Consider the following 60,210-nt stretch of genomic DNA (forward strand, 5'->3'; position numbering starts at 1 on the left):
CCTGGGGCATCAGGAAAGGCTGCCTGGAGGAGTGGGCCTCTGGAGCTGGGCTTCTGAAGAAGAAGGGTTCATTAGACATGAAAAAGGCTTTCTAATCCAAGGGCATAGCACGAATTAACGCATGTTGAGTCTTTTTCAGAGAATTAAAAAGTCCAGGATAACAGGAGGCAAAAGGGGAGTCACAGACGTGCTAAGGAGTTAGACTTTGTTCTAAGGGTAATAGGGAGCCATGGAGTGTGAGCAGGAGAGGGACTTGGACAGAGTCTGTAATGGAAAGACTCCTCTGGACCAGCACAGGAACCATACGAGAGGCAGCGGCTGAGGTGCAAGTGTGCAGGGGCTGAGCCAGGGCCACGGCACTGGGTTCAGTTAGAGGGATGATGGCTCCTGGAATGCTCTGAAAGGCAAAATGGACAAAGGACCAGAGGCCTGTGCCCATGTGTCTGGAGAGTTTAGAATTATTACTATTACTATTTTAGAGACAGGGTCTTGCTCTGTCACCCCGGCTGGAGTACAGTGGCGCAGTCCTAGCTCACTGCAGCCTCCAACTCCTGGACTTAAGTGATTCTCCTGCCTCAGCCCCCCAAGTAGCTGGGACTAAAGGTGCATACCACTATGCCCAGCTAATTTTTAAATTTCTGGTAGACATAGGGTCTTTCTAAATTTCCCAGGTTGATCTCAAACTCCTGGGCTCAAACGATCCTCCTATCTCAACCCCCCAGCGCTGAGATAATAGGCATGAGCCACCGTGCCCACCCCTAATACAACTTTATTTACAAAAACAATGCCTGGCCTTAGAATTATTATTACATCCAATGCTTGGATGAGAACATGGAGGCTGGGATTGACTGAGCCAAGATTCAAATCTGGGGATGTTTGACTCTAAAATCCTAGATCAGGTCTTCTGGAGTGGCTAGGACTGGCTGGCATCAATGTCTCCCCGTAAGGACTCTGGGCTGTCTGGGTGGTAGGCTTAGGGGCAGGGACATCCCCGCTTCCTTGGGGCCTCCAGCTCAGCCTGTCTGGGCGGTCTGGCCAGGCTGACCCCCTTGCTCTGTCTTGGCAGAGCCCCAGCTGAGCGCTTCCTGCGGTGACTATCTCTCGCCCTTGTTTCCGTATCCCGGAAATATCGCTCCTTTGTCCCTCCAGACTAGCCTGCCCTAAGCGTGGCGCTGCCAGCTCCCAGGTCCTTGTGACTCATCCATCCCAGTCCAGGACCCCAGGGGGTGGGCTGGGAGGGAATTGAGTGATTGAGAGGATGAGAGGTGTAGGGGGAGGAGACAAGCTGAGATCCTAGCCAGAGGATTTTTTTTTTTTTTTTTTTTTCCCGAGATGGAGTCTCGCTCCGTCGCCCAGGCTGGGGTGCAATGGCACAGTCTTGGTTCACTGCAACCTCCACCTCCTGGGTTCAAGTGATTCTCCTGCTTCAGCCTCCTGAGTAGCTGGGATTACAGGCATGGGCCACCACGCCTGGCTAATTTTTTTGTATTTTTAGTAGAGATGGGACTTCACCATGTTGGTCAGACTGGTCTCAAACTCCTGATCTCAAATGATCTGCCCGCCTCGGCCTCCTGAAGTGCTGGGATTACAGGCGTGAGCAACCGTGCCTGGCCCTAGAGAGCGATTTTAAGCCTGTTTTTCCTGATAGCCATTGGCTTTGTGTCCTGAAGTTTTTACTTGTTAGAGATAAAGCCCCAGGGATGGGGTTACTGAGTCAAAGGTTTGTGCATTCGTGCATTTGAGACAGGGTCTTGCTCTGTCACTCAGGTTGGTGCACAGTGGTGGAATCAGAGCCCACTGCAGCCTTCAACTCCTGGCTCAAGCAATTCTCCCACCTCAGCCTCCCAAGTAGCTGGCACTACAGGAGCGCACTATCACACACCTGGTTTTCTTTCTTTTCTTTTCTTTTTTTTATTTTTTATTGAGACGGAGTCTTGCTCTGTCGCCCAGGCTGGAGTGCAGTGGCCTGATCTCGGCTCACTGCAAGCTCCCTGTCCTGGGTTCACACCATTTTCCTGCCTCAGCCTCCTGAGTAGCTGGGACTACAGGCACCCACCACCATGCCCAGCTAATTTTTTGTATTTTTAGTAGAGATGGGGTTTCACCATGTTAGCCAGGATGGTCTCGATCTCCTGACTTCGTGATCCACCTGCCTATGGCCTCCCAAAGTGCTGGGATTACAGGCGTGAGCCACCGCGCCCGGCCCACACCTGCTTTTCTTTAAATTTTTCATAGAGACAAGGTCTCGCTATGTTGCCCAGGCTGACCTCGAATTCTGGAGCTCAAGCAATCCTCCTACTTAGGGCTCCCAAAGTGCTGAGATTACAGGCATGTGCCACCACACCCAGCCTGATTTTATCACATTTCACTAAACTACTTTCTGGAAGGGCCATTACAGGACTTGAATTTCTACTAGTCTTGTAGGAAAAGGCCCTTTTTTTCTACACTTTTAGTAGGTGTTACGTGTTATGGCCTTAAAAAGACGTTTTCCCAGTCTGCTGGGTGCAATGTGATTTCCCTGTGTTCTTTTGATTTGCTTTTCCCTGACTGCTGGCTAATTAAGTGATATCAGTGAGCCAAAGTGTCTTTAAACTGGACACTGGTACCTTTTCTGGAGAATTCTTTGCAAACCTAGAACTTTCTTTCTCTTCTTTTTTTCTTTTTTTCTGAGACAGGGTCTTGCTCTGTTGCCCAGGCTGGAGTACAGTGGGATGATCTCGGCTCATTGCAACCTCTGACTCCCAGGGTTCAAGACGTTCTCATGCCTCAGTCTCCCAAGTAGCTGGGATTACAGGCACGCACCACCACACCTGGCTTTGTGTTTTTTGTAGAGATGGGGTTTCTCATGTTGGTCAAGTTGGTCTCAAACTCCTGGCCTCAAGTGATCCTCCCACCTTGGCCTCCCAAAGTGTTGGGATTACAGGCATGAGCCACCATGCCCAGAAACCATGTGGTACCTTTAAAAGCAGAAATCGCACCTCTGGAGTCTTTGAAGGATTTACTAATATTTATTAAGTGCCACCAACATTTCAACGGGCCACAGGCAGGGCTGGGAGTGGGCGGAGAAGGAATGGCTCCCCTCCTGACAGCAGGTGACCCTCACCCCCGGATCAGGGCCCCAAGGGGGGCCTGGAAACCCTCACACTCAAGGAGCGGAGGTGAATAGCTTCCTGTTCTCACCTCCGGGTACAGGCACGGGGGGTGAGGAAGTGGCTGGGAGGCAAGGAAGCTGGAGGAGGGGAGGTGCTGGGGCCCAGGGCTGTGCGGGAGGGGGTGGGATGCTGTGGGTACCTTGGCCCGTGTGCCAGGGTCGGGGGGACGTGACACTAGGTGAGAATTGGGTAGAAAGAGTGTGTGAAAGGACATGCGTGCATGTGATGTTGGTGCCATATCTATAGGTGACGTTGTGACGGTGTGTGTTGTCACTGTGTCTGTGTATGACATCATCACCATCTGTGTGATGCCATCGCCGCCTCTATGTGACATTGACATGACGTGCGACGTCAACGTGGCCTGTGACGTCACTGCCGCATCTTATTGTGACGTCATGCCACGCTCCCCATGTCTGTGTGCGACGTGCGCATCTGCGTGACGCCATCGCTAAATCTCTTCGTGACCTCTACATGGCCGCGTGACGTCTACATGGCCACGTGACGCCATCACCACGGTGATATGTGACGTCAGCGCCGGGTCTTGCGTGACGTCATCTCCGTGGCTGTGTGTTCTGGGTGAGGGATCATGAGGCGCGGATGCGGGTGTGAGAGAGTATTAGGGGTTTGCATGCAGGGAGTTGTCTGATGGTGGCCCTGGGTGGTTGGGGGCGGCGGGAGGGGGTAGTGTCGGGTGCTGTGAGCATCTCACTGCATCCTCCGCAAACCGCCGAGTCGGGCCATCCCTTGGTCCTCAGGCCTGGAACCTCCTCAGCCACTAGGGTAGGAAGGGGATGGTAACACAACAGAGTGTCAGACAGAGGGAAGGGCAAACCTCGCCGGGCCCTGGAGGCTCCTCCTCAGTGGGAGCACAACATCCTGGGGACCCCGGCCCTGCCTCCTCCCACCCTGGGCCCCTACTTGTTCCTCAGGACCCCAGAGCTCCTTCTGGTCCATGAAAGTCTCATGTGTTGAACCTCCCCAGGATGGTGAGACTGAGGTGTGTTCCTCCCCATTATACAGACGAAGATACTTAGGTTCAGAGTGGCCACTTCCAAGCCCCAAGCCTCTGCTACAGCTTGTTTGACTCTCCCGAGTGCCTCCCAACATTCTGGGGATACTGAGAATTTACCCCAAAGCCTCCGCTCCCCCAGACACCTACGCTGGTTGCCAAGGCAAGGCTTCAGTCTCCCTCTTTTGTCTGCTCCTGCTCACATGTCCTCCGTGGCTCCCCAGTGCCCTCAGGACAAAGTCCAAGCCTTACAACAGGGCATTCAGGGCTCCACCCCTCTGCCCCTCCCAGGCATCCCCATCAGGGACTCCTACCATGCCAAAGACCCAACAATTTCAAGAACCATCACACTGCTTCCGCACCCCCAGTCCCGCTGCCTTTGCACAAGTGGAGTTGTCTTGCTATCCAGGATGCCCTCCCCCTCCTGGGCCTGGCAGAGGTTCCTGTGAGGGGTCAGGGGTTGGCTTAGAGGCTGTTTCCTGCTGGGGGAGGAGGGGGCTGTGGCCAAGTCCCACTTCCGCTGGTCCTCTCCCTTCCTTCCCCGGCTCTTCCCTGGGGCCCGAGCGGCCTCACGTTCCTTGGTTGGCTCTCGTCCCTGGCCCTGGCCCCAGACTCCATCCTCAACCAGCATTTACCCAGCTCTGGTCCCTGCTGCCAGCCTGTAAGGCTCCATCTTTCAGAGATGGAGGCATCGAAGCCCCCATCATTGCTTGAACTAGTGCAACCGCCTCTGTCCTGGTCCCCAGCTCCTTGTCCCCCAGTCTGTTCCCCAACAGTGACCAGAGGAACCTGTGGATGCTTGAACTGGGTCATGCACATGCCCCGTCTGCTCAGGTCCTCACAGCAGCCACAGACAGGGCTTGATCAGCTCCCATCACTTCCCTGCCCTTACCTCCTCCTCCCGTTCCCCTCAATCACTCCACTCCAGCCACACTGGCCTCCTCCCCTCAAACACACATGGCACGGTCCCACCTTGGGGCCTTTGCCCTGGCTGTGTCCTCTGTCTGGCGCACCCTTCCCGGGATCCCTCCATGGCTCCTCCCTCATCTCCTTTGGGTCTCTGCTTCAATATCACCATCTCGGTGTAGCCTGCCCTGTCTCTGGTAGAAAGTTCCAAACTTCTTACGCTTCCTGCCCCTTTCTCTGTCTCGCCCATCACCAAAGGGCCCTTGAGTGACCCGTTCATCTGATTTATCATCCATCTCCCCACTAGACTGTGAGCCCCTTGAGGGCAGCAGTTTCTGTGCCTTGTTCCCAGCACCTAGTACCATGCCCAGTTCCCAGGAGCTGCTCAATAAATACGGCTCGAATGGACAAACGAATCATGAGAGTCGTAACAGGAACTTGAACAACATTAACCACGTGCCTGGCTCAGAGCCAGGCCTGGACTCCCATCTTAAGCCCATATGGCCAGGCGCGGTGGCTCACACCTGTAATCCCAGCACTTTGGGAGGCCGAGGCGGACGGATCATTTGAGGCTAGGAATTCGAAACCAACCTGGCCAATGTGGTGAAACCCCATCTCTACTAAAAATACAAAAGTTAGCCGGGCATGGTGGTGCATGCCTGTAATCCCAGCTACTTGGGAGGCTGAAGCATGAGAATCGCTTGAACCTGGGAGGTGGAGGTTGCAGTGAGCCAAGATCACACCACCACACTGCAGCCTGGACAAGAGAGCAAGACTCTCTCAAAAAATAAAAAAGATTGAAAAAAAAAAAAAGGCCGGGCGCGGTGGTGGTACATACCTGTAATGATAGCACTTTGGGAAACTGAGGCGGGCGGATCACCTGAGGTCAGGAGTTTGAGACCAGCCTGGCCAACATGAAGAAACCCTGTCTTTACTAAAAATACAAAAATTAACCAGGTGTGGTGGCTCATGCCTGTAATCTCAGCTACTTGGGAGGCTGAAGTAGGAGAATCACTTGAACCTGGGAGGCAGAAGTTGCAGTGAGCCGAGATTGCACCATTGCACTCCAGCCTGGAACACAGAGCAAGACTCTGTCTCCAAAAAAAATAAATAAATAAATAAAAATAAAATAAAATAAAAATAAAATCTTGGCCAGGTGTGGTGGTCCACACCCATAATCCCGGCACTTTAGGAGGCTGAGGCGGGCAGATCACCTGAGATCAGGAGTTCAAGACCAGCCTAGTAAACATGGCGAAACCCCATCTCTACTAAAAATACAAAAAAATTAGCCAGGCGTGGTGGCGGGCACCTATAATCCCAGCTACTTAGGAGACTAAGGCAGGAGAATCGCTTGAACCTGGGAGGTGGAGGTCGTGGTGAGCTGAGATCACACCACCATACTCCAGTCTGGGTGGCAGAGTGAGATTCCATCTCAAAATAATAATAATAATAATAATAATAATAATAATAATAATAATAAATAATGCAATCTTTTTTTAAAAAAGCTCTTCCCATTGCAATTTTTGCCATATTCAGCCACATTGCTCCTGGACCAAGATTTACTTAATATTTGCCCTTTAAAAAACGTTTTAGAGGCAGGGTCTTCTTCTGTCACCCAGGTTGGAGTGCAGTGGTATGACCATAGCTCACTGCAGCCTTGACCTCCTCGGCTAAAGCAATCCTCCTGCCTCAGCCTCCCAAGTAGCTGGGACTACAGGTGCCTGCCATCATGCCTGGTTAATTTTTTTTTTTTGAGACAGAATCTCGCTCTGTAGCCCAGACCGGAGTGCAGTGGTGTGATCTCAGCTCACTGCAACCTCCACCTCCCAGGTCCTGGTTCAAGCAATTCTCCTGCCTCAGCCTCCCCAGTAGCTGGGATTGAGGCACGATCCACCATGCCCAGCTAATTTTTTGTATTTTTAGTAGAGACAGTTTCACCATATTGGCCATGCTAGTCTTGAACTCCTGACCTCATGATCCACCTGCCTTAGCCTCCCAAAGTTCTGGGATTACAGGTGTGAGCCAACATACTCAGCCATTATTGTCTTTATATCGTGTTTAAAGAAACTTACATGGATTTCCAAAGACACTCAGTCTCTACTTCTTTTGTTTTGTTTTGGTTTTTTTGTTTTTGCTCTGCCTCATGTTATCTTCAGGAAGGGACACTCAGTCTCATCAAGTAAAGGAAAGCTGGCGCACATACCACCAACAGAAAATGACTTTAAAATTTTCCATAGGCTGGGCACCATGGCTCATGCCTGTGATCCCAACACTTTGGGAGGCCAAGGCAGGCGGATTGCCTGAGGTCAGGAGTTCGAGACCAGCCTGGTTAATGTGGTGAAACCCTGTCTCTACTAAAAAATACAAAAAATAACGGGGCATGCTGGCGCATGCCTGTAATCCCAGCTACTCGGGAGGCTGAGGCACGAGAATCGCTTGAACCCAGGAGACACAGGTTGCAGTGATCAGAGATTGTGCCACTGCACTCTAGCTTGGTGATAAAGCAAGACTCCATCTCAAAAGAAAAATAAAGATTTTTTTTCCATAAGAGCAAGACCTCGTGCTGAATCCTAGCTGAAGCGGGGCCCTGCGTCGGCCATCGATTTGGGAACATGGGAGACACGCAAGTGTCTGGAAGCCGTTAGAACAAGTAAATACCAGCTGAGGCTTTTGTCTATTTTATTTTTTTAAACTAAACACTATACTATATTGATGAGGATTTTATTTTTTCTCTCTTAGAGACGAGGACTTGCTATGTTGCCCAGGCTGGCCTTGAACTCCTAGACTCAAGCGATTCGCCCTCCTCAGCCTCCCAAAGTGCTAGGATTACAGGCATGAGCCACTGCGTCCCGCTAAAATGAGATTTATCAAGGCTTAGAAGGAATAAGAGTGGGCCAGGTGTGGTGGCTCACGCCTGTAATCCCAACACTTTGGGAGGCCAAGGTGGGCGGATCACCTGAGGTCGGGAGTTTGAGACCAACCTGACCAACATGGAAAAACCCTGTCTCTACTAAAAATACAAAATTAGCCGGGCATGGTGGCGCATGCCTGTAATCCCAGCTGCTTGAAAGGCTGAGGAAGGAGAATTGCTTGAACCCGGGAAGTGGAGGTTGCGGTGAGCCAAAATCGGGCCATTGCACTCCAGCCTGGGCAACAAGAGCGAAACTCTGTCTCAAAAACAAAAAACAAAACAAAACAAGAAAGAATAAGAGTGGAGGCCGGAGGGGGTGGCTTATACCTGTAATCCCAGCACTTTGGGAGGCCGAGGAGGGCAGATTGCTTGAGGCCAGGAGTTTGAGACCAGCCTGGCCAACATGGTGAAGCCCCACAATTTTTACAAATTTTGTAAAAAAATATACAAAAATTTGGTGTGATGTGTATACTCCTGTAATCCCAGCTACTCAAGAGGCTGAGGCAGGAGAATTGCTTGAACCCAGGAGACGGAGGCTGCAGTGAGCTGTGACTGCACCACTGCACTTCAGCCTAGGGGACAGAGTGAGACTCCATCTCAAAAAAAAAAAAAAAACACAAGGCTGGGCGCAGTGGCTCACACCTGTAATCCCAGCACTTTGGGAGGCCGAGGCGGGCGGATCACAAGGTCAGGAGATCGAGACTATCCTGGCGAACACGGTGAAACCCCGTCTCTACTAAAAATACAAAAAATTAGCCAGGCGTGGTGGCGGGCGCCTGTAGTCCCAGCTACTCGGGAGGCTGAGGCAGGAGAATGGCGTGAACCCGGGAGGTGGAGCTTGCAGTGAGCCGAGATTGTGCCACTGCACTCCAGCCTGGGCTACAGAGCGAGACTCCGTTTCAAAAAAAAAAAAGGAGTGGAAAAGGAAAAATCAACTCTCCTGATGCATGAGGAGGCTGATTTAATGCTGAGTCTTGTCCCAGCACCTCATTAGGTGCATCTAAAATTCTAGTGACTCAGCTACTTGGGAGGCAGAGGCAGGAAGATCACTTGAGGCCAGGCATTCAAGTCCAGCCTGGGCAACATAGCAAAACCCCTGTCTCTACAAAAAAATAACAATTTAGCTGGGCAAGGTGGAGTGTACCTATAGGCTCAACCACTGTGGAGGCTGAGGCAGAAGGATTGTTTGAGCCCAGGAGTTCGAGGCTGCAGTGAGCTATGATCATGCCACTGCACTCCAGCCTGGTGACAGAACAAGACCCTGTCTCAAAAAAAGAAATAATGATTAAAAAAAATAAAATTCCAGTGACTCTCCCCAAGTTGCCCAGCGAACCCAGAGCAGACAGCCCCAGCCCACTTGCCCCCAGCATCTCTCAGGGGAAGGCGAGTCAAGGGCAGAAGCCAGCAGGCCAGAGGCCCTTCCTGCAACCGTGAGGAGAGAAGGAGGTGAGATCCAGGCTTAAGCACACATTGTTTTCTCAGCAGATGGACGTCATTTTGGGGTAAACAATGTCAAGAGCTTCCCCGGTTCTCAGCCGAGGCCCTGACAGTCCTGGGCTGGGAGCCCGGGCCTGACCCTGATTCTCCACTGTGTGACCCCGGGCTGCTCACTTCCCTGGGGCCTCAGTTTCCTCCTCTGAGAAGTGGGGATAATAATAGAACCTCCTTCCTTGCCATGAGGGCTTTGGGCCAAGATGGAGAGAGGAAAATTGTGTTTGCTTGGAGTGGGGAATCTCCTCCTCACCTTTTTGTCTCCCTCCCTGTGGGCTGCTCAGGGCTGAGAACTGAGCCATCTAGAGCAAAGGGGTTGAGAGACAGCTTGGCAAGGGAGTGAGCTCCCTGTTGGAGAGGGTATGCAAGAAGGAAAAACAAAGAACGAAAAAAGAAGAGGTGGAAATGGAGCTGGACATGCTGCATCCTGGGGAGTTGGCGGCAAAGCTTTCGGAAATCTACTTGGCCAGAAATCTTGTATTATCCCTCTGAGGCTGCAGTAGACCCAGATTGACAATAGCCCTGTGGCAAAATGGTCATAGGCACAGTGTTTGGGGTCACAGGGATCTGACTTAAAGTCCTGGTGCCTTCCTGAGCCTTGGGTCCTAAACTGCAAATGGCAGTGCCGGCCCTGACTCTGTCAGTGGTGCATGCAGCAGGACCCCAGAGAGAGCACAGGCAGTTCTTGGGGCGGTAGCCTGAGTCACCATCCCTGTGACGCACAGGCCGCCCTCTGAGAAGTGACTGACTCTGGGAGGAGGCCGGGGGCACAGGCATCAAGCCATGACCTGAGCGTGTGCCAGGAGCCCTTGTTGCTTCCTACAGAGGCCCCTAGCCCCTTGCTTTGGCCATTTTTGGATGGCACCTTGCAATTAGCAAAGCATTTCCAGGCCCTTGACTTCAGAGACTTTTTTTTTTTTTTCCAAGACAGGGTCTCACTCTGTCTCCCAGGCTGGAGTGAAGGGATGTGATCTTTGCTTTCTGCAGCCTCTACCTCCTGGGCTCAGGCGATCCTCCCACCTCAGCCTCCTGAGTAGCTCAGACTACAGGTGCACACCACCACACCTGGGTAATTTTTGTATTTTTTGTACAGAGGAGGTTTTACTATGTTGCCCAGACTGGTCTTGAACTCCTGGACTCAAGCTATCTTCTCACCTCAGCCTCCCAAAGTGCTGGGATTACAGGTGTGAGCCACAGTGCCTAGTTGAGACTCTTTTTTCCTTTTTTGAGACAGAGTCTCTCTTTGTCACCCAGGCTGGAGTGCAGTGGTGTGATCTCCGCTCACTGCAACCTCCACCTCCCAGGTTCAAGCCGTCCTCCTGCCTCAGCCTCCGGAGTAGCCCACCACCACACCTGGCTAATTTTTGTATTTTTCTTTGTTTTTTTTTTTTTGGTAGAGACAGGGTTTCACCATGTTGGCCAAGCTGGTTTTGAACTCCAGAGCTCAGGTGATCCACCCACTTCGGCCTCTCAAAGTGCTGGGATTACAGGCGTGAGCCACCGTAACTGGATTTTTTTTTTTTTTTTTTGAGATGGAGTCTCACTCTGTTGCCAGGCTGGAGTGCCATGGCGCGATCTTGGCTCACTGCAATCTCCGCCTCCCGGGTTCAAGTGATTCTCCTCCCTCAGTCTCCCGAGTAGCTGGGACTACAAGCGCCTGCCACCATGCCCAGCTACTTTTTGTATTTTTAGTAGAGACGGGGTTTCACCGTGTTGGCCAGATGCTCTTGATCTCTTGACCTTGTGATCCGTCCGCCTCGGCCTGGGATTACAGGCATGAGCCACTGCACCTGGCCTCTTTTTTCTTTTTTTTTTTCTTTTCTTTTTTTTTCTGAGCCAGAGTCTCACTCTGTTGTCCAGGCTGGAGTGCAGTGGCATGGTCTCGGCTCATTGCAACCTCCGCCTCCCAGGTTCAAGCGATTCTCATGCCTCAGCCTCCTGAGTAGCTGAGATTCCAGGCATGAGCCACCATGCCCAGCTGAAACTCATTTTCTAGAAATTAAAGGTCAGGAATCACTCCTGGATGCCACTCCCCCATCTCTCCCTTTGCTCATTACCTTCCCTCACCCCTATCCAGCTTCCAGGCCTTTGACCTGGCTGTTCCTGCTGCCTGGAACACTGTTCCCCCTGCTTTCCCTAAGGCCAGCTCTGCATGCTCCAGCTCCTCCTCACCAAGGCTCTCTTGCCTGTTTGGGGTCCGATGGCCTGGGTTTGTGTCCCAGTTGTGCTGTGCTCCCTGGGGTACAATGCATGCCCTCTCTGTGCCTCACTCTCCTCATCTGGAAAGTGGGTAGAATAGTGGTTTGCCCTACTATTGTTGTTTAGTTGTGAAGATTACATGAGTTAATCTTGCAAAGTACTTAGAACTGCGTGGAGCTCACAGTAGGTACCTAATAATTGTAGGCTCCTTAGTAGTCCCATCATGACACTGTCTCACCCACTACTCAGGGAGTTTCATGAGGTCAGTACTGGGTGTGTCTTGGATACTGCTGTGTCCCTCACACCCAACCATACATGTATACAGCAGGTGCTCAATTAAGGAAGAAGCAAGTGTGAGATCAGCCTCCCTCCACCCTCAGTCCTCGTCCTAGCTTTGCCCACAGCCCTAAGACTGAACAACTGCAGCCTGCCCAGTGCCTTACCTTGATGGGGCTACAGGAATGCCTGCAGGGGGCCTCTGGGACTCCAGGATCTTCCTCTTGAACTCCTCCAGGCTAGCTGGGTCTGTGGAGGGAGGGAGAGGCGAGGCTTGGCCTACAGCTTCAGTAGCCCCTGCCCCTGGGCTAGGGATGGGCTGGCAGCCCAGGGGAGTTGGAGAGTTGGGCTGGGGTGGGGTTCAAGGTGGAAAGGGGCCCCTCCCCTACTTGGCTCTGTCTTTTGTCACTCACCGATGGTCTGGGGGTTGGGGACAGGGCCCATGGGCCGTGGCACTGGTATAATCGGCTGCGACTGTGAAAGAAAGATGGAGGGAGGTTGGTAGAAGCCAGGGCTTCCCAGACAGACTTCTGCCTTTTTTTTTTTGAGATGGAGTTTCATTCTTTTTGCCCAGGCTGGAGTGCAGTGGCGTGATCTTGGCTCACTGCAAACTCCGCCTCCCAGGTTCAAGCGATTCTTCTGCCTAAGCCTCCCAGGTAGCTGGGACTACAGGCATGCGCCACCATGCCTGGCTAATTTTTTGTATTTTTAATAGAGGTGGGGTTTCACTATGTTGGCCAGGCTGGTCTCGAACTCCTGACCTCAGGTGATCCGCCTGCCTCGGCCTCCCAATGTGCTGGGATTACAGGCATGAACCACTGCGCCCGGCCGGGTTCTGCCGTTTCATGCCCTTCAAGACCAGTGTCTCTAAAGTCCTTCCAGGGCAGCGTAACAGACCCCATGCAGAAAGACACACATGGTCATGAACATGGAATCACCTGCACCAACCGCAAGACTTCAGATGGCTTAAGGACTTGTGGGACTGCTCACCTCAGCAGTCCCGAGGCCCCATGCTGCAGAGCTGGCCTACCCCTATCTCCATCAGAGCCTCAGGGTGACTCCAGTTCCAACCCATGACCCCATCGGAGTCTACTCACCCACCACAGCCCCCTTCAGGCTGAAGTCAGCCTACCCTGTAGACCAACTGGACCCCGATCCTAAATGCCACCCCTGGAATATCCCTGAGCCAATCCCCCAAAACCTGAAATCCAAGGCCAATTCTGAACTCAATCACCTAAAATCTGATCCCAACATGAAAAGTCAATCTCACTTAGAATCAAGCCCCAACCTAAACCCAATCCTAATTATAAACTGGATCTGACGATATCTTCAGATCTCATTCTGACTCCAACCATTCTCTTGACCCAACCACTATGAAAATATCCATTTCCGGCAGGGTGTGCTGGCTCATGCCCGTCATCCCAGCACTTTGGGAAGCCGAGGAGGGCGGATCCCCTGAGGTCAGGAGTTCGAGACCAGCCCGGCCAACATGGCGAAACCCCATCTCTACTAAAAATACAAAAAAAAAAAAATCAACCAGGCGTGGTGGCAGGCACCTGCAATCACAGCTACTCGGGGAGGCTGAGGCAGGAGAATCACTTGAACCTGGGAGGTGGAGGTGGCAGTGAGCTGAGATTGCACCACTGCACTCCAGCCTGGGCGACAGAGCGAAACTCTCTCAAAAAAAGGAGAGAAAATATCCATTTCCCCAGCCCCAGCCCTGGCTTCCACCATGCCCTCCTACAAACACTTGTGCAATGTCATGCTCAACACCCACTCAACCCCAGACCCCAGCCTCTACCCAGCTCCCATCCTAAATCCACACTCAGTTCCAATCCCAACCCAAACTTCACCCTAATCCTACGGCCCTATCGAGCCCCTGATATTAACCGGAAACCGTCCTAAACTGGTCAGTTACCCCAAATCCACCTCAACCCAGTTCCACCCCGAGATTGGCATCAACCCCAGATTTTACTCTCAACCCAGCCCTGATCGTCACTCAACCCCAATGTCTCCCCAGCCATAACCCAGGGTCACCCAATCCTTCAACTCAACTCCAAGCCCACTCAGCCTTCCACCAGTCACCCTAAACCAACCTGAGCTCAACTCCTAACCCATTGTCAATACCAATCCCTATGTCAATGCCAGTGAAATCTGAAATTCACCCTTGGCCTCAACCTCTAAGCATCTCTAGATGCACCAGTCACCTCCAACTACCAGAGCCTCCAATCTGGCTTCAGTGCTTCAACTCAGTCCCACAGCAAATGAGATCCTAGATCATTCTTCACCCAACCTCACCCCCTACAAGCATCCCTGACTCAATTGGAAAGCTTTAATCACCATCCAAATTCCAAATTCAATCCCATTCTAAAATCAACGAAATCCTAAGTGAAATCCTAACCTTAACTCAAATCAACTCTAGACACAGCAGTGACTAAAAACTCATCTCAGCCCAACTTAAACACAAGTTCAATCTTCACATCAACTCTTCCTCTAGGCATCCTCACCCCAGTATCACTCCCAATGCTAAACCAACTCCCCTGGTTCCTCAACTCAACTCAAATACAGGATTTTAACTCTGACCCTAACCCCAATCCCAATCCCAACAGTAGAATAACCCACCATCTCCCTACACTCAAACCCAGCCTCAATTCTTTCACTTTTCTTTTTTAGGATTTGGAGCAGATTTTATTTTATTTTAGATTTAGTGGGGATGTGTACAGGTTTGTTACATTGAGTATATTGCATGATGCAGAGGTTTGGGTTTCTTTTTTTTTTGAGATGGAGTCTTGCTGTGTCACACAGGCTAGAGTGTAGTGGTGCGATCTGGGCTCACTGCAACCTCTGCCTCCTGGGTTCAAGTGATTCTCATGCCTCAGCCTTCCAAGTAGCTGGGATTACAGGCGTCTGCCACCAAGCTTGGCTAAGTTTTGTATTATTAGTAGAGACAGGGTTTCACCATGTTGGCCAGGCTGGTCTCAAACTCCTGACCTCAGGTCATCCACCCACCTTGGCCTCCCAAAGTGCTGGGATTACAGGTGTGGGACACTGCGCCCGGTCATAGAAGTCTGAGTTTCCAATGGTCTCATTGAACAAGCAATGAACTCAGTACCCAAAATGTAGGTTTTTAACCCTTTCCCCCCTCCCTCCCTCCCTTTCCCATTGTGGAACGCCAGTGTCTGTTGTTCCCATCCCTGTTTGTACCCAATATTTTGCTTCTACTTATAAGTGACAGCATATGGTATTTGATTTTCTGTTTCTGCATTAATTCTCTTAGGATAATGACCTCCAGCTACATCCGTACTGCTGAAAAGGACATGATTTCCTTTTTTTTTTTTTTTTTTTTCCTAATGCCAGCCTCAGTTCTTCTCTTTTCCTTTTTTTTTTTTTTTTTTTTTTTTTTTTTTAGATAAGGTCTTGGTCTTTCACTCAAGCTGTGGTGCAGTTCCGGCTCACTGCAGCCTCAACCTCCTGGGCTCAAGCAATCCTCCCACCTCTCAGCCTCCCAAGTAGCCAGGATTACAGGTGTGTGCTGCCACACCTGGCTTTGTTTGTTTGTTTGTTTGTTTGTTTGTTTTTTGAGACAGACTCTTGCTCTGTCGCCCAGGCTGAAGTGCAGTGGCGTGATCTTGGCTGACGGGTTCACACCATGCTCCTGCCTCAGCCTCCTGAGTAGCTGGGACTACAGGCGCCCGCCACCATACCTGGCTAATTTTTTTTGTATTTTTAGTAGAGATGGGATTTCACCATGTTAGCCAGGATGGCCTCAATCTCCTGACCTTGTGATCCACCCATCCCAGCCTCCCAAAGTGCTGGGATTACAGGTGTGAGCCACCGCACCTGGCCTAATTTTTGCATTTTTTTTTTTTTTGGTAGGGATGGGGTTTTGTGTTTTGTTTGTTTGTTTGAGACGGAGTTTTGCTCTGTCACCCAGGCTGGAGTGCAATGGCGTGATCTTGACTCACTGCAACCTCTGCCTCCTGAGTTCAAGAGATTCTCCTATCTCAGCCTCCCGAGTAGCTGGAATTACAGACACACGCTGCCATGCCCAGCTAATTTTTTGTATTTTAGTAGAGGCGAGGTTTCACCGTGTTGCCCAGGCTGATCTCAAACTCTGAGCTCAGGCAATCCACCTACCTCGGCCTCCCAAAGTGCTAGGATTACAGGCGTGAGCCACCACACCCAGCCTGGGGTGGGGGTCTTGCTATGTTGCCCAGGCTGGTCTGAACTCCTGAGTTTAAGCTATTCTCCCACCTCGGCCTCCCAAAGTGCTGGGATTACAAGTGTGAGCCACCACGCCCAGCCAGCCTCAATTCTTAATCCTTCCTCAATGTCATTCCTAATTCCAAACTCTACCCCAATCCTAATGCCAACAAACTTCTCCATCCACATGACTACAATCTTATAACCATCCGTAGAGTGGATAGCCACCAACAGGTCATCACAGCATCCATCCTAAATCCACCTTCCATGCCTCAACTTAACCCAAACCCAAAGGCAACAGAAATTCTAGATCCACCCCCTCACCCAACCCTAGACCCGATATCCATCCTACCTCTAATTCCAGTTTTTTTTTTTTTTTTTTTTTTTGAGATAGATTCCTGAGTAGCTGGGATTACAGGCATCTGCCACCACGCCCGGCTAATTTTTGTATTTTTAGTAAAGACGGGGTTTCGCCATGTTGGCCAGGCTGGTTTCGAACTCCTGGCCTCAGGCGATCCAACTGCCTCAGCCTTCCAAAGTGTTGGGGCACCCGGCACTCTAATTCCATTCTTAACCCTACACCCTTCGCAATGCCCATCCCCATTCCAAGCTCTATCCTGATCTTAATGCCTGATCCTAGAGAGTCGTAACTCACCCAACCTAGACCAGGAAGCCATCCTCAAAGCCAACTCCAAGTTCAACGTCACCACCACCCCCTTGGCATCTGGACCTAACTCCACTGCAGCCTCCCTCCGGGGCCTGCAAGCCCACCTTGGCCTTGATGCAGGTGTCCAGGGCCGAGTTTCTGATGGCCAGCTCCATCCTGAGCTGCTCCGCCTCCCTCTTCTTCTCTTCCAGCTCCTTGGCCAGGTTGTCTCGTTCCTTCCGCAGCACCGCCTTCTCCTCCAGCGCTAGCTGAGTCTGCCGGGAGCATTCGGCTTGGAGCTTGGCCTCCCGGGCCTGAGCCTCCTTCTCCACTTTCTGTTTTGCCTCCTGGCTGGCCCGCAGGCCCTGCTGGGCTTCCAGCTTCTGGCGTTGGAGGTCCGAGTTCTCGCGGGCCACACGTTCGATACCCATCCGGAGGCTCCGGGCCAGCTCCTCCACCTTGGAGGTCATGAGGCTGGGCATGTGGTCGCAGGCTCTGCGGATGGAGGCCAATTCCGAGCCCAGGGGATGGTAGAGGTTGTAACCCAGGTTGTCCAGGCTGCGTGGGATAATGGAGTCCTTCCACAGGTTACGAAGATCCATCTCAAACTTGTCCTTGTCCAGGGGCAGGCAGAGGGCTTGAACCTTTTGCAGTTGCTCCTCAGCCAGCTGGCGCACTTGATGCTGCAGCTCCCGGGTTTTCACACATTCAGCCAGCTGTTCCTCTACCATGCGTTTGTTCAGCAGCACGCTTTCCTTATCCTTAGTGCAAACGGTCTTCTCCTTGACTATCTCCACCTCCAGCGTCTTCACCTTCTGATTCAGCATGAGGAGCAAGGCTAAGGAAACAGGACCAGAAGACCCAGGAAGATTGGGGGCTGCCGCGAGCACTGGGCGGGGAGTCCACCATCCCAGCTCCCTGCGGCCTTAGTACTCACCATCGCAGCTCTTGTTCATGTCTTTGAATTGTTCTCTGCATTGTTTCTCGCTCAAGATGATGGCAGCCATGTACCGCTGATTGTTCGTGTAGATGACCTGCCCGGAAGGGAGGGGAAGGGCGCAGGACAGAGCTTAGTGTCTTGCCCCCAGGACTGCCTGGACCAGATCGAGCACCCTGGTGGCCACAGTGAGCTGAATTCACAAGGGCACGGTCCCTTTATTGAGGGGATGTTGGAAGCCAGGTGTGGCAGCTCACACCTGTCGTCCCAATTACTCGGGAGGTTGAGGTGGGAGGATCACTTGAGCCCAGGAGTTTGAGACCAGCCTGGGCAATATAGCGAGATCCCCATCTCAATAAAACAAACAAAAATAAATAAATAAAAATATAGTGGATGTTTGTCTGATTTTCAAAAGCTTTTACAGTTACTACTGTCTAGAAATAAAAAGACACAAAGTATAAATAAATACATGCTACAACATGGATGAACTTTAAAAAATATTACATCCACATTTATGGTCAATTGATTTTTTTTCTTTATTTTTTTTGAGACGGAGTTTCATTCTTGTTGCTGTCGCCCAGGCTGGAGTGCAGTGGTGCAATCTCGGCTCACTGCAACCTCCGCCTCCCATGTTCAAGCAATTCTCCTTTCTCAGCCTCCCAAGCAGCTGGGATGACAGGTGCCTGCCACCACGACCGGCTAATTGTTTTGTGTTTTTGGTAGAGACAGGGTTTCATCATGTTGGCCAGGCTGGTCTTGAACTCCTGATCTCAGGTGATCTGCCCGCCTCGGCCTCCCAAAGTCCTGAGATTACAGGCTTGAGCCACCGTACCCGGCTTGATTTTTTTTTTTTTTTTTAGACAAGGTCTCACTTTGTCACCCAGGCTGGAGTGCAGTGGCCCTATCTCAGCTCACTCTGCAACCTTGACCTCCCAGGCTCAAGCAATCCTCCTTCATCAGTCTCCCGAGAAGCTGGGACTACAAGTACGCGCCACCACTCTTGGCCAATTTTTTGTATTTTTTTTAGAGATGGGGGTTTTACCATGTTGCCCAGGCTGGTCTGGAACTCCTGAGCTCAAAGGATCCATCTGCCAGGGCCTTCCAGCCCTGAATTTTTTTTTTTTTTTTTTTTTTTTAAAGAGATGGGGACTCACTCTGTTGCCCAGGCTAGTGTACAGTGGAATGATCACAGCTCACTGCAGACTCCAACTCCTGGGTTCCAGTGATTCTCCTGCCTCAGCCTCTCCAGTAGCTGGGACTATAGGCCTGTGCCACCACGCCTGGCTAATTTTGTATTTTTTAGTAGAGACAGGGTTTCTCCATGTTGGCCAGGCTGGTCTCGAACTCCCGTCCTCAGGTGATCTGCCCGCCTCAGCCTCCCAAAGTGCTAGGATTACAGGTGTGAGCCACCGCGCCTGGCCAAACTAAGTTTTGCATTTTTAGTAGAGACGGGGTTTCACCATGTTGGCCAGGCTGGTTTCAAACTCCTGACCTCAGGTGATCCGCCCCCCTTGGCCTCCCAAAGTGCTGGGATTATAGTCGTGAGCCACCTCTCCTGGCAGAAGTAGGGTCTTTAGAGAGGTGATTAAGTTAAGGTGAGGTCCTTAGGGTGGGCTCTAATCCAACATGGCTGATGTCCTTATAAAGAGAAGAGATTTGGACACAGAGACACGGACAGACGGAAGACCAAGAGCAGACACAGGGAGAAGATGCCACCTGCAAGCCCAGTTAGAAAGACCTGGAACAGGCCGGCTGCAGTGGCTCAGCCTGTAATCCCAGCACTTTGGGAGGCTGAGGCGGGTGGATCAAAAGGTGGAGAGTTCAAGAGTAACCTGACCAAGATGGTGAAACTCTGTCTCTACTGAAAATACAAAAAAATTAGCCGGGTGTGTTGGTGGGTGCCTGTAATCTCAGCTACTCGGGAGGCTGAGGCAGAGAACTGATTGAACTCGGGGAGGTGGAGGTTGCAGTGAGCCGAGATCACGTCTCTGCACTCCAGTCCAGCCTGGATGATGGAATGAGACTCAGTCTGAAAAAAAAAGACCTGGAACAGATCCTTCCCTCACAGCCTCAGAAGGAACCAACGCTGCTAACACTTTGATCTTGGTACCACCTAGTCTGTAATACCTTGTGATGGAAGCCCTAGCAAATTAATACAAATGCTAACACCATCTCATGAGGCAAACAAGAGTCTTTAAAAAAAAAAATCTTTTTTTTTTTTTTTTTTTTTTTTTTTTAATTGAGACAGGGTCTCGCTCGGTCACCCAGCCTGGAGTGCAATGGCACGATCTCGGCACGCTGTAACCTCCGCCTCCCGGGTTGAAGCGATTCCCCAGCCTCAGCCTCTCAAGTAGCTGGGATTACAGGTGTGCACCACCATACCTGGCTAATTTTTGTATTTTTAATAGAGACAGGGTTTCACCATGTTGGTCAGGCTGGTCTCGAACTCCTGACCTCAAGTGATCTGCCCACCACCAGCCTGGCCAATATGGTGAAACCCCATCTTTGCTAAAATTACAAAAATGAGCTGGGCATGGTGGCGCACGCCTGTAGTCCCAGCTATTCAGGAGGCTGAGCCTGGAGACTCGCTTGAATCCGGGAGGCAGAGGTTGCAGTGAGGCAAGATTGTGCCACTGCACTCCAGCCTGGGGAACAGAGTGAGACTCTGTTTCAAAAAAAATAAAATAAAATAAAATAAAATAAAATAAAATTAAATTAAAGAAGATATGCAAATGACCAACAAGTATATCAAAAGATACTCAAAATCATTAGCCATTATGGAAATGCAAATCAAAACCACAGTGAGATGCCACTTCACACCCACGAGAGTGGCTATTTTAAAAACCCGTAAAACCCCAAAATGAACAGTAACAGGTGTTGATGAGGATATGGGGAAATCAGAATTCTCAGACAGCACTAATGAGAATGTACAATGTTGCAACTGCTTTGGGAAAGTCTGGCAGTTCCTCAAAATGTTAAACATAGTTACCACGTGACCCAGCAATTCTATTTCTCAGCATATACCCAGAGCAATGGAAACATATTCTCACATAAACTTGCCAGTAATGTCCACAGCAGCTCAATTCACAGTAGCCAAAAGGTGGAAAGAACCCAAATGACTGTCAGCAGATGAATCGAGGCACAAAATGTGTTCCTTCCATACATAGAACATGATTCAGCCGTAAAAAGGAAGGAAGCACAGATCCATGTTGCAATGTGTGTGAACCCCAAAATCATGATGTGCAAGTGAGAGAAGCCAGACACAAAAGGCCACATTGTGTGACATTCCATTGACATGAAATACCCAGAACAGGCAAATCATAGAGACAGGAAGCAGGTTGGTGGCTGCCAGGGGCTGGGGGAGGGGAATGGGGAGTGACTGCTGATGGGGACGTGGGTTTTCTTCTGGGAAGGTGAAAATGTTCTAAAATAATGTTCTAAAATGGATCACGGTGATTAATGTACAACTCTGTGAATGTACAAAAAATCATGAAATTGGCCAGGCGCAGTGGCTCACGCCTGTAATCCCAGCATTCTGGGAGGCCGAGGCAGGTGAATCACGAGGTCAGGAGATCAAGACCATCCTGGCCAATACGGTGAAATCCCGTCTTTACTAAAAATACAAAAATTAGCCAGGCATGGTGGCGGGCACCTGTAGTCCCAGCTACTTGGGAGGCTGAGGCAGGAGAATGGCGTGAACCTGGGGGCGGAGCTTGCAGTGAACCGAGATCACGCCACTGCACTCCAGCCTGGGCAACAGAACAAGACTCCGTCTAAAAAAAAAAAAAAAAAGTCAAATTGTACACTTTAAATAGGTGGATTGTATAATATGTGAATTATATATCAATAAAGTTTTTAAAAATTATTTATTATTGTTATTATTGAGCCGGAGTCTCGCTCTGTTGCCCAGGCTAGAGTGCAATGCCGTGATAGCTCACTGCAACCTCTGCTTCCCAGGTTCAAGCGACTCTCATGCCTCAGCCTCCCAAGTAGCTGTGAATACAGGGGCGCACCATCATGCCCAGCTAATTTTTGTATTTTAGTAGAGACGGGGTTTCACCATGTTGGCAAGGTTGGTTTCGAACTCCTGACCTCAAGTGATCCACTGGCCTTAGCCACCCTCCTTGTCCTCCCAAAGTGCTGGGATTACAGGCGTGAGCCACCATGCCCAGCAAGCTGTTTTAATTTTAATTTAATTTAATATTTTTTGAGACATGGTCTCACTCTGCCACACAGGCTGGAGTGTGGTGGTGCCATCACAGCTTACCGCACCCTCAACCTCCCCAGACTCGGGCAATCCTCCCACCTCAGCCTCTCAAGTAGCTGGGATTACAGGCGCATGCCATCACTCCTGGCTAATTTTTGTATTTTTTATAGAGATTGGGTCTCACCATGTTGCCCAGGCTGGTCTTAAACTGCTGAACTCAAGCAATCCACCCACCCTGGCCTCCCAAAATGTTGGGATTACAGGTGTGAACCACCACGCCTGGCCAGCAAAGCTGTTTTTAAAGAAAGTGTTCACAATTTAACAAACTAAAGCTGTGCCTTTCAAACTTTGGAAGAGAACCCTCTGCAGAAATATAATAAGATATGAAGAATGAGGAGAGTTTGTCTTTCTGCAACTCTCTGTCCTTCGTCCTTTTGAAGCTGGCCCTGGATGAATGTCCTGGGGGGACATGGGGAATGCCTTCTGTTCTCAAAAGCCTTAGTCACTGGGAGGCTGAGGTGGGAACATTGCTTGAGGCTGCTTGAGCCTGGGCAATGTAGTGAGACCATGTCTCTAAAAAAAAAAAAAAAAAAAAAAAATTAGCTGAGCATGGTGATATGTGCCTGTGGTCCCAGCTACTTGGGAGGCTGAGGTGGGAGGATCATTTGAGCCCAGGAGTTCGAGGCTGTGGTGAGCTATGATTATGCCACCATACTCCAGCCTGGGTGACAGAGTGAGACTTTGTCTCTAAAAAAAAGAAAAAAAAGAAAAAAAAGCTGTGATTTTTAAGTTTCTTTTTTTTAACTTTTAGTTTATTTTTTTACAGAGAAGAGGTGTCTTGGGAGGCTGAGGCAGGTGGATCACCTGAGGTCAGGAGTTCCAGACCAGCCTGGCCAACATGATGAAACCCCATCTCTACTAAAAATAAAAAAAATTAGCTGGGTTTGGTGGTGGGTGCCCGTAATCCCAGCTACTCAGTAGGTTGAAGTAGGAGGATCACTTGAACCCGGGAGGCAGAGGTTGTAGGGAGCTGAGATTGCGACACTGCAATCCAGCCTGGGCGAGAGAGTGAAACTCTGTGTCAAAATAATAATAATAATACAATAATTAAATAAATAATTTTTTTTTTTTTTTTAGACGGAGTCTCGCTCTGTGCCCCAGGCTGGAGTGCAGTGGCTCGATCTCCGCTCACTGCAAGCTCCGCCTCCCGGGTTCATGCCATTCTCCTGCCTCAGCCTCCCGAGTAGCTGGGACTACAAGGCGCCCGCCACCACGCCCAGCTAATTTTTTATATTTTTAGTAGAGACGGGGTTTCACCATGTTAGCCGGGATGGTCTCGATCTCCTGACCTCGTGACCCGCCCGCCTCGGCCTCCCAAAGTGCTGGGATTACAGGTGTGAGTCACTGCACCCGGCCTAAATAAATAATTTTTTTAAAATGAAAAGACAGCTGCCTCTTCAGCCTTTCCTCACCCCACCCTCCCATCTCTCACCCACCTCACCCTGAAGGAGAGAGCCCCACACCTGCTCCCCACAATGTCTCAGGGCAGGCAGGACAACCCCAGGATGAAGTTGTGTCTGAGAACATGGGAATAATTGTCTAGTGTGTTTGACCCAAGCTAGGGTGCGAGAGTGGCGCAAAGGTCTCCAGGAGACCCCAGATTTGCAGCTGTGACTGTGCCCCGAGAGTCCGCCTGTTTCTGACCCTTCAAGAAAGTCAACTCCCCTCTCATGCCTTCACTTTTCTGCCTGCAAAGCGTTTAAAACTTCTGCTGGCCGGGCACAATGGCTCACTCCTGTAATCTCAGCACTTTGGGAGGCCAAGGCAGGTGGATCGCTTGAAGTCAGGGGTTTGAGACCAGCCTGCCCAACATGGTGAAACCCTGTCTCTACTAAAAATACAAAAATTAGCCGGGCATGGTGGGGCACACCTGTAATCCTGGCTACTTGGGAGGCTGAGGCAAGAGAATTGCTTGAGCCTGGGAGGCAGCGGTTGCAGTGAGCCAAGACCTTCCACTGTACTCCAGCCTTGGCAACAGAGGGAGACGCTGTCTCAAACAAAACAAAACAAAACAGCCGGGCACGGTGGCTCATGCCTGTTATCCCAGCACTGTGGGAGGCTGAGGCAGGCAGATCACAAGGTCAGGAGATCGAGACCATCCTGGCTAACACGATGAAACCCAGTCTCTACTAAAAATAGAAAAATTAGCTGGGCTGGGCGCGGTGGCTCACGCCTGTAATCCCAGCACTTTGGGAGGCCAAGACAGAGGGATCACGAGGTCAGGAGATTGAGACCATGCTGGCTAACAAAATGAAACCCCATCTCTACTAAAAACACAAAAAATTAGCCGGGTGTGGTGGCGGGTGCCTGTAGTCCCAGCTACTCAGGAGGCTGAGGCAGGAGAATGGAGTGAACCCAGGAGGCACAGCTTGCAGTGAGCAGAGATCGCACCACTGTACTCCAGCCTGGGTGACAGAGCAAGACTCCATCTCAAAAAAACCAAAACAAAACAACGAAAGCTTCTCCCTACTTCCTGGGATTTGGCAATGAGTTAATATTTCTAAATTCAACACGCAGCATACGGCAAATATGGACTGTTTATACATGCTAGAATTGAATAGGAACAAAACACTCTGAACTTTTATTCAGTCCATCCTTTTTTTTGTTTTGTTTTGTTTTTTTCCATTCAGGATCTAACTCAGTCTCCCAGGCTGGAGTACAGTGGCACCATCTTGGCTTACTGAAGCCTTGACCTCCTGGGCTCAAGCCATCCTCCCACCTCAGCCTCCCAAGTAGCTGGGACTACTGGCATGTGCCACCATGCCTGGCTAATTTTTGTATGTATGTATGTATGTATGTATGTATGTATGTATGTATGTATTTATTTATGTATCTATTTTTAAACAGAGTCTCCTTCTGTCGCCCAGGCTGGAGTGCAGTAGTGAGATCTCGTCTCACTGCAATCTCTGCCTCCCAGGTTCAAGTGATTCTCCTGCCTCAGCCTCCTGAGTAGCTGGGACTACAGGCACGTGCCACCATACCAGGCTAATAATTTTTATATTTTTAGTAGAGACAGGATTTCACTAGGTTGGCCAGGCTAGTCTTGAATTTCTGACCTCAAGTGATCCACCCACCTCGGCCTCTCACAGTTCTGGGATTACAGGTGTGAGCCACTATGCCTGACCTAATTTTTGTACGTTTTGTAGAGACAGTGTTTCACCATGTTGCCCAGGTTGATCTTGAATTCCTGGACTCAGGTGGTCCTCCTGCCTTGGTCTCCCAAAGTGCTGGGATTACAGGTGTGAGCCACTGTAGCCAGTCTTCAGCCACTTCTTATTTGCAGCTAGTGTGTGCTGGCACATTCTGGGAGCTTTATGCATAGTAAGTTACGGGCTCAGGATTGCCAATTAACACACAGGAAGAGAGCTAAACTTGGATTCCAAAAAGACAATGAGTAATTTTTTCAAAATTATATCTCAAATATTGCATGGAATATACTTACAGTAAAAAAAAAAAGTTGCTGGCTGGGAATGGTGGTTCATGCCTGTAATCTCAGCACTTTATAAGGGTGAGCCTAGGAGTTTGATACCAGCCTCGGCAGCATAGTGAGATTCTGTCTCTAAAAAAAGAGTTAGCCAGGGCGCCAGGGCAGGACATGGTGGCTCATGCCTGTAATCCCAGCACTATGGGCGGCTGAGGGGGGTGGATCACTTGAGGTCTGGAGTTTGAGACCAGCCTGGCAAACATGGTGAAACCCCGTCTCTACTAAACATACAAAAATTAGCTGGTGTGGTTGTACGTACCTGTAATCCCAGCTACTCAGGAGGCTGAGGCAGGAGAATCACTTGAATCTGGGAGGTGGAGGTTGCAGTGAGCCGATATCGTGCCACTGCACTCCAGCCTGGGTGACAGAGAGAGACTCCATCTCAAAAAAAAAAAAAAAAAAAAAAAAAAAAAAAAAAAAAAAATTGCCAGGTGTGGTGGTGCCCACCTGTAATCTCAGCACTTTGGGTGGTCCAGGAGGGAGGACTGCTTGAGCCCAGGAGTTCAAGACCAGGCTGATCAACATAGCGAGACCCCATGTCTACTAAAAATAAAAAATGACCTGGGCATAGTGGCATGTCCATAGTGCCAGCTACTCGAAAGGCTGAGGCAGGAGGATAGCTGGAGCCCAGGATGTCAAGGTTGCAGTGAGCTATGCTCACATCACTGTGCTCCAGCCTGGGTGACAGGGTGAGACCCTGTCTCCAAAAAAAAGAAAAGAAATAAAAAAAAATTAGCTGGACGCAGTGCCTCACCCCTGTAATCCCAGCACTTTGGGAGGCTGAGGTGAGAGGATTGCTTGAGCCCAGGAGTTCGAGACTAGCCTGGGCAACATAGTGAGACCTCATCTCTGCTAAAGATAAACATATTAGCTGAGTGTGGTGGTGCATGCCTGTAGTCCTAGCTACTCGGGAGGCTAAGGCAAGAGGATCACTTGAGCCCAGGAGATTGAGGCTGCAGTGAGCTATGATAGCAATTGCACTCCATCCAGCCCAGGATACAGATGGAGACCCTGGCTCTTAAAAAAAAAAATCTGTCGGCTGGGTGTGGTGGCTCACGCTTGTAATCCCAACACTTCAGGAGGCCAAGGTGGGTGGATCACTTGAGGTCAGGAGTTTGAGACCAGCCTGGCCAACAAGGTGAAACCCCATCTCTACTAAAAACACAAAAATTAGCCGGTTATGGTGGCACGTGCCTGTAATCCCAGCTACTCGGGAGGCTGAGGCAGGAGAATCACTCGAACCTAGGAGGCGGAGGTTGCAGTGAGCCGAGATTGCACCACTGCACTCCAGCCTGGGAGACAGAGCGAGACTGTGTCTCATCAGAAAATAGAATATTTGTCCTGTGATTGTCTCCCTCTCTTGGATGAGGAAACTCAGGCTCAGAGAGGTGAGAGGGCTTGCCCAGGGTCCCCAGGACAAGTGTCCTGCCCACAGCCTTACCCGGTCACCCTGGCACTGGCGGAAGCTGGCATTGATGCGGTCCAGGTCACGGCGGGCACTCAGCAACATCTGCATGATGGCATCCTTGGCGCGGGTGGTGAGGTTGAGCTCCTTGGTCAGGTTGGTCTGGGAGGCCGTGAGCCCCAGGACCTGGCTGTACAGGCCCTCAGCTCGGCGCTCAGTGGCCTGCAGGTTGGACTCTGTGCTCACGTGCACGTTGCCATAGACCATGAAGAGCACAAGCCCCAGGATGATGAGGAATTGGATGAGGGAGACGAAGAGGAAGAAGTAGCGCAGGTAATACCAGCAGCCCCGAGAGCTGCCCCCCGCCCGAGCGTAGGACCCTCCATGCTCCATGGCCAGACCCATTTGCTCACTCCCGCCGTCTAGTGCACCGTCCCTGCTCGCCACCCGGCCTGCTCTGGCCCGCGCCTCGCAGGGGGGAGTGCTTATATTACTCCTCTTAATACTTCCTCTGCCTGGCTCCTTCCTGGCCCGGAGGAAACGGGGGCTGCGGGTTATCACAACACTCCCACTCTGGCTGTGAGCGGGCGGGGGTGGGGCTGGGGGCGCAGAGCCAGGGCACCGGCTGGACCCCTCTGATTAATGCTGGGTGGGGCGCTGGCTGGCTGGTCAGGCATTCTCGGCCTCTTTGAGCCTCGCGTTTGTCTGTACTTGGTGGCTGGTGCTGTTCTCAGTACCTGCTGTGATTAGATCACCGAATCATGCCAGGTGTGTTGCTGTCTCCCTTGGGTGGCAGAGGAAACTGAGGCACAGGAAGGAGAAGGGGCTGCTTCGGGGTCTCACACGGTTAGTTCAGGGGGCTTGACTTACCTCGAGACAGGCTGGCTACAGACGTGCACCCACTTCACTGGGGCGGTGCTGATTAAATGCCACAAAACATGGGAAATGCGCTGGGCGCGGTGGCTCACACCTATAATCCCAGCACTTTGGGAGGCCGAGGTGGACGGATCACCTGAGGTCAGAAGTTCGAGACCAACCTGGCCACCATGGTGAAACCCCCGTCTCTACTAAAAATACACAAATTAGCTGGGTGTGGTGGTGCATGCCTGTAATTCCAGCTACCCAGGAGGCTGAGGCAGAATAGTTGCTTGAACCCAGGAGGTGGAGGTTGCAGTGAGCAGAGATCGTGCCATTGCACTCCAGCCTGGGGTACAGAGCAAGACTGTGTTTCAAAAAAACAAAAAAAGTGTGAAACGCTTAGCTAGCCTAGGGGTGGACAAGCAGTAGGTGATCAGTAATTGCACAGGAGGGCATCACGGAGGGCTGAGCCATGGATGGTGGTGGCACTGGCTCCCCAAGCTCTGTCATTGCCCACAAAGCCCTGTTCACTTAGGTGCTCAATAAATGTTCCAGGAAACTGCAGCACAAGGAATAATGAACTTAGAGCTGGGAAGAGCTGGCTTTGCCTCGTGAGAGCTTGGGCAAGAGGCCTCACATGTCTGTGCCTCACTTTTCCCCTTTGTGAGACAGGGTATACCCGGTGCCTGGTCAATGTGCCTCACCTTCCCCTTTGTGAGACAGGGTATACCCGGTGCCTGGTCACTCTGTGGCTGTTGTTATGATTAGGATCATTTCCTGCTGGAGGCACTGCTGGGGGCTCCGTGAGATGGTGAATGAGAAGTGGTGGATAGGGGGGACTGAGATTCCTCCCTCGACACTCAAAACCCTATGGGGGGGCTGGGCATAGTGGCTCACACCTGTAATCCCAGCACTTTGGGAGGCCAAGGCAGGCGGATCACCTGAAGTCAGGAGTTCCAGACCAGCCTGGCCAATAGGGTGAAACCCCATCTCTACTAAAAATACAAAAATTAACCAGGTATGGTGGCGAGCACCTGTAATCCCAGCTGCTGGGGAGGCTGAGGCAGGACAACCACTTGAACTCAGGAGGCGGAGGTTGCAGTGAGGCGAGATCAGGCTACTGCACTCCACCCTGGGAGATAAGAGAGAAATTCTGTCTTAAAAACAAAAACAAACAAACCAAAAAACCATGGGAGTTTTCTGGCGTCACTGTGGGTCACCCCCCAAGTTGGGCTGGAGGGGTCTTAGGGACCAGGAAGCAAAGAATTCTGTGTGTCCTGCCTATCTCCCAGAATTAGGAGCTCCAGAAAAACGCTCCATGGGGTCCCTTCTTTGTTTGCTCCACGCTGAGTGATGCCAGGCCCCCGCAAGACGCATCAGTCCCAAGCCCAGCCACAAGCAACTCCCAGTCTTGGGAGACAGACTGGGACAGGTATCCCCCCACCCCGTGGAGTCAGGGTGGGCTAGAGGGACAGGAGCAGGGAGCTGGAAAGGAGGCTGGACTCCGGACAGGTGACAATCGTGCAATTGCTGTCCTCTGTAGGCAGTGTGAAGGCTGGGGCGTGCAGACCCGTCCTCCCATTAGCCAGGGTAACAGAGTGGGGAGGGGTCGTTGACAGAGCAGAGGGGTACTCCAGGGTGGTGCTCAGTGAGGCGAGAGTAGAGTTGAGAAGAAGGAAGTTCCCAGGGGTGGGCAGGAAACCCATGTCTGACCTTTGACCTTTGCAGCTACCCGGTGGTTCCTGATCCTGATTCCGGACCCTTCCCAGCTGTGTCGGCGGTGGCTGCTAGTGGGGGAAGGAGGGCTGGGGGTTGCCATGGGTGCCCAACCAGCCATTTCTCCAGGTTGGCCAGCCCCACCCAGAGCCCCCCAGAGCTGGGCAGGAGCAGAACATCCTCCGTAATGGGGGCTACGTAGTCTGAGTGAACCCAGCTTTACAATTTAGAGTTCAGGAGTTGAGTTCTGACTGTGTCACCTACCAGCTTTTGTGGCCTTGGAGAAGTGACTTTCCCTCCCTGGGCCTCAGTTTTCTCCTGTCCGAAGTGGAGATAGCCAGGCGCAGTGGATCACACCTGTCATCCCAGCAATTAGGGAGCCAGAGGTGGGAGAATCAATCGCTTGAGCCCACGAGTTTGAAAGCCTGTTCAAAAAAAAACCCCAAAAAACAAACACAGAACAAAAATCAAGTGAAGACAACATAGCCAGTTTTCTGTTTTGAGACGGAGTCTGGCACTGTCGCCCAGGTTGGAGTGCAGTGGTGCCATCTCGGCTCACCGCAACCTCCGCCTCCCGGGTTCAAGTGATTCTCCTGCCTCAGCCTCCTGAGTAGCTGGGACTACAGGAACACACTACCATGCCCGGCTAATTTTTTGTATTTTTAGTAGAGACAGGGTTTCACCATGTTGGTCTTGAACTCCTGACCTCATGATCCACCCACCTCGGCCTCCCAAAGTGCTGGGATTACAGGTGTGAGCTGCCGCACCAGGCCTGATTTTTTTTTCCCCCTAACAAAAAAAGGTAGGCCAGGCGTGGGGGCTCACACTTGTAATCCCAGCACTTTGGGAGGCTGAGGCGGGCGGATCACGAGATCAGGAGTTCGAGACCAGCCTGGTCAATATGGTGAAACCCCATCTCCACTAAAAATACAAAAATTAGCTGGATGTGGTGGTGGGTGCCTGTACTCCCACCTACACAGGAGGCTGAGGCAGAAGAATCGCTTGAACCCGGGAGGTGGAGGTTGTAGTGAGCCCAGATCATGCCACTGCACTCCAGCCTGGGCGACAAAGCAAGACTCCGTCTCCAAAAAAAAAAAAAAAAAAAAAAAAAAAAGGTAAAGATAGACTTTCCTCTTTTTGTACAGTATTATGTCTTTGAGATTCATTGATTCCTTTGGCCGGCTGTTTAGGTTTTCACCAGATACATTACAATAAAATTACGCATGGGCACTGAGATTGTTTCTGAGTTTTTTGTTTCAATAAATAAAAGAAGATTTAAAATCAAATTTCCTGGCTGTGTGCAGTGGCTCACATCTGTAATCCAGAGCGCTTTGGGAAGCCAAGGCAGGCAGATCGCTTGAGTCCAGGAGTTCAAGACAAGCCTGGGCAACATGTTGAAATCCCGTCTCTATAAAAAATACAAAAATGAGCCAGGCATAGTGGTGGGCGCCTGTAATCCCAGCTACTTGGGAGACTGAGGCAGGAGAATTGCTTGAATCCAGGAGGCAGAGGTTGCAGTGAGCCGAGATCACACCACTGCACTCCAGCCTGTGTGACAGAGTGAGATGGTCTCAAAAAAAAATAAAGAATAAAAGAAAATCAAATTTCCAGAAATGAATGAAATTACTGGGTCTCAAAGTGAGCACATTTTTACATTTGGATAGTTGTCACCGATTTGTCCTTCAAAGAGGTTGTTTTCATTGACATACTTGCCTGCGAGGTCTGAAATCTGCAACATGGACTTTATGAAAATGTTCTGTTTGTGTCGTTGGCCAGAAAAACCTAGAGGGAGAACATGAGTGCCTGATGGAGAATCTACGTGAAGTCAAATGCATCAGCCCTGATGTGAGTGCTGGGTTTTTCCTGAAAACAATTTGTCATGTTCACAGGAAATTTTGCAAATGAATCCCTTCAAATTCCCTTGGAGGGGCATCAGAAAATCAGGCTTGCTTTTAAACCCTTTTGTGTTTCTAAACAGAAAACAATTGATTTGGTTTCATTTGTTTGTTTGAGTGGAGAAGGAAAAACTGTCATGAGGAAGTCAACTCTGTGTCACTCCCTGAAAACTGACACTGAAGTCCTCATGGAGACACGAGTTAAAAAAAAAAAAAAAAAACCACTCAGAACTTCAGGAAGGTCCTTGAGGAAGTGATATTTCTGGTGAAGAAAGATTTCGGTGAAGTTCAGAAAACCCTCCACTATTTTTTTTTTTTTTTTGGAGACAGACTCTTGCACTGTCGCCCAGGCTGGAGTGCAGTGGCCCAATCTCAGCTCACTGCAACCTCTGCCTCCCGGGTTCATGCCATTCTCCTGCCTCAGCCGCGCGAGTAGCTGGGACTACAGGCGCCTGCCACCACGCCTGTCTAGTTTTTTGTGCCTATAATAGTGATGGTGTTTCACCGTGTTAGCCAGGATGGTTTCGATCTCCTGACCTCATGATCCGCCCGCCTCGGCCTCCCAAAGTGCTGGGATTACCGGCGTGAGCCACCACGCCTGACTTTCTTTCTCTCTCTCTCTCTTTTTTTTTTGATACGGAGTCTCGCTCTTTCACCCAGGGTAGAGTGCAGTGGAGCCATTTCGGCTCACTGCAACCTCTGTCCCTCAGGTTACAGCAATTCTGGCTCAGCCTCCTGAGTAGCTGGGACTACAGGTACGCACTATCACCCCCGGTTAATTTTTGTATTTTTAATAGAGACTGGGTTTCACCATATTGGCCAGGCTGGGCTTGAACTCCTGACCTCAAGTGATCCTCTCGCCTCAGCCTTCCAAAATGCTGGCTTTACAGGCATGAGCCACTGCGCCCGGCCAACCCTCCACTTTTATGTGCACGTGTTTGGTTTTTGGTTAATGGAAGTGAATTAAGTTTTGTGCTTTTGGAGGTGACAGAGGCAGCGAAGAGAGTCCCTCTGTGGGGTGGGGGAAACCTGTGATCTCTGGGACTCTGTGTTCCCTGCTGAAAAATAGCAACCTAGGCCGGGCACAGTGGCTCACGCCTGTAATCCCAGCACTTTGGGAGGCTGAGGTGGGTGGATCACCTGAGGCCGGGAGTTCGAGACCACCCTGACCAACATGGGGAAACCTCATCTCTACTAAAAATACAAAAGTAGCCAGGTATCGTGGCACGTGCGTGTAATCCCAGATACTGGGGAGGCTTAGGCAGGAGAATCGCTTGAACCCAGGAAGTGGAGGTTGCAGTTAGCTGAGATTGCGCCATTGCACTCCAGCCAGGGCAACATGAGCAAAACTCTGTCTCAAAAAATAAAAAATAAATAAAAAACAAAAGAAAAGAAAAACAGGGACCCACTTCCTTGCCTGTGATTCGGGGGCTGGAAAGGTCAGGTTGCAGCTAGTCCATGTCCCCTCCTGCCATGGCTACTATGGACTTTCCATTTTTGTCCCCTACATCTGTCCCTCTAGCTATGGGAGGGGAGCTGCAGTGTGGCCATGGATAGGGATTACCCAGGATGGTGCCCTGGAGACAGGGGTAGACAGACAGAGCTAACCAGAGACAGAAAGACACTTAGAGAGATGACCAGCAGAGGCCGGGTGCTGTTGCTCACACCTGTAATCCCAGCACTTTGGGAGGCCCACGCAGGTGAATCGCCTGAGGTCAGGAGTTTGAAACCAGCCTGGCCCAACATGGTGAAATCCTGTCTCTACTAAAAATACAAAAATTGGCCAGGCGCGGTGACTCACACCTGTAATCCCAGCACTTTGGGAGGCCGAGGTGGGCGGATCACAAAGTCAGGAGTTCAAGACCAGCCTGGCCAGCACGGTGAAACCCCATCTCTACTAAAAAAAAATACAAAAATTTGCCTGGTGTGGTTGTGCACACCTGTAATCCCAGTTACGCAGGAGGCTGAGGCAGGAGAATCACTTGGGCATGGAGGTTGCAGTGAGCCGAAATCACGCCAATGCAGTCCAGCCTGGGCAAAAAGAGTGACACTCCGTCTCAAAAAAGAAAGAAAGAAAAGAAAAGAAAGAGAGAGAGAGAACCAACAGAGACCAAGAAGGATCATTAGACAGGTGGAGACAGGGAGATAGAACAAGGACAGCTCAGTGGCTGGCTCTGTAGGGTGGGAGGCAGGTGTCACTCAGAAGTGCTGTTTGCCGCTCTGGGCATCTGGGGAGCCTCAATGCAGACCTAGTTCTCGGCCTGTCCTTCTCAAGTCATCTCGAATACTCACCGACTCTCTGTCTTATGACTTCCCTGGGGTTCAAAGCCTCCAGCCTCAAATTCCCCGCTTCCCAACATTCTTTGACACTAGTTCTACTTGTGCCCCTCCTGCTCACACATCTGCCATGGCTCCCTGTCACCCTCCATCCCCAGAACTGATTTTTTTTTTTTTTTTTTTTGGAGACGGAGTCTCGCTCTGTCACCCAGGCTGAAGTACAGTGGCGTGATCTCGGCTCACTGAAACCTCTGCCTCCCGGGTTCAAGCAATTCTCCAGCCTCAGCCTCCGGAGTAGTTGGGATTACAGACGCCCACCACCACACCCAGCTAATTTTTTGTATTTTTAGTAGAGACGGGGGTTTCACCATGTTGGCCAGGGTGGTCTCGAACTCCTGATCTCAAGTGATCAGCACACCTTGGCGTCCCAAAGTGTTGGGATTACAGGAGTGAGCCACCACGGCTGGCTCAGAACTCATGTTCAGGAGTCCCTCAGGTATAGCCAAGATGGAGCCAGCAGGGGAAATAAATAAATACACAATGGTGACAATGACTTAGTTCCTGTGGACAGCCCTGTGCCCTGCCCTTTACACGGGCCAGTTCTTGGACCACACAGCCCTGTGGTGAGGGGGTCTTACGTCCCTAGGGTCCTGGCTGGAGCGAGGCCAGTCTCCAGGCTTCCAGCTCTGGCTGACTCCAGAAGGAGGAACCATTTCCTGCTGGCTTCTGGACTGACGCCAGGGTCGGGGGAGGGGGGTCTCAGACCCACCCTGTCCGACTCTCAAAACTCTGGGCCCTCAGGAGGCGGCAACTGGATCTGATGGCTGGGGCGGCTCCTGGTGGCCGTTAGAAGAACACAACAGCTAGATCTCACCTTCCTGCAGCCTCATTTTCCCCATAGGCAGAGCCTCCAGGTGAGCCCCCTCTCAGGTGAAGGTCCTGATCAGGCACCTACAAACCCCAGGTGTGTGGGAGGATCATGAACAGGACTGGCTAAAGGGAGTGGAACTCTGACAGAGTTCCAAGAGCTTCCAATCTCCTCTCTACACCAGCCTCTTAGGAATGTTTTGAATTTATTTTTATTTACTTAGTTTTTGAGTCAGGGATCTCACTCTGTCGCCCAGACTGGAGTGCAGTGGCTATGATCTTGGCTCACTGCAACCTCCACCTCCAGGGTTCAAGCAATTCTCCTGGCACAACCTCCTGTGTAGCTGGGATTACAGGTGTGCACCACCACGCCCAGCTAATTTTTATTTGTATTTACTTATTTATTTTTTTGAAATGGAGTCTTGCTCTGTCACCCAGGCTGGAGTGCAGTGGCACAATCTGGGCTCACTACAACCTCTGCCTCCCAGGTTCAAGCGATTTTCCTGCCACAGCCTCCCGAGCAGCTGGGATTACAGGCGCTCACCACCTCGCCCCGCTAATTTTTGTGTTTTTAGTAGAGATGGGGTTTCACCATGTTGGCCAGGCTGGTCTCAAACTCTTGACCTCAGATGATCCACCTGCCTTGTCCTCCCAAGGTGCTGGGATTACAGGTGTGAGCCACCGTGCCCAGCCTATTTATTTAGTTTTTGAGACAGGGTCTCACTCTGTCGCCCAGGCTGGAGTGCAGTGGCATGATCTTGGTTTACTGCAACCTCTATCTCCAGGGTTCAAGCGATTCTCCTGCCTCAGCCTCCCAAGTAGCTGGGACTACAGGTGTGCACCACTACACCTGGCTAATTTTAAAACTTTTTGTGAAGACAGTGGTCTCCCTATATTATTCAGGCTTGTCTCCAACTCCTTGGCTCAAGTGATCCTCCTGCTTCAGCCTCCCAACATGCTGGGATTATAGACATGAGCCACCACACTCAGCCCAGACACTTTTAAAAACAATTTTTAATTTTTAATAAGTAATACATGTGCATGGTTTTTTAAAATGCAATTTTTACAAAAGGTACATAGAGAAACATGAGAGTATGTCCCCCGCCAATTACCAGAGCCCTGGTTTGCTCCCCAGAGATGGAGGCTGTGACCAGTGTCTCCTTCAGAGATATTTGGATAAAAGTCACCTCCCCAAGCCCTGCATTAAAAAAAAAAAAAAAAAAGCAGGGGGACCGGGCACTGTGGCTCACACCTGTAATCCTAGTACTTTGGGAGGCCAAGGAGGGTGGATCACGAGGTCAGGAATTCGAGACCAGCCTGGCCAACATGGTGAAACCCCGTCTTTACTAAAAAATACAAAAAACTAGCTGAGCGTGGTGGTGGATGCCTGTAATCCCAGCTACTTGAGGCTGAGGCAAGAGAATCGCTTGAACCCAAGAGGTGGAGGTTGCAGTGAGCCGAGACTGCGCCATTGCACGCCAGCCTGGGCAACAAAAGCAAGACTCTGTCTCAACAAAAAAAAAAAAAAAAAAAAGAAAAAGAAGTACACAACCTATCACACTCCTGCTTTTCACATTAACATCCTTAGAGAAGATCTGCTTTGGCCGTTTAAATGGTGGTTGCATAGCGTCCCACTGTGGATGGACAGACACTTTTTCTTTTTCTTTCTTTCTTTTCTGTTTATTTTTATTTTTGTTTTTGAGACAGAGTCTCACTCTGTTGCCCAGGCTGGAGTGCAGTGGCGCAATCTTGGCTCACTGCAAGCTCTGCCTCCTGGGTTCACGCCATTCTCCTGCCTCAGCCTCCTGAGTAGCTGGGACTACAGATGCCCACCACCATGCCCGGCAAATTTTTTGTATTTTTAATAGAGACAGGGTTTTACTGTGTTAACCAGGATGGTCTCGATCTCCTGACCTCGTGATCTGCCCACCTCAACCTCCCAAAGTGCTGCGATTACATGTGTGAGCCACCACGCACCCGGCCTCTTTTTTCTTTTTCCTTCCTTCCTCTCTCTCTCTCGCTCTCTCTTTCTTTCTTTCTTTCTTCTTTTTGAGACAGGGTCTCACTCAGTCACCTAGTCTGGAGTGCAGTGGCACTGCCCGGCCTCTTTTTCCTTCCTTCCTTACTTCAGTCCTTCCCCGCACTCATGGCCTCTTTCCTCTTCATTCAGTCCTTACGGCCTTTATTCCTTGCTTCATTACTTCATTTCTTCCTTCATTCCCTCCTCTTCTCACTCTTTCTTATATCTCCTTCTATTTCTCTATACTCTCTCTCTTTCTTTCTTTCTTTCTTTTCTTTCTTTCTTTCTTTCTTCTTTCTTTCTTCTCTTTTCTTTCTTTTCTTGAGACAGGGTCTCAGTCAGTCACCTAGTCTGGAGTGCGGTGGCATGATCATGGCTCATTGCAGCTTCCATCTCCTGGGCTTCAGTGATCCTCCTGCTTCAGCCTCCCAAGTAGCTGGGACCACAGGTGCATGCCACCAAGCCTGGCTACTTTCTTCTCTCTTTCCCTCCCTTCCCTCCCTCCCTCCCTCCCTCCCTCCCTCCCTCCCTTCCTTCCTTCCTTCCTTCCTTCTTTCTTTCTTTCCCCCTCTTTCTTTCTTTTTCTTTCTTTCTTTTCTTGAAGGTGTTTTGCTCCAGTCACCCAGGCTGGAGTGCAGTAGCATGATCTTGGCTCACTGCAGCCTCTGCCTCTCAGGCTCAAGTAATCTTCCCACCTCAGTCTCCTGAGTAGATGGGACCACAGGTGCATGTCACCATGCCCAGCTAATTTTTTGTGTTTTGGTAGAGAATAGGTTTCACCATATTGCCCAGGCTGGTCTCAAACACCTGAGCTCAAGTGATCCACCCACCTCAGCCTCCCAAAGAATTTTAAAATAATTATTTGTAGAGACAGGGTCTCCCTATGTTGCCCAGACTGGTCTTGAACTTCAGGGCTCAAGAGATCCACCCGCCTTAGCCTCCCAAAGTGTTGGACTTACAGGCATGAACCACTGTGCCCAGCATGATTTTCTTAATAATTTTTTCTAGCTTTAATTTTTCATTTTTAATTTTTGAGACAGGGTCTTGCTCTGTCACTCAGACGACTGACGTGCAGTGGTGTGATCATGGCTCACTGCAAACTTGACATCCTGGGCTCACGTGATCCACCTGCCTCAGCCTCCCAAGTAGCTGGGGCCACAGATGCATGTCACCATGCTCAGCTAATTATTGATATTATTTGTAGAGACAGGTTCTTGCTATGGTGCCCAGGCTGGTCCTGAACTCCTGGGCTCAAGTGATTCTCTTACCATGGCCTCCTAAAATGTTGGGATTACAGGCATGAGCCACCACACCTGGCTAGCCTTGAGTTTGGAGGAGTCAAAGTTATGTGCGAATTTTCAACTGCATGGGGGACTGGCGTCCATAACCTTCGTGTTGTTCAGAAGTTGGAGATCAATCTACCAAATTTTCTGTAAGTCTGAAGTTATGCCAAACATAAAGGTTAAATTTAGATAACAAGCTAAAAATGTTTAAAGGTTAGAAAAACAAGAAAACCCACTAATACATTCATGTGAAATTGAGCAATATAAAATTGTCCATATTTCAATGTGTTTTACCCATATAAACAGCACTTTCTTGTGATTCAACCTATAGATTCTCTTCCTTTTAGTCGTAGCTTTTATTTTTCTTGTGTGATTGCATTGGCTAGTACTCCTAGAGAAAAAAATACTTGACAGTGGACGTCCTCACCTTGGCACTGATTTTGATGTGTTTTTTTTCCCTACAATTTATAAACTTCCTCATTTGATCTATTAGTATAGCAATTAACAGACTTGGGAATATTGAACCATTGCTCCATCTCAGGCATAAGTCACCTTTGTTGCAGTGTAGGTTAAAAACATGGGCCGTGAGCAGTGGCTCACACCTGTAATCCCAGCACTTTGGGAGGCCGAGGCAGGCGGATCACCTAAGCTCAGGAGTTCAAGACCAGCCTGGTCAACATGGTGTAACCCCCGTCTCTACTAAAAATACAAAAATTAGCTGGGTGTAGTGGTGGGTCCCAGCTACCTGGGAGGCTGATGCAGGAGAATTGCTTGAACCTGGGAGATGAAGGTTGTAGTGAGCCCAAATTGTGCCACTGCACTCCAGCCTGGGCAACAAGAGCAAAACTCCATCTCAAAACTGAATCAAAAACAAACAAACATGTTACTTGGTTCTTTTTGTTTAAATTCCATCTGGAAGTTTTGTACCCTTCTCACAGGGTGAGGAATTTGTGGTTTTCCTATTGTGCCACCTTTGTCAGCTTTTGTTGTCAAATCAGCTCCCTATCATGAGTCCAATCACCCATTTTACAGATAGGGTAAACTGAGACCCAGAGAGGGAAAGTGACCCTTTCCGGTTACTCCTGAGCCAGGGCTAGACCTCCAGTCTTCATATCTGTGGGATGTCGGTAACATTGTTGTTAGAGGGGACTTCAAATCCCAGCTAAGCACTAGCTCACTGCATGATCACTTGGGCCTCAGTTTCCCTGTCTGTAGAATAAGCACTTTACATGGTCGGGGAGAGAGGGCTGAGGCTCCTTTCTGTGCAGTTTCCGTTCAGGGCGTCTCCACGGTCTAAAGCCGAGCTTCGCATCCAGCGTGGGGGCGCCTCTATACACGTCCCCTCAGACATCCCCCCCAACCATGTCTGTCCTCTTGGCCGAAGCCCCCTTCCGGCTGGGGGTCGACTCACCCTCGTGCGCGCCGCGACGGCCGCCGGCAGCCCCCGGAGGGTCCGGAGCGAGAGCGCGAGCGAGGGCTGGGCCGGGGTCGGGACCCGGAGCGGGGACGCGGCCGAGGCGATCTGCGCTGGGGGCTCATCTCGGCTTCCAGGGCGTTACTGCCGGGAAGGGGGAAGGGGGCTGTCAGCCTCTGGTCCCCTGTCCCCAGACATCGCCAGCCCTCATCCGCCCGAGCGTCCCTTTGCTGGGAACTCCATCCTCAGAGATCCCCATCTCCCAGGGTTCCCGCTCCCCAGGATCCGGCATCCGTTCGCCACCACCAACCATTCCCGGGACGCCTCCCTAGAGACTCCCAGCTACATCCCCAGAAGCTCTGTCCCCAGACCACCAGCCTCTCCCTCGATACTTCCTTTTCTTTGCACCCTTCTCTTCCGTTCCCCGTCCCTCTCGGGGCTCCCACCGACGCTGGATCGTGGAGACCTAAGTTTCTAGAATGTTCGCCCCAGCCTGGAATCCGAAGATTCCTCTCCATCCTTAGGTTCCAACTCCAGGAACCTCCTATTAAATAACAATGCCCCGCCCACAATGCCACGCCCAAATTAATGATTGGCCTAAAGAATGTAGCCCTGCGCAGGCATTGGTCGCGCCCTCCCCGTCCATCCGCCCCCGCCCTCGGGCCCGCCCCTCACTCACAAGCGTTCGCGCAGCACTGCCTCCCGGGCCGCACAGGCTTCGCCCTCTGCCTCCGCCATGCCTGCGCGCCGCAGAGCCTCGTCCAGCCGCCGTGCAGATTCCGTGGCCGCCGCCTCCCAGCGCGCCAGGGCCTCTGCGGGCGCAGGGGTCGGGGTCAGGCGGGAGAGCCCGCGCCCACCCGCCCCACGCACGCCGGAATCCAAGTTGATAGTCTGCTGCCGTTTGCACGCTTTCCTTTATTTGAATTAAATTTGTGCGTACCATTGCATGGCTTCCAGGTGCCATTTGCATAGCTTTTCATAGGTTTGCATTGCTTTTGTGAGTCGTTTACAAGGCGTTTGCATGTTTTGTGATGTTTGCGTTGTTTTTGTGACATTTGCATGGCCTCTGCATGTTGTTTGCATTCGTTTCATAAGTTTTTGCGTTTATTTCTGTGTTATTTGCATTACGTTTGCAATTATGCTGGTTTGGATAACTAGGATTCACCTAGGCTCCTCCCACCTCTATCCCTGCCCCACTCCCTTATACCACAACGCACCTGTCAGCGCCCCGTTCTCGGCCCCCATCTGGGTCTCCTGTGCCTTGGCTTCGTCCATCTCAATCTTCAGTGTCGTTAGTTGGGTCTGAAGCCGGCTCTGAGGAGAGGAGGGGAGGAGTGAATCGGCCTGGCCCTTTTGGGGAGAGTGAGAAGCCACCTGCAACCCTGTGTCCTAAGCTGTGTGGAACGTCCTTTGGGGCCTTGTAGTTGTAAAACACAGAAGTGGCTTCTGAAGCCTGGGGCACCGAGTGGTGACAGCTGCCTGCCTGGGGGAGATCTCTGCCCAGGTCCAGTGCCACCAACCCTAAGCCACTGGATAGTGGAGAGTGCTTAGCTCTGCTGTCAGATTCAAGTTCCACTTTCAGCTCCATCTGGGACTCGCTGAGGGGATTTCAAACCAACACAATGAGCCGGGCGTTGTGGCTCACACCTGTAATCTCAACACTTTGGGAGGCTGAGGTGGGCGGATCACTTGAGGCCAGGAGTTTGAGACTAGCCTGGCCAACATGGTGAAAAACCCATCTCTCCTAAAAGAAAAAAAAAAAAAAAAAAATAGCCGGGTGTGGTGGTGGGCGCCTGTAATCCCAGCTCCTTGGGAGATTGAGACAGGAGAATCGCTTGAACCTAGAAGGTGGAGGTTGTAGTGAGCTATCGCGCCACCGCACTCCAGCCTGGGCAACAGAGCGTGACTCCATCTCAAAACAAAACAAAACAAAACCAAGCAACAACAAAAACCAATAGGGGGCAATTTGATGGTTGACAATGATTGAATTTCTGGGGTATGTGTAGGTTTCCTCTGGACATTCTGCAAAACAACTGGTCCGGCTTCCTCAGTGCATCTTACAGTAAGGGGGCAGAGCCAGAATTTGAACTCGGAGTAGGCTGCTGTTAACCTCGACTGCCCCAGTCCCTTCTCTTGGTGGGGGCAGAAAAGGGGTAGGGATTTATTTGGATTGATTTTATTTATTTATTATTTATTTATTTATTTATTTTGAAATGGGGTCATGCTCTGTCAGCCAGGTGGGAGTGTAGTGGTGGGATCTCAGCTCACTGTAACCTCCGCCTGGGATTACAAGCATGTGCCATCACACCCGGCTAATTTTTGTATTTTTAGTAGAGATGGGTTTTCACCAGGTTGGCCAGGCTGGTCTTGAACACTTGACCTCAACTAATACACTCACCCTGGCTTCTGACAGTGCTAGAATTACAGGCATGAGCCACCACGCCCGCCTGCATTTTGATTTTTAATATTCAGATGTTGCACTACCTCGGCTGGGCTGGGAGTTTGGGGTAGAATGGGGGGTGTGCCCAGAGGTATACAGTAGTCACTCCATAAATGGAAATGGCTGGGATTTTGAGGACAGTTCTTTTGAAAGGCTCAGGGCTGGAAATGGTTAAAAAGAAAAGTCTGAAGGGTTAGTCAGAGGAAAAGGAGAACCTAGCAGGTACCTCCCCCAAGAGGCCAACTTTAGCCTCCTAATTACAGGTGACATGTGTGTTCCTCTCTCAAAATAGGGCTGCTGGAAACTGGCTGGAGTAGGGCTGAGTGGGCACATGGGGGAGGGTCTCCGGTGGTCTGGGGTTTCTCCAGACACCATTTATCTGGCAAAAAGCAAAGGACAATGAGACTTTTTTATTTTCTCAGATGGAGTCTTGCTGTGTCTCCCAGGCTGGAGTGCAGTGGCATAATCTCAGAACACTGCAACCTCCACTTCCCGGGTTCAAGCGATTCTCCTGCATCAGCCTCCTGAGTAGCTGGGATTACAGGCGTTCACTATCACGCCAGGCTAATTTTTGCATTTTTAGTAGAGACAGGGTTTCGCCATGTTGGCCAGGCTTGTCTCAAACTCCTGACCTCAGGTGATCCGCTTTTCTGATCAGAAGGTAGACTCCATGGTGAACTGACATCTAAGGGTTGGAAGGCATTAGGGCGCTATTCTCAATGCCTTCTCAAGTCTAGGAACTAGGGAAACCGAGGCACAGAGAGGGAATCCTGGGGATGTGTGGGCAGGCCCTCTCTTATCCCAACATTTTGGATTCCCGAGCTCCCCCTCCACCCGGCCCACCTACCTGGCGGCCTTCACAGGCCTTTAATACCTTCTCCAACTCTCGCCGGATACTTTCTGCCTGGTCCAGCTGCCTGGCTAGGGCCTCCTCCCGCTCGGCAGCCTCTGCCAGCAGGCGCCGCAGCTCGTCGACCTCAGGCGGCGGGTCCCCGGGCGGCGCCGTGGCATTGGCCCCCGGCTCCGGGCAGCGAGATCCCCGAGCAGCCGAGGCGGCCAGATTCCAGGCTACTAGGGCCCCACCGGCCGCTGCCGCAGCCAGGAACACAGCCACGCCGCACAGAGCGAGCACTCGCCAGGCACGCCCGGGCTCCGGCCCCGGCTCGGCCATGCCGCGGTCCACAGCTCTGGCCCCAGACGGCCACGAATATTTAATTGGCACCTTGGGGCGCCAGGGACACCCACGGTTCCGCCCAGCCTGGCCGTGGCTTCCCGAGTCCGTTGGGAGGGGTTGGACCCCCTCCAGGGACGGTCCATCCCGTCGAGCCCAAGAAAGGACGAGGGATTCTGGGTTCCTGCATCCCACATGCTGCCCTCTGTGCCTCAATTTCTCCCTCTGTGAAATGGGGAGAGTATTAACTCCTGCTCGGTAGGGCTTGGTAGGAATCAAGCTGACACATCTGTGGGAAGCGCCAAAGACCGCATCTACAAAGGAAGTGCTTGGCTATCATTTGAGGATATGTTGTTTCCATTATTTTTTTTTTTTTTTTTTTTTTTTTGAGGCGGAGTCTTGCTCTGTCGCCCGGACTGGAGTGCAGTGGCCGTGTTTCCATTATTTTTTAATTTTAAGTGTGTGTGTTGCCCAAGCTGGAGCACAATGGCAGGATCTCGGCTCACTGCAACCTCTGCCTCTTTGGTTGAAGCGATTCTCCTGCCTCAGCCTTCTGAGTAGCTGGGATTACAGGCGCACGCTATCACGCCCAGCTAGTTTTTGTATTTTTAGTAGAGACGGGGTTTCACCATGTTGGCCAGGCTGGTCTCGAACTCCTGACCTCAAATGATCTGCCCACCTCGGCTTCCCAAGGTGCTGAGATTACAGACGTGAGCCACTGTGCCTGACTAATTTTATTTTTTTTTGTTTGTTTTTTCGAGACAGGGTCTCGCTATGTTGCCCAGACTGGTCTTGAATTCCTGAGCTCAAGCAATCCTCCCACCTCGGCCTCCCAAAGTGCTGGGATTAAAGACGTGAGCCACCGCATCCGGCCTGTGGTTCCCATTCTGTTGATGGGGTAACTGAGTTGGGAGATGGGAGGACATACCACTGACTTACGGTTGGTGGAGCTTAGGCTGCTACATTAGCTGTGAAGAGGACCAGAGAGTAGACACAAGAGTGGACCAGCCCCGTCTTCCCGCCTGCTCCCCACTGGGCCGCCAGGGGGCGATGTTACAACATGATTACAATTGGGCTCTGGCTCCACTTCCCTCTTAGAATACAATCCCTTCTCCCCTCCCCTTCCTTCCTCCTACTCCCCCTTCTCCCCCTCCTCCCTCCTCTTCCTGTTTCTCCTTCTCTATCTCCCTCCTTACACCTACAAAGGACTTGATCACACCTTTATGGTCATTTCCTCTTCACGCCTTCCTGTGGCCTCCCCAACGCTCTTCCAAGTGCATTCCCACCGCAGGGCCTTTACACCTTCTCCTCCTCTGCCTGGCTAATTGCTGCTCTGCTGACAGGTCCCCTCCTACAGAAAGTCCCCCTCTCCAACACTACCTGCTTTTGATCAGCTCCTAGAGCCCTGACATTAAAAAGATAATTGTAGGCTGGGTGCTATGGGTCACGTCTGTAATCCCAGCACTTTGGGATGCTGAGGCAGGTGGATCACCTGAGGTCAGGAGTTCGAGACCAACCTGGCCAACATGGTGAAAGCTCATCTCTACTAAAAATACAATAATTAGTCGGGCTTGCTGGTGGGCGCTTGTAATCCCAGCTACTTGGGAGGCTGAGGCAGGAGAATGAGTTCAACCCAGGATGGGGAGGTTGCAGTGAGCTGAAATCACGCCATTGCACTCCAGCCTGGGCGACAAGAGCAAGACTCCATCTTATTTTAAAAAACAAAAAAAATTAGCCAGGTGTGGTGGCTGGTACCTGTAATCGCAGCTACTCAGGAGGGTGAGGCAGGAGAATCTCTTGAACCAGGGAAGCGGAGGTTGCAGTGAACAGAGATGGTGCCAGTGGGCTCCAGCCTGGGTGACAGAGTGGGACTCTGTCTCAAAAATAAAAAGTGATTGTATCTTTATGTGTGTGACTGATTCTCCCCCCAACCCCCCGCTTTCCCATCAAACTGGGTGATCTTCCCCTTCACCCTCTGAAGTTTCCTTGAAAAATCAACTCACAAAAGGAAGATTAATAGGAGAAATGAGGCAGAGGTGGGAGGATCACTTGAGCCCAGGAGTTTCAGACCAGCCTGGGTAACACAGTGACACCCCATCTCTACAAAAAATTAGAAAATGATCCTGATGTGGTGGTGTGTACCTGTAGTCCCAGCTACTCAGGAGGCTGAGGCAGAAGGATTGCTTGAGTCCAGGAAGTGGAGGCTGCAGTGAGCCGAGATCACACCACTGCACTCCAGCCTGAGCAACAAAGTGAGACCATGTCTCAAAAAACAACAAAAAAAGTCTATTCAGGTATGTTGATAGACTTTAGTCTTTCTGCCAGTGATACGAGTTCAGTTAATGAAAACTCAAAGAATCAGGGTAATTGTTCTCTTTTTTGGCAGGTCCAGAATTTAGGCGTGTAAAAAAAAAATAAAATTTTAGGAACTTCCAGATTTATTATGTCAAGGGGTAATAGTTAAGCCTTGGAAACTGAATCAACCTTTCTTTCTCCCTTTCTTTCTTTCTTTCTTTCTTTTTTTCTTTTCTTTTCTTTTCTTTCTTTCTTTCTCTCTCTTTCTTTCTTTCTTTTTTTTTTTTTTTGATGGAGTCTTGCTGTCTGTCACCCAGGCTGGAGTACAATGTCAGCTCACTGCAACCTCTGCCTCCTGGGTTCAAGCGATTCTCCTGCCTCAGCCTCCTGAGTAGCTGGGATTGCAGGCACCTGCCACCACTCCTAGCTAATTTTTTTTTTTTTTTTTTTTTTTTTTTTTGAGATGGAGTCTTGCTCTGTTGCCAAGGCTGGAGTGCAATGTCACGATCTCAGCCCATTGCAACCTCTGCCTTCCGGGTTCAAGAGATTCTCCTGCCTCAGCCTCCCAAGTAGCTGGGATTACAGGCACCTGCAACCACACGTAGCTAACTTCTGTATTTTTAGTAGAGATGGGGTTTCATTATGTTGGCCAGGCTGGTCTCAAACTCCTGGCCTCAAGTGATCTGCCCACCTCAGCCTCCCAAAGTGCTGGGATTACAGGGGTGAGCCACCGCACCCAGCCTCTTTCTTTTTTCTTTTCTTTTCTTTCTTTTTTTTTTTTTTTTGAGACCAGATCTCACTCTGTCACCCAGGCTGGAGTGGAGTGGCACCATCACGGCTCACTGCAGCCTTGACCTCCTGGGTTCAAGCAATGCCCCCACCTGGGCCTCCAGCGATGCCCCCATCTCGGCTTTCCTAAATGCTGGGATTACCACCACTGGGAGCCACGGAGCCACCCCATGCCCAGCCCCTGACCTTTCTCTGTGGGGAGATATTCCACATTAACTAGACTTCCTAGTCTTCATTCAAGCCTAGACTAAATGTTGTTGGAGATAGAGACTCTTGTGACTGTCACCTCTTTACAATAGAATGTTTAAGCAACCCCCTTAGGACATAGTCAACAGAAGCCAATCTAATCTCCTATCTGTATGCTAGCCTTTGTATGGGAAATGTATTTCTGTTCAGCAACTCTGTTTGTGGCTTTATAACCCATCCAGGCTGGGAGGAGAGGTGGCTCACGCCTGTAATCCCAGCACTTTGGGAGGCCTAGGCGGGCAGGATCACGAGGCCAGGAGTTCAAGGCCAGCCTAACCAACATATTGAAACACTGTCTCTACCAAAAATACAAAAATTAGCCAGGCGTGGTGGTGGGCGCCTGTAATCCCAGCTACTCAGGAGACTGAGACAGGAGAATCGCTTGAACCCGGGAGGCAGAGGTTGCAGTGAGTTGAGATTGTGCCACTGCACTCCAGCCTGGGTGACAAGAGCAAGACTCCTTCTCAAATAAACAAACAAACAAGCGATCCACACTTTTCCCTGCATGGGAGTCATTCATCCTCATTCTTCGGTGTCCCTGTGGCCCTGGATAGATTCTACCCTCACACTTTGCCCCGGAAAAAACTCTTTTAACCAGGCTTGGCATGGTGGTTCATGTCTATAACCCAAGCACTTTGGGAGACTGAGGTGGGAAGATCACTGGAGCCCAGGAGTTTGGGACCAGCCTGGCCAACATGGTGAAACCCCATCTCTACTAAAAATACAAACATTGGCCAGCGCGATGGCTCACACTTGTAATTCCAGCACTTTGGGAGGCTGAGGCGGGCGGATCATCTGAGGTCAGGAGTTCGAGATCAGCCTGGCCAGCATGGTGAAACCCATTCGCTACTAAAAAATATAAAAATTAGTCGGGTGTGGTGATGTGTGCCTGTAATCCCAGCTACCTGGGAGGCTAAGGCAGGAGAAATCACTTGAACCTGGGAGGTGGAGGTTGCAATGAACCGAGATTGCACCATTGCACTCCAGCCTGGGCAACAGAGCAAGACTCCATCTCAAACAAAACAAAACAAAACAAAACAAACTCAAACAAACCACAAAAAAAGACCCAAAAAACCCTGAAAAAGTCCACTAATTACCCTAGGCCTCACCAGGGCTCTTGGTAGGGATGAAATAGCTTAGTAGTTGCAAAGCGGCTTTAGCTTTTCTGCAAGCCAGGGCCACAGAAGTGAGGGCCCGCCCTGCTCCTGGGGACACTTAGCAACATCTAGAGACTTTTTTTTTCCTTTCGAGACAGAGTCTGGCTCTGTTGCCCAGGCTGGAGTGTAGTTGTGTCATCTCAGCTCACTGCAGCCTTGACATCCCAGGCTCAAGCGATCCTCCTGCCTCAGCCTCCCAAGTAGCTGCGACTACAGGCATGTGCCACCATGCCCAGCTAATTATTAAATTTTTTGTAGAGATGGAGGTTCCCCTATGTTGCCCAGGCTGGTCTTGACCTACTGGGCTGAAGCAATCCTCCCCCTTCGACCTCCCAAAGTGCCGGGATTACAGGCGTGAGCCACTATGCCCAGCCTGGAAACATTTTTTTATTTTTATTTATTTTTTTTTTGAGACGGAGTCTCGCTCTGTCGCCCGGGCTGGAGTGCAGTGGCCAGTTCTCAGCTCACTGCAAGCTCCACCTCCCGGGTTTACGCCATTCTCCTGCCTCAGCCTCCGAGTAGCTGGGACTACAGGCGCCCGCCACCTCGCCCGGCTAGTTTTTTGTATTTTTTAGTAGAGACGGGGTTTCACCGTGTTAGCCAGGATGGTCTCGATCTCCCGACCTCGTGATCCGCCCGTCTCGGCCTCCCAAAGTTCTGGGATTACAGGCTTGAGCCACCGCGCCCGGCCCTGGAAACATTTTTAATTGTCACAACTTGGGAGGGTGTTACTTGCATCTATGGGGGGGGGCCAGGGATGCCCTTTAACATCCTACAATGCAGCTGGGCGCCATGGCTCACGCCTGTAATTCTAGCACTTTGGGAGGCTGAGGCAGGTGGATTTCTTCAGTTCAAGACCAGCCTGACCAACATGGTGAAACACCATCTCTACTAAAAATACAAAAATTAGCCGGACATTGGCTAATGTGGTGGTGGGCACCTGCAATCCCAGCTACTCAGGAGGCTAAGGTAGGAGAATCGCTTGAACCCGGGAGGCGGAGGTTGCAGTGAGCAGAGATCACGCCACTGCACTCCAGCCTGGGAGACAGAGTGAGACTCCATCTCAACAAAAAAAAAAAAAAAAAAAAAAAAGGCCGGGCGCGGTGGCTCAAGCCTGCAAGCCTGTAATCCCAGCACTTTGGGAGGCTGAGACGGGCGGATCACGAGGTCAGGAGATCGAGACCATCCTGGCTAACACGGTGAAACCCTGTCTCTACTAAAAATACAAAATACTGGCCGGGCGCGGTGGCTCAAGCCTGTAATCCCAGCACTTTGGGAGGCCGAGACGGGCGGATCACGAGGTCAGGAGATCGAGACCATCCTGGCTAACACGGTGAAACCCCGTCTCTACTAAAAAAAAAAATACAAAAAAACTAGCCGGGCGCGGTGGCGGGCGCCTGTAGTCCCAGCTACTCAGGAGGCTGAGGCAGGAGAATGGTGTGAACCTGGGAGGCGGAGCTTGCAGTGAGCGGAGATGGTGCCACGGCACTCCAGCCTGAGCCACAGAGCCAGACTCCGTCTCAAAAAAAAAAAAAAAAAAAAAAATACAAAATACTAGCCAGGGGAAGTGGCCGGCGCTTGTAGTCCCAGCTACTCCAGAGGCTGAGGCAGGAGAATGGCATAAACCCGGGAGGCGGAGCTTGCAGTGAGCTGAGATCAGGCCACTGCACTCCAGCCTGGGTGACAGAGCGAGACTCCGTCTCAAAAAAAAAAAAAAGAAATACAACCAAAAACAAAAACAAAAATCCTACAATGCACAGGATGGTCCCCACCCAGAGAACCATTCACCCCAAACTACCAAGGCTGCTGAGGCTGAGAGCCTGCCCTAGACCTTGGGAGTGAGGAACGGGTGCTCCAGGAAGCAGGCAGAGCTTGGGCAAAGGCCTTGAGGCAAAAAGGAGCTTGAGATCAGGAAAGGTGGAGGTGGTGAGCAAGAGGAAGTGAGGGGGCAAGAAGGCCAGGGGGTTCTGTGGCAGGGGAGGTATTTGGGGACCCTTCCCTGGGACAGCAGTAGGAACCATGGAGGTGGAGGCCTGGTTTTATTTTATTTTTTTTTGAGACAGACTCTTGCTCTGTCGCCCAGGCTGGAGTGCAGTGGCGTGATCTCAGCTCACTGCAACCTCCACCTCCTGGGTTCAAGCGATTCTCCTGCCTCAGCCTCCTGTGTAACTGGGACGATAGGCACGAGACACCACTCACAGCTAATTTTTTTTTGAGATGGAGTCTCGCTCTATCACCCAGGCAGGAGTGCGGTGGCGTGATCTCGGCTCACTGCAACATCCACCTCCCAGGTTCAAATGATTCTTGTGCCTCAGTCTCCCGAGTAACTGAGACTACAGGTGCGTGCCACCACCCCCAGCTAATTTTTTGTATTTTTAGTAGAGACAGGGTTTCACCGTGTTAGCCAGGATGGTCTGGATCTCCTGACCTTGTGATCCACCAACCTCGGCCTCCCAAAGTGCTGGGATTACAGGCATGAACCCCCATGCCTGGCCTTTTTTTTTTTTTTGTATTTTTAAGAGATGGGGTTTCACCATGTTGACCAGGCTGGTCTTGAACTGAGCTCAAGTGATCCACCCACCTCGGCCTCCCAAACTGCTGAGATTACAGGCGTGAGCCACTGTGCCTGGCCAGAGAATTTTTTTTTTTTTTTAATACCACTGACCATCTGGGCTGGGGACTGTGGGACCTTAGGACAGTACAGAAATCTGGGACAAGAGGCTCCTGGCCCCCTTACCACAAACAGGAGTTGCAGTTGCAGAGACAATGGCCGGGATTCGGAGAGAACTTGGAGGAAGTAAGATAACAGATAAGGAAGGGACTAAGAAGTCTTCGAGTATCCAAGAAGGTGGGTGAAGGGTCTGTCGGGATTGCAGCCCTCAACTGTGAAGAAGCACAGAGACTCTCAGAGGAGAGGTTCCCAGAGCTGGGTACTGCAGAATAAATAAGAGTTTGGGGAATCGGGCCAGGTGTGATGGCTCATGCCTGTAATTCCAGCACTTTAGGAGCCCAAGGTGGGTAGATCCCTTGAGGTCAGGAGTTTGAGGCCAGCCTGGCCAACATAATAAAACCTCCATCTCCACTAAAAATACAATAATTAGCTAGGTGTGGTGGTTTAGTACTGTAATCCCAGCTATACGGGAGGCTGAGGCAAGAGAATCACTTGAACTCAGAAGGCGGAGTTGGCAGTGAGCCAAGATCGTGCCACTCTACTCCAGTCTGGGTGACAGAGCAAAATTCTGTCTCAAAAAATAAAAATAAAAAGAAAAAGAAAAAGAAAGAAAGAAAAGAAAAAAAGGGCTGTGGGCGGTGGCTCACGCCTGTAATCCCAGCACTTTGAGTGGCCGAGGCGGGCAGATCACCTGAGGTCGGGAGTTCGAGACCAGCCTGACCAACATGGAGAAACCCCATCTCTACTAAAAATACAAAATTAGCCGGGCATGGTGGCGCGTGCCTGTAATCCCAGCTACTGGTGAAGCTGAGGCAGGAGAATCGCTTGAACCTGGGGGGCGGAGGTTGCAGTGAGCTGAGATTGCGCCACTGCACTCCAGCCTGGGCAACAAGAGTGACACTCTGTCTCAAAAAAAAAAAAGAGAGAGAAAGTTTGGGGGATGAGGGAGGGGGACACATTCTGACAATGCATGGCCTGTGTGTGTACAGATCCCAGTTTAAATCCCAGCCCAGCATTTTCTGCAGGCCGGAGGGGAAGCAAGGCGAGGTTACTCTCAGTTACAGCCTCAGTTTCCACACTGGATCCCCAGGAATCAGGAGAGGCTCTAGGGAGGAGATGAGAATAAAACACCTGGGAAACGTGAGCCCTGACGAGGGTGCACAGTCCTTATGTTGATCCCAGCAGAGACGAGGGCTGGGAGGAACTGGGGTGGTGCCTCCCAGAACTCCGTGGGCTCCTGAAAACGTCCTGGAGCAGGGAAGGGAGGTGTTGTCATTAACGGGGAGTCCACTCTCACCGGCAGGGGCGGCCCCGACGCTTAGGGACTAACACAATGACACGTCAGGAACTCGAGAGTAAGGTGTGCTCCCCCTCAAAGGAAGTCTTTATTTTTTGGAGCTCAAAGACCCCAGAAAAAGCACACCCCTCCGCAAAAAAATAAAACACCGGTAACAACAGGCAGCACGTGCCCCCCCCCCACCGCACCCCATGCCCAATCTCAGGGCGGGAAACAAGAGGGGAGACTCTTTCCCTGCCTAGTTCTGGAGGCAGACAGCCCTGGGTCAACCCGACTGTGTCCCCACACCCAGGGTTGCCCCATGGCCCCTCAAGAACTGCTCCAGAGACCCTTCTCTGGCTACCCCGTGCCCTCCCCGCTAACCGTGCTGCCCCCTGACCCGCTCAGAACTGATGAGATCAAGGGCATGTCCAAGCGAAAAGTCGAGCAGGAACCGGATCTTCCAAGATATGCCTAAAGGGCCAGAAGAGAGACTCAGGGCAGACCGGAGGCAGCAGACACTGGCCCCGCCCCACCCATCCACAAGCCCCTCCCCTCCATCGATAGACCCGCCCTCATCCATAGCCCCGCCCCATATAGCTATAAGCCCCACCCCCGCTCCAGGGCGCACTTGTCACTGGATTCTCCCTCCTTCCCCAAGGCCCCTCTCCTCTGCACCCAGTCCCTCCCCCTGCAGCCCCTCTCTCCAGACTTCGGAGTCCCTGCTTCCCCGACCCCCTTCCCCAGCTTTCTTCTCCCTCCCGGAGCCGACCCCTCCTCACTGACCAACTTCCTGGGATCTCACAGCAGCAGAGCGCCCAAGCCCAGCAGCAGAATCAGGAGCGCGGGCTCTGCCGCGCAGCTGGAGTTCTGGGAGCTGGCGGAGTCCGTGTCCGCGATTCTCACGCTTAAGACGTGGTTTTCTCTTCTGCGGTGCAAATGGGGGCAAATCAGGCATCTGCTCGTCCTGGCTCCTGCCGCCCTCCCTGTAAGCCCATCGCCCCCGGGAGTTCTCCCTGCACCGCCCCAATCCAAGTCACTGGGGAGGGAATGGACAGGGGCCACCCATGGCTCTGTGACCCTAAGGGCTAAGTTGTCCTTTTATGGGACTCAAACCTTACCCCTTTGGGCAATGGGGATTTTGGGAGCAAAGGAGATCCTGGGTCTCGGGGTAGGGATGTGGGGGTGAGAGGAGTGTGGCGGGTGGAGGGTAGCGGGGAAGGTTATCTCTGACCTCAGTCGCTCCACCTCCGCAGACGCGTCCTGAAGCTTGTGGTTCAATGTAGTGATCTCTCCTGGTGGGGTTGGAGGACAGAATCAGGGGGGCGGGGCAGCATGTGGCCATGCTGGGGCCCTGCCCCACTCGGGGACAGGACCTCCCCCTTCCCCCAACCTCCAGCCCTGGTCTCCCTGCCCCCACCCCGTCTTCCATAGCTGAGTCACCCCTCCCCAGCCCTCTCCCTTCTCTGTTTCTCACCCTCAAGCTCCTCCACTTTCTTTCGTCCTTGGGCCTTCTCTGCATCCAGGGAAGCCATTAGGGCCATCTAAGAAGAGTCAGAATCTGGGGTTCTGGCCTGGGGAGTTTGGCTGCTGCCCTTAAATGCAAACCCTTTCAGGTTTTCTCCCAACCCTCTCTGCACCATGTCCTCCAAACTTAAAGAACAGCCACAACCACATACTCTCCCAGGGCCACCCATAAGCATGTGGGTCCTCAAAATGAGAGTTTTGAGACGCCCCCCAAGTGGCAAGTTGGAGGCTGGCCATAATCACACTTTAGTAGACGTTTCCAGATTGCCTGGTCTATGGCTCAAGACAAGTTAGAGGGCCCTACCAAATCCAGAACGCAGTGGGATTTCCCAGCCCCAAGTGACATGCTCAGCAAGAGTTTCAAGATCCCCCATATCAGGACCCAGGTGAATATTTCAGTTTCTTAGTGATGAAGTGAAAATGTCAAAAGCCCCCCTTTTCAGGGTCTGATGAGGTCCCCCTTCAACCCTGAATAGGGGTTTCTACTCCCCCAGGACTGGTGCTCACCAGGAGATTCAAGGCGTCCGACACCAGTGCCCTGAAAGAATTGATCAATTCACCTAAGTCCCGGGGGGGATACTGAGGTCCCTGATTTGGGGGCTCTGGAGAGTTTTAACACCCTGCCCCTACACCAGTGTCCTGGACTGGGTTAGAGGCCCCCATACCCTGGTAGGGGAACCTAGGTCCCTTGATATGGGGGCCCAGGAACAGTTTTGGGACCTCCCCTGCATCTCCCTGGAGACCCACCCTGTGTCAGATTTCTGGGGAGAGATTATTGTCCCCCCCACCCCCTAGTACTAGGCCATCCAAAGGAGTTGAGGTGCTTACCACAGTCTGGTTGCAGGTGACAGCCTGGGCCTCTGCATCCCGAAAGCCCCGCTGGGCCTCGGTCAGCTCTTCTTGCAGGAGATAGGTGACATTGCGACACTCCATCACTGCCCGGAGGCCATCCTGGCAGGCCTCGCTGTTGGCCTTGATGATGAAGAAAATCAGGAGCACCCCCAGAATCACTATGACCAGGAGCCCCAGAATTCCTACCACCAGCTTACAGCGCTTGTCCCCGTCTTCCTTCCAAATGTCATCCATGGGCATTTTGCAATAGTCATACAAAATAGGTGCCATCCAGATCTCCCCTCTAGCTGAAGGGAGTCTGGCCTGAAGTTAGGGGAGGGTACTGGAATCTTCTATGGGCCACCCCCTATTAGCATAGGAGCCGTCCTGACCAATAGCAAGTTCCAGGAAGTGCTCTGACCGGCAGCTGTTGCATGAGGCACCTACAGGCAGAGGATTAATTAGGCTTTCAGTTTCAGTTTCCCAGAAAGGAGGTGGGCTTTTCTTTCACCCTGCTTTAAAAGGCCTCGGGCCCTTCCCAACTGGGTGCCAACCAACTGTGGCTGCCTGGGAGACTCCATCTTAAGTCCCTGTGCCTCTGCTGTGTGTTACTGAGTGCCTAGGCCATGGTATTCGTCTGTACCATGACCTGAAGAGGCAGAGGCCATCATTGTTGGTCCAGCCTCCACCTGGGGAAACTGAGATTGCACAGTTGAGTGAGGGTGGGGCCTGGGTCTGACCCTAGGGACTTGGTTTTGTGTTCAGGTGTCTCTGTGGTGACTAGCAGGGCTTCATCCAGTGCCCCTGTCCCCACCGAGGGGACTATGGGAGCCATGGAAGATGTGTGAGCAGCAGGTGAGACTGGAGCCAGCTGAAAACTGGGGGACTGGATAGGCACACACAGCCCAGGTGAGAGGATACCCCAGTCAACAAACAATGTTGGACTCTGTCCTGGCACCTGCAGGAAACAGGCTTCAACTTTCAGAAAAAGTGCTCCTGGGACTCCAGGATACCAAGTAAACTCTCTGAGCCTGTTTCTTCATCTGTAAAGAGGAATAACAGGGCCAGCCTCTCCAGAAGTGGCCAGGGAGAAGATGCCAGTAAAGTGCTTTGGTATCCAGTAGGTGCTCAATGGATGCGCATGCCACCTGCCAGGCCTGTGGCTCAGGGCAGATGGAGGGGAAGATAATGCTTGAACATGGACATATAGCGAGGATCTTTCTTTTCTTTTCTTTCCTTTTTCTTTTCTTTTCTTTTTGAGACAGAGTCTTGCTCTGTCGCCCAGGCTGGAGTGCAGAGTGCAGTGGTGCGATCTCGGCTTACTGCAGCCTCTACCTCCCAGATTCAACTGATTTGCCCACCTCAGCCTTGCCAGTAGCTGGGACTACAGGTGTGGGCGACCACGCCTGGCTAATTTTTTTTTTTTTTTTTTTTTTTTTTTGAGACTGAGTTTTGCTCTTGTTGGCCAGGCTAGAGTGCAGTGGCTCGATCTTGGCTCACTGCAACTTCTGCCTCCCGGGTTCAAGCGATTCTCCTGCTTCAGCCTTCCTGAATAGCTGGGATTACAGGCATGTCCCACCATGCCCAGCTAATTTTGCATTTTTAGTAGAAAGGTTTAGGTTTCTCCATGTTGGTCAGGCTAGTCTCAAACTCCTGACCTCAGATGATCCATTCACTTTGGCCTCCCAAAGTGCTGGGATTACAGGCATGAGCCACCACGTCCGGCCACACCTGGCTAATTTTTTTTTTTTTTTTTTTTTTTGAGACGGAGTCTCGCTCTGTCACCCAAGCTGGAGTGCACTGGCCAGATCTCAGCTCACTGCAAGCTCCGCCTCCCGGGTTCACGCCATTCTCCTGCCTCAGCCTCCCGAGTAGCTGGGACTACAGGCGCCCGCCACCTCGCCCGGCTAGTTTTTTGTATTTTTTAGTAGAGACGGGGTTTCACCGTGTTAGCCAGGATGGTCTCGATCTCCTGACCTTGTGATCCGCCCGCCTCGGCCTCCCAAAGTGCTGGGATTACAGGCTTGAGCCACTGCGCCCGGCCTAATTTTTTTTGTATTTTTAGTAGAGACGGGGTTTCGCCATGTTAACCAGGCTAGTCTCGAACTGCTAAGCTCAAGTGATCTGCCCGCCTCTGCCTCCTAAAGTGCTGGGATTACAGGCGTGAGCCACCGGGCCTGGCCTAGTGGGGATTTTTCTTTGAGGAAAGATAGTTGACTCCATTTGGGATGTGCTAAACCCAACGGTCCTGGGAGACATCCCTGGAAGAAGCCTGGGATGGGGCAGGTGCTGGGGTTGTTGGACACCGGGGTTGGGGGAGCACTAAGGCTGCACTGACCTGCTGTCCATGTGGCCAAGAGAGCCAGCCTTCCTACAGGAAATCAGCCCCGTTATCGGCGCCCAACTGCTGGGCATGACGGCTGAAAGGGGACTGAGTGTTTTTCTTGTGGCTTCTTCAGCCACATCCTGACCACAGCCCAGATTCTGTCAGGTCTGCCATTTCCATGTCTTTTTTTGTTTACAGCAGGGCCAGATAGCAGGCGAGGTCAAGGCCAGAGCCCAGGCCTCCCAGAAGGCCTGGGGAACTCCCCCCAGGCCCTCACTCCAACATCCCTCAGAAGGACCCCATTAAAGCCACTTAGAGCCAGGCATCGTGGTATGTGCGTGTGGTCCCAGCTACGTGGGAAGCTGAGGCAGGAGGATCACTTGAGCCCAGGAGTTTGAGGCTGCAGCGAGCTATGATTGTGCCACTGCACTCAAGCCTGGGTGATAAAGTAGGACCCATCTCTTAAAACAAACAAACAAAAACCACTTAGAACCAAGAACCGGCCGGGCGCGGTGGCTCAAGCCCGTAATCCCAGCACTTTGGGAGGCCGAGACGGGCGGATCACGAGGTCAGGAGATCGAGACCATCCTGGCTAATATGGTGAAACCCCGCCTCTACTAAAAAATACAAAAAAACTAGCCGGGGGAGGTGGCGGGCGCCTGTAGTCCCAGCTACTCGGGAGGCTGAGGCAGGAGAATGGCGTGAACCCAGGAGGCGGAGCTTGCAGTGAGCTGAGATCCGGCCATTGCACTCCAGCCTGGGCGACAGAGCGAGACTCGTCTCAAAAAAAAAAAAAAAAAAAAAAGAACCAAGAACCAGTTAACAAGCTGTGGGAGATGATCTTGCTGAAAAGTCTGAGGGTGAACTTGCCCCAGGAGGAAGGACCTACCAGCCTGGCCAGGACTCCGGGTGAAAAGACACGACCTTTGCCTGACTTATTTGACTAAGCTGACTTATTTGAGCAGCAGTGTTCTGGCCTGCAAACTTTAGGGTCAGTTTGGGACCAGGTCGGAAATCACAATTGCATGAATTGCACATTGGAGACTGGGGTGGTGCGCCCCTAGGCAGATGAATTTCCTCTCTTAGCATTGATTTCCCCAGCTGTAAAATGTGGATAATAAAAGATTGATGTCCTCTCTAAATTTTGCAGCTGCAAACAGTCCCAGCCCTGCAAACTGAAAGTTTGTTGTTCTTCCCTTTAAAATTACAAATGATGGGATGGGTCCTAGTACTTTGGGAGGCCAAGATGGGAGGATTGCTTGAGGTCAGGAGTGCGAGACCAGCCTGGTCAACATAGCGAGACCCTAACTCTACTTAAAAAAAAATATATATATATATATATATATATTTTTTTTTTTTTTTTAGTACATACATATTTATTTTATTTAATTCATTAATTTTTTTTGAGACGGATGCACAGGCTGGAGTACAGTGGCACGATCTTGGCTCACTGCAACCTCTGCCTCCCAGGTTCAAGAGATTCTCCTGCCTCAGCCTCCCGAGTAGCTGGGATTACAGGCGCCTGCCACCATACCTGGTTTATTTTTGTACTTTTAGTAGAGACAGGGTTTTGCCATGTTGGCCAGGCTGGTCTCGAACTCCTGACCTCAGTGATCTGCCCACCTCGGCCTCCCAAAGTGCTGGGATTACAGGCGTGAGCCACTGCGCCCAGCCTATATTTTATTTTATATTTTTAAATATATAATATATTTATATATATTGGTTGGTGCAAAAGTAATTGTGGTTTCCGCCATTACTTTTATTTTTTATTTTTTGAGAGGGAACCTCCTTCTGTCGCCCAGGCTGGAGTGCAGTGGTACGATCTCAGTTCACTGCAACCTCTGCCTCCTGGGTTGAAGCGATTCTCCTGCCTCAGCCTCCTGAGTAGCTGGGACTACAGATGCCTGCCACCATGCCCGGCTACTTTTTGTATTTTTAGTAGAGACGAGGTTTCGCCATTTTGGCGAGGCTGGTCTCGAACTCCTGACCTCAAGTGATCCGCCCGACTTGGCCTCCCAAAGTGCTGGGATTACAGGCATGAGCCACCGCCCCCAGCCTCTGCCATTACTTTTTTTTTTTTTTTGAGACGGAGTTTAACTCTTGTTACCCAGGCTGGAGAACAGTGATGCAATCTTGGCTCACCGTGACCTCCACCTCCTGGGTTCAAGCAATTCTCCTGCCTCAGCCTCCTGAGTAGCTGGGATTATAGGCATGCGCCACCATGCCCAGCTAATTTTGTATTTTTAGTAGAGAGGTTTAGGTTCCTCCATGTTGGTCAGGTTGGTCTCAAACTCCCGACCTCAGGTGATCCGCCCGCCTCGGCCTCCCAAGTTGCTGGGATTACAGGATTGAGCCACCGCGCCCAGCCTTTTTTTTTTTTTTTTTTTTTTCCCTCTTTGAGATGGAGTTTCACTCTCTCGCACAGGCTGGGGTGCATTGGCATGATCTTGTGTCACTGCAACCTCTGACCTCTGCCTCCTGGGGTCAAGCAATCCTGCTGCCTCAGTCTCCTGAGTAGCTGGCATTACAGGCACCCGCAACCACGCCCAGCTAATTTTTGTATTTTCTGTAGAGACGGAGTTTCACCGTGTTAGCTAGGCTGGTCTCCACCTCTTGACCTCGTGATCCGCCCACCTCAGCTTCCCAAAGTACTGGGATTATAGGCATGAGCCACCACGCCCGGCCTGCCATGACTTTTAATGGCATTAATTACATTAATTATGTTAACTAAAAGTAATGGCAGAAACCACAATTACTTTTGCAATAAAATTAGAAATGGAAACTGTTATGCTATTTTCCTTTCCTTTCCCTTTCCCTTTCCCTTTCCCTCCCTTTCCCTCCCCTCCCCTCCCCTCCCCTTCCTTTCCTTTCCTTTCAGACAGAATCGTGTCCTGTTGCCCAGGCTGGAGTGTAGTGGTGCAATGATAGCTTACTGCAGTCTTGACCTCCTGGGCTCAAGCAATCCTCTCACCTCAGCCTCCAGTGTAGCTGAGACTACAGGTATGCACCACCACACCCAGCTAATTTTTTATTTTTTGTAGAAATGGGGGTCTCACTATGTTTCCCAGGCTGGTCTCAAACTGGGCTCCAAAGATCCTCCTGCCTCAGGCCCCCAAAGTGTTGGAATTACAGGAGTAAGCCACTGCACCAGCCTCTGGCATTCTTTTGGTTTTAGCTTTTTTTTTTAATTTATTTTTTATTTTTATTTATTATTATGTTATTATTATTATTATTTAGAGAAACATTTCAGTTGGGTGCGGTGGTTCATGCCAGTAATCCCAACACTTTGGAGTCTGAGGTGGGTGGATCACTTGATGTCAGGAGTTCGAGACCAGCCTGGCCAACATGGTGAAACCCTGTTTCTACTAAAAATACAAAAACTAGCCAGGTGTGGTGGTGGGTGCCTGTAATCCCAGCTACTCGGGAGGCTGAGGCAGAAGAATCGCTTGAAGCCAGAGGCAGAGGTTGCAGTGAGCTGAGTTTGTGCCACTGCATTTTAGCCTGGGCGACAGAGTGAGACTCTCTCAAAACAAACAAAAAAAAAAAAAAAAAAAAAAAAAAAGAAAAAAAAGAAAAAGGAAAGAAAAAAAGAAACATTTTATTTTATTTAGTTAATTGATTTATTTTTTGAGACAGAGTCTTACTCTGTCACCCAGGATGGAGTGCAGTGGCACCATCTCTGCTCACTGCAATCTCCAACTCCCTGGTTCAAGCGATTCTCCTGCTTCAGCCTCCCAAGTAGCTGGGATTACAGGCATGTGCCACTACGCCCAGCTAAGTTTTGTATTTTAGTAGAGATGGGGTTTCACCATGTGGCCAGGACGGTCTGGATCTCCTGACCTTGTGATCTGCCCACCTCAGCCTCCCAATGTGCTGGGATTACAGGTGTGAGCCACCATGCCCGGCCAACATCTTATTCTAGAATAGTTTTAGATTTGCAGAAAAAAAAAGAAAAAAAAAAAAAAAAAAAAAAAAAAAAAAACCAGTGAGAATAATAGAAAGAATTTCCCACATTCCCTACACTCAATTTCCCCTCTTTTATTTTATTTATTTATTTATTTATTTTTTTGAGACGGAGTCTCGCTGTTTCGCCCAGGCTGGAGTGCAGCGGCCGGATCTCAGCTCACTGCAAGCTGCGCCTCCCGGGTTTACGCCATTCTCCTGCCTCAGCCTCCCGAGTAGCTGGGACTACAAGCGCCCGCCACCTCGCCCGGCTAGTTTTTTGTATTTTTTAGTAGAGACGGGGTTTCACAGTGTTAGCCAGG

At 51.0% G+C, this 60,210-nt stretch overlaps 2 protein-coding genes across 2 annotated transcripts; both read right to left on the reverse strand.

Moving 5' to 3' along the window:
- Window positions 1-2,988: 2,988 nt before the first annotated feature.
- PLVAP (plasmalemma vesicle associated protein) lies at window positions 2,989-27,360 on the reverse strand. The gene is made up of 6 exons (XM_010361449.2): window positions 26,923-27,360; window positions 17,731-17,827; window positions 16,919-17,631; window positions 12,358-12,418; window positions 12,112-12,193; window positions 2,989-3,927 (listed from the first exon to the last, which is right to left on the reverse strand). The coding sequence occupies exons 1-6, from the start codon at window positions 27,289-27,291 to the stop codon at window positions 3,921-3,923; spliced, it is 1,329 nt and encodes a 442-aa protein (XP_010359751.1). The 5' UTR covers window positions 27,292-27,360; the 3' UTR covers window positions 2,989-3,920.
- Window positions 27,361-51,341: 23,981 nt separating this feature from the next.
- Window positions 51,342-53,991, reverse strand: BST2 (bone marrow stromal cell antigen 2). Its single transcript, XM_010361448.2, has 5 exons — window positions 53,617-53,991; window positions 52,739-52,805; window positions 52,496-52,556; window positions 52,048-52,189; window positions 51,342-51,735 (listed from the first exon to the last, which is right to left on the reverse strand). Exons 1-4 carry the CDS (start codon window positions 53,908-53,910, stop codon window positions 52,063-52,065), a joined length of 549 nt encoding a protein of 182 aa, XP_010359750.1. The 5' UTR covers window positions 53,911-53,991; the 3' UTR covers window positions 51,342-51,735; window positions 52,048-52,062.
- Between the last annotated feature and the right edge of the window lie 6,219 nt (window positions 53,992-60,210).

The sequence above is a fragment of the Rhinopithecus roxellana genome, chromosome 8 (assembly GCF_007565055.1).
Source record: "Rhinopithecus roxellana isolate Shanxi Qingling chromosome 8, ASM756505v1, whole genome shotgun sequence".
Taxonomy (NCBI): Eukaryota; Metazoa; Chordata; class Mammalia; order Primates; family Cercopithecidae; genus Rhinopithecus; species Rhinopithecus roxellana.

Bases quoted from the DNA above. Each gene is read 5' to 3' on its own strand.
- PLVAP (XM_010361449.2), bottom strand. From the start codon at position 27,291: ATGGGTCTGGCCATGGAGCATGGAGGGTCCTACGCTCGGGCGGGGGGC. The intron at 17,828-26,922 runs GTAAGGCTGTGG...CCTTCCGGGCAG, and splicing joins GCCAGTGCCAGGGTGACCGG to GTCATCTACACGAACAATCA. The intron at 12,419-16,918 runs GTGGGCTTGCAG...TTTCTTTCACAG, and splicing joins ACACCTGCATCAAGGCCAAG to TCGCAGCCGATTATACCAGT.
- BST2 (XM_010361448.2), bottom strand. From the start codon at position 53,910: ATGGCACCTATTTTGTATGACTATTGCAAAATGCCCATGGATGACATT. The intron at 52,806-53,616 runs GTAAGCACCTCA...GACTCTTCTTAG, and splicing joins TCACCTGCAACCAGACTGTG to ATGGCCCTAATGGCTTCCCT. The intron at 52,557-52,738 runs GTGAGAAACAGA...CAACCCCACCAG, and splicing joins GAAAGTGGAGGAGCTTGAGG to GAGAGATCACTACATTGAAC.